Source organism: Sinohyriopsis cumingii, chromosome 8 (assembly GCF_028554795.1).
Source record: "Sinohyriopsis cumingii isolate HCF-2022 chromosome 8, ASM2855479v2, whole genome shotgun sequence".
Classification (NCBI taxonomy): domain Eukaryota; kingdom Metazoa; phylum Mollusca; class Bivalvia; order Unionida; family Unionidae; genus Sinohyriopsis; species Sinohyriopsis cumingii.
Genome location: NC_142968.1, coordinates 40,691,359 through 40,760,858, shown reverse-complemented (window position 1 = coordinate 40,760,858; position 69,500 = coordinate 40,691,359). Strand labels below are relative to the sequence as shown.

Genomic DNA, 69,500 nt, shown 5'->3' with positions numbered 1-69,500 from the left:
GGTTTCCCTTCTTTCTTTTTCACTTCTGTCGAAGGAGGCGTGGACATCATCTTTTTAACCCAAGCTTTCATTTCTTCTCGTTGGGGTGTAGGGGACGGGGTCAACAAGGATGCTGCAATCTTACTCGAAATGGGAGCTGCTGACGGTGTTTGAAACACTTCGCGCATCTCTTCTTCCTCAGGTCTTTGTGGGGTAGCATCTCTGGTGACCCTTGGGGATGGTAGTGGTGGTAATGATGATGATGGTGCTGGACTTTTCATCAAGGTCTTAAAATCTTTTAGAGTGGGTAAAGCTGTTTCGTCTAAAGCTTTCTGGTGAAAGAGTTGCAGTCGTTGCAAGAGTTGACCGTACTTTTGCGATTTTTCTGTTTCGGACAAATCTTGGCGATCCATCAAGGACTGCAATTCGTGTTGTAACTGGGACATCTCGCTCAAATTGGGATTGGGAGGTAAATGCGGGGTGCGTTGTTCTTGCCACCGATGGTATTCCATCCATCGTTTGTAAGGCACTAAAGCTAGTTTTCGTCCTTCCATGGGGTTGTCAGGGGTCGATTCTGAGATCTTGGGACTTTCGAAGGCCTTTTTATCTTGCTCCCATCAGTCCTCCCAACATGGTTCCCAAGACTCCTTTCAGTATGGGGCCTAACAAGAGAGGCAAAATGCCTCCACGTTGAACCAACATCTTCTTTTTTTGACGAATGGGAATTTTCTTTTGAAGGATTTGGCGAAGAACGTGACGATGTTTGCCTAAGCATTGTTTCTGGTGTTTGGACAAAGGGATCGTGCCTTTCAAAACGTTCAAACAACATTCGCACACGGTATCGATGACCTCTTTGGAGGCCGTTTGAATGAGTTTTTTTCGTAGGGGTGGAGAAGCTTTGGACAGGACAGATAACAGGTCCCCATGTTTGGCTAAACGTGGTGGCAGTCCTTGCCTTTTCTTTCCTTGGGGTTTTCTGGAGGGTGACATCTTTGAGTCTTTAGGAGCACCAAAAGAACACTGATACCGTACTTGGTCACAGGCCTTTTTTATACTGGAACGCGTCGCCACTGATTGTCTTTACGGCGTATCAACTTCATGACAGGCATGACACGTCGTGCAGGGGTACGTAACGGACTAAATCGAGTCAGTTCTTGCTTGGACAAATCCAGTAAACTTTGTAACATGCCCGATCTTTCATGGACTTTGATTTTGGGAGAAGGTAATTTGTGAGCAGCAGCTACTGCCGCTAAATTGGAAGGTCCTGCCACTGGGGAAGTTCTTTTGGGGGTCATCAACGGAGAAGTTCTTGGTGTGATTAACGTCTCCAAGTACTCTTCAGTTCCTGGTGACATCAACGGAGAAGTGGATAAACGTGAGGCTGTCGGAGACACAGTCACCGCTGTGGCAGGTCGTGGTTTGCGAGTGTAAGGCTGCGTCCTGGCCGCAGTGCCTCTCTTGCGACTAGTTTTCTTCTGTGGACTTTTCTTTTTCTGGGGACTTTTTCTCTGTTTCTTTTTCTGGGGGCTTCTTTTCTTTTTTCGGGGTGGTGTCTGGTAAGAGGAGGGTCCCGCCACTGGAGAAGTTCTTCTCTTTGGGGACCTGGTCTTTTTCTTCTTGGGGCTTCGTTGAACTTTTGTCTTAGGGATAACTTTGGGGGCATTAGGATCCCATCTTAAGAGTGAGCGAATGATGACCCCTCCTAGAGTACCGCTCCCTCCAGGTTTCAAAATGATTTGTTTTTTGGTTTGAGTGTCGATGCGGGGATCGGCCAGTTGGACCAAAGCGACTTTGTTTCGATCGAAAAAGCGTTTGGTTTGATGAGGAATCTGAATGATTCCTTGGAGTATTTGACGTGCCGTCACCGTAAACCATCGTAAGACTTCTTTGAGACTAGCTTCTAAGACACGAGCTCGTGTTTGTGGATCTTTTTCTCGACTGATGCCATACAAGGCACGAATCAATTTGACGGGAAGATGCGACTGAAGGGACGTCATGTTCGCACTGAGTGTGAGACAGACGAAAAAGGGTCTGAGGTTTTTATAGATTTTTTGATGGGGAGTGAAATGAAGTCGAGGACGGAGACGTGTACAGGACAGGCCCTCCGTCTTGGCACCAGTGGTGAAACAAGTGGGTACGAAATCGCAAATCCTCGGGAGTCGTAGGTTTCAAATCGACGAGTAAATAGGCGTGTGGCGTTTGAGTGGCATCGTCGTACGCCTGAGTCAGCCAAGGCGTTCCTAACTGTTTGGCTAAGACTTGCACTTGCGATTTATCTCGAGGGCTTTTAAACAAGACCACGTAATGTGCATTGAGACTGATGGTGCGATGGGCTTTACTTTGTTGAAACAAATTTTGGGTGATGTAAACGACACTGGCATTACGGTGATGCCCTTTGCGCGTGAACCACAATTTAATTTCTTCTTCGTCTTCTCCTAACATGTCGTCGAAAATGACCAAATGGGTTTGACGGGAGTCAGAGACGATGCCGTCGTCTTCTTTAGGAATGCCTTCCACAAACACGATGGAATCGCCTTGACTTTCTCGCAAAAGGCTGTACGCCGATTGCCACTCTTTGTAACACCACACGATCCGTTGAGGTGGCCGATCGATCAAATGATGTTTATGTTCGATCAAACGTTTGACGAATTCGGTTTTGTCTGAACCGCTAGGTCCAGCAATGAGCATGTTAAAGGGATGGCGAAGACACAAAGCCTCCCAACTGGCACGATCTAAGTGTTCGTCGATGACTTTAACAGTAGAGGAAGAGGGAGCAGAGACAGCAGAGGTAGCCATGGTGTGAGAAATGTCACTTGTGACACGAAAAACAAACAAGACAAGAGTTTATATACTTTTTTCAGAACACGTTTATTGAATGTTTCAAATATGAACACGAAAGACAAAAATACATACAACCCAAATAGTGATGTACAGGAATATAAAACACAGCAAAGCGATCAAAGTGGAATATAAACAAGTGTCTGTACAACATGTTTTGGGTAACCAAGATGTCCTAGGGACAGTGTGTAATGTTCTTACAGTCTCTACATGAGGTATTGTCACACAAGTGTCCTCCCGGAATGACCTTTCAGGAATGTCCATGACAGTCCTGTCCTGAAGCGAGTGGTTGTTCTCGGTGACGGGTTCTTCTGGCACCGTCACTAACACAGGTTGAAAAGTAACTTTTTTCCTTGAACAACTCTTGTGCATACTGGGCCACTTCTTGGGTCCAAGCCTCAAAACCCCCCTTTTTCCAGTCACGAACATCTGTCCAATGAGGGTGTAAGTCACAAACTACACACACATCGTCATACACGTCTTGGGTAGCTAAAAGTTGACGAATCTTTTTTTCCTGTTGAGGTCGAGAAGTATCCAGATGAAACCGCAAGGCTTTGAGCAAAAGGAGTTTTTCGTGACCATTTAAGGCCATGGAGGTGGTAAGTACTTATCGTAAAGAGTCCACAAAGAATCGGCTGGTAAACGAAATCCCAGAAAACAAGTCACTAAGACACACACCACTTGTCGTCCCAAATTGAATGGATAAAGTTCTTGTAATAATCGATGGTAATGATCCACGGTTTGAATATGGTCATTGAGTTCCTTCCACGGAATCTGTTGGATTACATACGACATAAGTCGTGGCATAGCTGCCTGTTTTTATAGTCTCTTTGTTTCGAAAAGAATACACGTACTTTCTAGCCAGTGATCTTCGTTCTCCAGTGGGGAATGTAAATCTTGCATACTGTAACCGAAACGTCAGAGTTCGATTAGAAGTTTCCTCTTCAGCTAAGTAGATTCCACGGAAAATATGTTGGTAATCCTTTACCTCGTCTTCCTCAATGGGTTGCTCTAGGTGAATCTCGAAGTAACCAAAATGATCAACACGTGAATCATCGGGGGCCTGGAAGTATTGAACAAGGTCTGACCATTGAAACAATTTCTGACGAATCAGTTCTCTTATACCCTTCAGGTACCAGTGGTTCAAACACCGGTGACGTAACGTATGCAATTGTTCTTTACGTTTCACTTGTATTTTGACCAGCTCTCGGTAAATGCGTTCTCTCAACTCCACAGGCAAAGCACGAATGTTCTCTAGCAAAGTATCCATGAATAGGTCATACTAAATCCTCTTTGGTCTGACACAAGAAATGTACTGTTTGCACAAACATGGTTTTAATTCATTGTCGAATCTAAATCGTTTCACCACTAATCTACACATTACAATTCGTTCAGAAGTTTCCTCTTTCACTAAGTTGACATTGCGTGAAAGATGTTGGTAATTCGTTAACTCTTCCTCTGGAATTCGATGCAGTACGTTTACAATGTAGTAGATAGAATCGTCAATACCAAACCATTCCTTTTTATAACCAGGAGGTCGTTGATCAATGTCTGTCCAATGGAACACTTTCAACTCAATCAGTCCTTGTATAGCCTGAAGGTACCAGTGGTTCAAACACCGGTGACGTAACGGATGCAATTGTTCTTTACGTTTCACTTGTATTTTGACCAGCTCTCGGTAAATGCGTTCTCTCAACTCCACAGGCAAAGCACGAATGTTCTCTTGTAAAGTATTCATGAACAGATTATTATGGTAAGAAGTTACTTCAATGTCTCGGTCCCACTAAAGGTAAGTAATGACAATTCGGTGACCATCGAGCATGTTCAACGTAGGCCGAATCTTGCGGTTCCCAGTGGTGAAGTGACACACCGCAACTGAAGCACTTGACTTTATCTCCTTCGCCCAAGTAGAAAAATCCGGCTCTGGCTAATTCTTCGGGGGTCGGTCCTCCCAGATACTTAGGCCATTTTCCTTTGAACGATTGAAGACGATTTTCAAAGTCGCAGTATTCCGACAAACGCACAGGGAACGAATATTCGTCTTTCACAGGTTCGTTTCGATGAGGATTGAGTGACATGGGCAGGAGTTTGCTCAGGGCTGGATGACATCCGTAGGGGGGTAGACGTGAAGGTGAACATTCCCCTTTAAAACGAAACCCAGTAAAATGTCCAAGAGGACGAGCGGCATCACTTTCGCATCCCACAGGTTTGACACGCACAGCATCGCTTTCCATGATAGGGGTAGGGACACTAAAGTTCCCATGATGCTTTACGGCATCGCTCAGGTCACAACGTACAGCATCGTACACATCGCAAGGCTCACAATCGCACTCGTCTGCAAACTCCGTTACGCAATTACAATGGTAACCACATGGACAATCGCAGTTTCCTTCCGGACATTTTCCGTCGCAATGCCTGGGTCTTATCCATCCAGTATTAGTCACACTAGAGGAAGATACAACTTTTTTACAATCCCCAAACTGGAACGATGTCTCTTTCAAAGTATTCATCTTGTTCGCTCGGTCTTGGTAGTCCCAATGAACTATCGATCTTGCCTAGGGTTCCTTTTTATATACAGACCAATACCGACGTGACCGTACGGTAAGGTAAAGTGATTGGGAAGTCGCACTCGCTTCTGGTATACAATTTGATAGACTTTTTCCAAGGGTCGACTGACGATGTGGTGAGTGGGTAAACGTACAATCTTGTTAGGTTGGTGAGTGGTCACTTTAAAGTTTCCATCCTCTCCCGATTGCAAGGCTTCTTTCAATACCCCAAAGTTGACCACTCGACTGGTACGATAATTCAGAGTCAGTCCTTTCACTTTGCATGTCGTGTGCACTTCTCCTTGTTTGTCCCGGTATTCGTAGCCGTAATTTTTGGGACCACCACTGACGAAACTTAGAATCTTGTCGTCGGGATGCTCGTCTGTCCAGGCTCCTAAACGGTCTCCTTCGATGTTAGGGTGATGTTGAATCGGGTGATGGATGTAAATGCAACTGTCCGTGTCAAAGTACAGGACGCGTTCTTCTAACAGTTCTAAAGCTTCGTACAATTTTAAGCGAGCATGGGCTGTCACGTAAGCCGCAATGATGACATTTCCAAAAGGGTCGTCTTGTACAAAGTCCAGATCTTCTTCGTAATTGACCAAGATCAAATTCTCTCGAACGACGTCCACGTGTTTCATGTATTTGGTTTTGTCGTGAATCATCTGGAAGTAGCGGGAAGGTTCTGTCAAATATTCCGTCTTGGGTAAACACGGTCGTTGTGCCATTTTACCCCACAAGCAATTTAACATCACTTTGGCAAACGATCGCCTGCCTTCGTTTTTCTCGATGTGGTCTAAAGTGATGCCTTCTTGTTCGTAGTATTTCTCTTTGAATTTTATTTGGTCTTCGGGAGTGTGACACCAGGACGGATAGCCGCTGGCTTCTTGCTTCAGTTTCAAAAAGGCATCCACGTAGTCTGCGAAAATGCCTTTCTGAGTAGGGTCACCCTTGTGGTATTGTTGTGTCTTGGGAAAGTGGCAAATTTCGTACACTTCTAACAGTTGGTATCCCATGTCCAGAGCTTTGAACAATTCTACGCTGACCCAGGTTCCCGTCAAGGCCCGTTCTTCCTGGCTGTGCTGACAAGGTTGGTCTTGGTTGCACGTTTCGGCACAAGTACGGCACAAGGGAAACATCAGTTTGCCTTGACAATGGTGAGGTAAGACGGGATGGTATAGGTTCGTGGGAGGCAAAACTTTACACTTGATCAAGCCTTCGTATTGTCGAATGTTTTTCAGGTCGATGTGTTCCGTCAACAATTGCGGGTGCCCTACAGGAAAGCGACAATATTTGCACACGTAGGGATACAGCGAACACACGTCCAAGTATTTGATTTCTTCTCCTTTCTCTTCGTCGGCTTGGTACAGCAAACAGGTGGCATTGGTCCTTCCTCCGTACAAACTATCCCTCGGGTTCAGCGGGTCCATGAACTGGTAACTTTCCACGAGGCATTTAAACTCGGGATCGGTTTTCATACGGTGATCGTACTCGTGTTCCCACATTTCCACCACTTGGTATCCTTCCTGTTCTAACTTTAGGCGCCGCTGACAAGTGTCCTGGTACAAGTCTTCCATGGTTCGTTGCAAAAACTGATTTTTAGTGCCACGGTCAGGGTAACAGACGGGACATCCGTGAAATAAGCAACCGTTAAACTCGTACACGATCTTGGGGTTTTCTAAGTCCCAGCCATCGACCGAATACGTTCCGATGGTCTTTTCGCCCCCTCCGTTGCGGGCATGTTGAATCCACTTGTCTTCCTTGTCGCACAAGTAATGTAACCAACGTAGGGCTTTGACCGAGTATTGACGTTTGACAAAGTGGGTCGTTTGAGGACTGATGACAGCCACGGTGTTTTCAGGCATGAATCGTTGTCGATACACTAAGGAACACGCTTTGGCAATGGTGCAAGCTTCTTTCAAAGGATCAACCCCTCCGTGTTCCATGAACAGTTCTCGAAATTTTCCACAGCAACGCCGTAAAATGTCCACGTCGGAACGACAATACTTTAGCATTTCTTCCTGAAAGTCGAAAGGGTCCGAGGCGTGAGCCTGGTACCAAGCGTAGAAAGCTTCTCGTTGTTCGGTACGCATGTTGTCGGGGTCGTAATAGTGAGCCTCAGGTAAATGGGGTAGAACGGCGTGTTGATTGGCTTCCGTATTGAAAAAGTGTGGAAAGTACCCTTTAGCCATTTCTGTCATTCCAAACGTTTTAGGCATTCGACTCAAAGGCATGGCCAAGTAACTCATCGAATCTTTAAACTGTACTTGTCCCACTTGCATGAAAATGATTTTGGCTCCGTTCAAAGTCACTTTAGGACGCTCGGTGCCTTGTTCCGTATAGTACCTCAAAAGAAACTGTCCATCGTATCCGGAAAAATTGTGAGCCATCACCGTGGCATGACGATGAGAATCTCCGTAACGTTCGATGTCCTCTTGGCTCCACGTCTTGTCGACGGGGTCTAAGACCCATTGGGCAAAATCGGCTAACGTGTTTGGTCCCCGAAAGATTTTTTCACGCCCTCCGGGAATCTTGCTGCAGTGAGGGCAATGACTGAAGATAGGTTCTTGAATGCACTTCTCGCACGCTCAATGAGCCACGCAGAAATTAGGAATGTGAATGCCAGTCTCTTGCATGCATTCGAAATCGAAAAAGATGAAATTGCCTTTCTTCTTGTGACCGTCCTCTTTCTCAGTTGGGGGTTGGTATTTTTGCACGTAACATTCGTGTTCCAAGTCCACGATGTGGTGACAAATGTGACATTTTTTCTTTCCTGAACATACGTGTGCCTTGGTATTATTGGTACGTATGACTTGTTCACACGTAGAGCACAATCTCAGGAGTTGACAAGCGCATTTTTTCTGTGAACCTTGCGTCTTCAAATGTTGTTGGTAACAGGTAGGGCTGACAAACGTGCGCAGACAAGTCGAACAAGGCACTGGTTCTTCGCTCAGACAGGGTGAAGAGGCCAAACATCCTGTGCATTTCGATCCACAATGCTTGTGTTGCTCTCGATTGTTATAACCATGGTCACATTTCTCACAGTAATAACCGTATACTAGGAATCCGGTGATACTGGTAATGGTATCGAAATGGTCATCGTGATGATAAACATGAATGTATTTTCCGTCCTTAAAATCTTGGCCTCGAAACAATAGAGGTCCGCGCATTTCTTGAGGGTGCACTTTCAAGGTGTATCGTGGAGCTAGGACATCTTGCAATTTTTGCATCTCAGGAATGCCACAGGGTGTGTCTTTGGACAGTCCGGCTTGTTGTAACAGGAGTTCTGCTTCGTTTCGTTGTTTGGCTCGGTCGGAACGTTGAATAGTGTTCCAGGTTCTTTTCCATTCTACCGTGTCGTTCTTGTTGGCATAGGTTCGTCCCACCACGATGGCACGGGCTAAACACATCTGGTCATGAGGGTTGTTAATTCGGACGAGACTCGTTTTGGTGTTGCGAAGGTTGTCCACCAATAACATCTTTTTGCGTCCAGTCCCTTGAGGAGGAGAGACGTGGGTCATGTCCAGTGTGGCTTTACCATCGGTGATGTCAAACTGATCATTAGATTGTTGTACGTGTTGAATCTTGTCCATGACTTTGGAAGCAGTCAATTCTGCAGGGGTGCTAAACTCGATCCAAACAGGGGATTTCAAACCGTCGTGTTGTATGGAAAGTCTCAAGCGATCGTCTTCTTTGGGTTGACATTGTCGCTTGAGTGCAGTGAGCAAAGAATCCCACACCTCAGTGATGAACACTTCTGCTTTCTCTAACGGCACTTCAGCCTTGAAATCTTTAAACTTCACTGTGTATTTGTAAGCCGTGGTTCTAAATTTTCTAGAGGAGCGCTTTTCCGTCTCTCGAATGGAATAGTACTTTTCAGGGTTGACTAAGGGTGGTGAACTTGGTTTAGAGGGTTCGGATTCTGGTTCACTCATGTCCTCTTCAAAATCACTGGCATGAATTTGTGCCAAGATTTCAGCCCTGGTACGAGGGGATAGATCACGTTTCTGCCTCTTACTTTCTTCTTCTTTCTTCTCGAATGAATGGGATCGTTTCATCTTGAAAGCAAAAAGTCAAATGACTCAAGTTCAAACACCATAAGCTACTTTATAGTCATAGCAGACCAGCGTATATAAAAGGGTGTGTGTCTTGTCCTTTCACTATTCATTTCACTCTCAAGCCGAGCACAACGATGGAAGAGACTAACCAGATGGAACGTTTCGTCAGAGCTTTGCGAGGGGTCATTAGAAAATTCTCTTCAGACCAGCCTACGGACTACTCTCCTTCCTTTCGAGATAAAAGTCAAGATACTTGCTATATCTGTCAGAAGAAAGGGCATTGGTCTTCAGAGTGTCCAGACCGTCAAAAACGAACAAAAACAGGGACTAAAAAAGACAAAAGTCAAGATACCTGTTATTATTGTCAAGAAAAAGGACATTGGTCTCCAGATTGCCCAAAAAAGAAACAAGAGGAGTCAGAAGAAAAGAAGGATTCTTCAGAAGAAGAGAGGGATTCTTCGGAAGAAGAGAGGGATTCTTCAGAGAAAGAAGAGGAAGAAAAAAGACAATTCTATTTACAAGAGGCAAAGAAACAGGAGAAGAAGAAAAGAAGAAGGGAAGAAAATGAGGAAAAGACGGTGAAGAAATTTAAAAAACAGAGAGAGTAAACAAGGAGAAAGAAGAAGTCAATGAACTTTTTATTAAAGTGTTGTGTTGTGAATTGTGAATTGGATTGTAAAAAATGGAGAAAAGAATAAATGAATGATAAAAGGTAAGTGTCTTTGAGTTGTGATTTTAAAATAAGAAGCTACACTCACGCACTCATACACAGACACGTACTATAAGGGTAAAATGGGTGGGGTTTTTTTTGAGTTATTGGCAAATTGAAATTGTATTTCTTTTCGAGAAATGTGGGTGGCCCTGAAAAGGGCCTTTTTTCTTCATGGTGAAAGGGTGAGTTTAAGCAATCAACTTTAACTGCCTTATGCCTTTGCCACGGCCAAGGCCTACTTCTGGACTGCGTAATGTTGATGATGATGATAATGATTGGGTTGAAATCACTAAGGGTGGTACGGTAGGCTTAGTCACAGGGTTGACGTGTTTAGCTCGGGAAGGTCGTATTCTCTTCGGTCGTGATAAAGAAGTCTGATACATTTGTTTCAGACTTCTTAACTCCGCTAAAATGTCCAAAAGTACCGTGACCGTTTGATTTTCACCCTCTTGTTTCTTTGCTGCTACTTCTTCTTGCTGTTGTTTTTTTCTTACCTCTTCTTCTTGTTGCTGTTGCTGTAGGAGAAAAGCCTGTTCCGCTTCCTTTTGTCGTTGTATAAATTTCTCCAATTCTTCTTTCTGTCTCTGTCTAAAATTCTCCACTTGCGGTAATGAAGAAGGTAACGAAGGTTCCGGAACAAATTCTTGCGAGGAGAGAAAATCCACAAAATCCCAATTCACCTCTTCTGAAAGTAAGTCCGAGTTCCCTTGGGCAGTCTCCCCTGCTGGTGCACCCCAATGGATCGTTTTCTGAGTTTCCGTCATGTTGAATCACTGTCGCATAGATTGACTGCACACAAGCGCTAGCGAATCTATATAGACTACGTGACGTCACATACTGCACTCTTCGGATTGGATGCGAGCTGACTGAATTCTGTAACGCGTGTTCGGATTGGTGAATGAACTCAATCCGTTTCAATCCTTCCTGTACCTATAAATAAGCGCCGTTCACTGCATTGATTCACCTATTCTCGGAGTCTCAACATGTGGACAGACGTTGAATCTTCAACCCTTGTGTCAACAATGATGTTCAGGACGGACATGCTCATGTATGTCCGATCCAAGTGGACCGTTGTCCACAGGACCAACAGCAGCCTGTGGATAAGAAGAGTCTATATAGAGAGACAAGGTTGCCTCAAGAGGACTCTGATGTATGGCCCTGCTGTAAGACGAAGTTTGAGGAAAAGAAGATGTCGCAAATGCCCTTTATGTTAAGGGCATATTAACATAAACCAAAGGCCCTTTTCAGGGCCAGCCATATATCTCGAAAAGAGATAGCCTTTCCATTGCCTACCCTTTTTTAAAAAATTTAAAAAAAAATCCCATGTTAAATTCCCTTTGTACGTAAAGTGACCCACGATTTATTCCCATGTTAAATTCCCTTGTCCGTAGAGTGTCCCACGATTTATTCCCATGTTAAATTCCCTTGTACGTAGAGTGTCCCACGATTTATTCCCATGTTAAATTCCCTTGTACGTAGATTGTCCCACGATTTATTCCCATGTTAAATTCCCCTTGTACGTAGAGTGTCCCACGATTTTTCGCCATGTTAAATTTCCATTGTACGTAGAGTGTCCCAAGGGGTTCTGTAATGCTAATTCCCATTGTACGTAGGGTATCCCCCTTCACTACTAACCACTTATTTAAGGAAAAATGCCGTACTGCGAATTAAAGTAATTCATATGTATAAGTGACATTAAAGAAATTTCTCGTCGTCTTACCTGGACGAGGATCCAATGCCACATTTTAGCAGACGATACTGTTTTTTTCTTTCTCATAATTTAGTCTGATTGGTTTAATAATGTTGTTTCCTTAGGCTTCAATTAGAACTGGTCTACTGATTTTCAATTTTGATATTTCATGTTCTGCTAAGACTGACGCATTACACCCAAACGAATAGACTTCTTGTTCTTCATAAAAATAACAATTATTATAATGCATAATGTATGCTGATTAATGATTTCTTTAATGTAAACTTAAAACTAAATGGTTCTGATTGTATTTGCACACTCGCTATTATATATTATACTATACTTAAATGCCACTTAATTATAGTGCTAGTTAGCATGCCGGATAACTCGTACTAGACTACTAGACTGATCATTAAAAATAAGTCAAATTTGTTAATAATTTGTATGTGAGATAAGTTATTTGTAAATTATATACACAAGAACAACTCGACAGGGTTGTTATTTGACAGTATTTAATGCTAACAGTGCTGAACACTTTTTTTCTGAGTAGTAGTAGTTGCAGTAGAAGCACTAGTAATAATAATAATAATAATAATAATATATATATATATATATATATATATATATATATATATATATATATATATATATATATATATATATATATATTTCTACTCAGTAGAGGAAGAGAAACATTAATAAAAGTGTACTAGAAATATCTGTAAAAACTAATTATGGCAATAGCTGCAATAGTAGCACTAGCTGCTGTGCTGTGATGGTATGCTAGGGCGAACACCAGTAGTTGTAATTGCGATAGCTTCTATGGTAGACAAAGCATGACGACATGGTTGAAGACAATACTGCGAATTAGGATGGTGTACTACAGGATGAAATATATCTGGTATTAACGTAACTAAAGAAATGGGTCTTTTTTCATTATATAACGAACATACTTATTAAGCGATTAAACTCACTTTTAAGCACACCACACCAGCCACTAAAAAAAAAGTACAATTTGCTTTTCGACCACGCTATATAATAAGAAAATAAAATTTATTGATTTTGATATTGTCGATATAGGTTTGATTTTTTTTAATTAATTTCACTTCAGTATATTATATTGTAGCTTCAGGTCATTAATTTTGGTTTGGCTTGGTTTGGTTTCGGTGTTTTACGGCACAGCAACACAAGTAGTCGATTTATTACCGAGGTAACCGGAGTAATGTGCTTTGCCCATTAACACTCCAAGGTAGCTGACCCAAGCTGGTTCGATGGTAGGATTTAAACCCGGACACTTTCGATTGTCAGTCTCCTCTAGTCATGAACGCACTCAAGGTAAATATGACCATTCATTCTTTCTTACCCGAGAACTACTTTTTAAAACAATAACAGCAGCAATAATAATAATAATAATAATAATAATAATACATTTTGTTGCCATTGTTGTTTTGGGGTTTAACGCCATTTATAATAATAATACATTTTGTTGCTATTGTTGTTTTGGGTTTTAACGCCATTTATAATAATAATAATAATAATAATAATACATTTTGTTGCTATTGCTGTTTTGGGGTTTAACGCCATTTATAATAATACTACATTTTGTTGCTATTGTTGTTTTGGGTGATGTGATGTGATTTTGATTTTTAACGTAGCTTTAACAATTTTTCAGTCATATCGCTACGATGTCTGCAATGCGGCAGTTTATAGTGATGTCTAGCACTGTTGCAGACATGTAGCATGATGTCCCACCCAGTCACATTATCCTGACACCGGGCCGACCAGTCCTAACACTAACCTCTTAATGCTGAGCGTCAAGCGAGGCAGCTGTTAGTACCATTTTTGTAAGTCTTTGGTATGACTCGGCCGGGGATCGAACCCACGACCTCCCGCATCCGAGGCGGACGCTCTAACCACTAGGCCACCGGAGCGGTACTGTTGGTTTAACGCCATTTATAATAATACTACATTTTGTTGCTACTGTTGTTTTGGGGTTTAACGCCATTTATAATAATAATAATACATTTTGTTGCTCTTGCTGTTTTGGGGTTTAACGCCATTTATAATAAGAATACATTTTATTGCTATTGTTGTTTTGGGTTTAACGCCATTTATAATAATAATACATTTTGTTGCTATTGTTGTTTTGGGGTTTAACGCCATTTGTCGGTGAAAGATAGGCTAGATAAGGCGGACTGTATAAGTGCTGGAGGAAGAACTCGGGAAAACCCCGGTAAGAACCACCGACCCACGGGAAGCTATTGGTAGCTTTCTCAACACTGGCCGAGCCCGGGACTGGAACGTATGGACGTGAGAAGGCAGTGATCGGTAAAGGCTAGAGCTTTAGACCACTCGGCCATTCGAGGCCCCCATTATTATTTGTATTAATAGTAGTAGTAAAACACTTGGCTGCATTATTTACAATTATTACACAAAGTTGTCCATAATTTGAAGTCATTGAAACCCCTCACAGACGAAAACCCATGGGACACCAAAAATTCTGTTTTTAAAAAGTTATTTATTTTCCGTGGGGGTGGTGGGTGGGTAGGGTGTTGATTTTCGAAAATATGTAGTAGTAAAATAGGCCATATAACTGCGGGTTTTCGTAGGTCAGATACACCACGAACAGTACAAATATACCCTCTTACTTGTCAATTTGATTAATGTTTTAATTTTTGACGTAATTCCTTCTTTGCTTCTTTATCTCTCTGTTTCATAGGGACTTTTTATTATCTCTGAATTCTCTCTCTCATATTTTTGAATATACGTTTATTTTGCAATCTTTATCAAACGGCATGTATTTTACCGTCGTACCACACTTGCATGTAAATCTTTCATCATCAATGGCTTTGGATATAAAACAATAAGCCATCCAATGTTCAAGATTAGTTTTAATGTGTGTGTGTGTGTGTGTGTGTGTGTGTTGTTTATACACTCTATACGCAATGCTGAGTTTTTACATTTCGTCTGTCTTTCACAACTATTGCATTTTAGTTTTTATTCATTTGCTGAACTAAATTTACAAGAAGAATTACTATACAAATGGCCGATGGTCTTCGTAAAAAAAAAGGCGGTTAGCGGCAAATAATTAAAAGCCGAAAATACAGCCAGGAAATACATATACCTAACAACTTTAAGCATAGCTAAAACAAACAAAAGTCTCACTCCATCGTCTTTTGTCAATGGTCGGAAGGGTGACGTGTTCTTTCCACAACACTCTCTGGGTCACTTGTTACAAACATCCATGTACAACGAGACAGTGTCATACACATGCAATTTATTTCAGTTCATCTATAGGTATGGGTCATATTAGTGTAATCATACTGTGGATATGCCTAAGCTACGTCAAGTGTAGTGGTAAGTCTACCAGCTATAGAATAGCCTTGTTGAAAATTGTTTGTCGTATAATATCCTTGAGCGTCTAAAAATTAAATATATCGCCAGTTTGAAGACGCTATTAATGTTATTCTCATTTTGTAAAGGGAAGCATTATGAATTTACTGCCGTTCGGTTGATTCATGGCCTGTATTTATGGCCTTGATTGCTCTTTGTGTGTGTGTGTGTGTGTGTGTGTGTGTGTGAAGGCGATGATATTTCATGATATCACTAAAGCATTCAGTATTTTCGCATATATTGTTATATTTTCTTAGAATTTTCATGAAATCAATGAAAATGGTAGAAATCGCACGAAATTATTTTAATTTTATAACCGACACTACAAATAATTACTGGCGGGTATTCTGCTAAAATCGTGTAAACTTCTGAATTAATATTGATTTTTTGTACAGGTTGTTCGATGTGATTTGGTTATCATTAAAAGTGTATATGATTCCTAAGAATTATTATTTGAGTGTTAGTTCGACTGTGGAAACGAAGTGTTAAGTTCTTTTACAAAGAAAAAAAGAACAGGAATACAACCAGTTATTAAAGTATAAAAAGTGAAAATATTGATTTTTACAAACGTTGATGTTATTTATGTACATCGTCTAGTTCAAAGGTAAATTGAAACTCATTTGAAATGTTACCATCACAAGAATAATACAAATTAGTTAACATTTTGTGTTTTGTATACTGTTAGAAAGTTCGCGGACTGACCAGACGTTTCTTGACTATAATAAATGTAACATAAAACTTTTTATTAAGAACATAAATTTTTACTGAAAACATCTTTACATAACAATCTTTTGTTGCGCAGAAACAACATAGAACTCATGAAATCCCTCATTGTAATAGTTTCCGTGATAACGCAAGAGCGCTGGTTTTGGACTCTTTCTTCAACACACGCAAGCATACATGTATGTTTGTATTTCTGAGACTAACACAATCTGGGAAGAAGTGGAGGGAACTGGCTGATATACGTGGTTTTAATCTGTGTAACGACGGAAAACAGTGGAAGATATACGTGTCGGGTACAGTACGGTTTAAGTAAAGAAATGAATTTCACCAAAGAACTGATGGTTATAGGTATGTTTTATAGAAACGTTTTTAATTACACTGGTCAACAGTGAAATCATTACTGACTTGAAAAGGCCTTAATCTGTAGTATTTTGGTGTGCCGAACACGAATATAACCGTGAAAAATTTGTATTGGCTCTCGTTTTGAAGATATTCATATACCTCATTTTCTATGTTTCACTGTGTAAATTTCTCCAGTAGGACTGCAGCAACATCCGGAATAATGATGTAACATTGCATAATACCATCATGCTCACATCATCCACAGTTGATTGCATCATTTTCTGATGCAATGCAATACTAATGCCATGCGGCTGCTGAAGTAAGTTGACGTCAGCAGTGTACTATACATGTGTAGGCCTATTATACTAATGCCAGGCGGCTGCTGAAGCTGACGTAAGCAGTGTACTATATAAAGCCCAATCAGATAGGTTCAGCATTTAAAATATTTTAGACGTTGTGCGAGACAGTTCAAGCTACTGTTACATAAAACTTATTATTTTATCCATTTACGTACAATAAAGAACAGTAATGCCTCGAAAGTGTGTTAATACCGCGGACAATTTTTGCTATATTTGTGGGGAAGTGACATTTGCCAACCAGAAGAAAAGTATCAATTCTCAAGTGAAGAAGGCATATCATCTTTACTTCGGATGCAAGGTTGGTGACCAAGACAAGCATTGGGCTCCGCATATATGCTGTGCTACATGTACAACACAGCTTTCACAGTGGTTGAATTGCAAAAGGTCATCAATGCCGTTTGCAGTCCCAATGGTGTGGAGAGAGCCAAGCAACCACCTAAATGACTGTTACTTCTGCTTGGTTCCTCCTCTTTCCGGCGGAATAACGAAGCGAAAGAAGTCGAGAATAGTCTACCCAAACATTCCGTCTGCATTGAGACCAGTTCCACATGGTGAGGGACTTCCTATTCCAGAACCTCCAGCAGAATATTCTCTTGATTCATCTGACGAAGACAAAGGTGAGTCGACCTGTTCTTCTCCTGGTCCATCAGCATGCAGTGATCCAGATTTTCACTGTGGTGCATCATCAACCCCACACAGAATAACACAGGAAGAACTAAATGACCTGATTCGTGATTTGGACTTATCAAAGAACAAGGCAGAATTGCTAGGATCAAGACTCCAACAATGGAATCTTCTAGAAGAAGATGTCACAATTACTGCATATCGAAAGCGCCACCAGCAATTGGAGCCTTTCTTCAGAAAGGAAAGTAATCTGATATTCTGTTCCGATATTGAGGGCCTCATGAATGCTTTAAAAATCACTCATGACCCACAAGAATGGAGACTATTTGTGGACTCTTCGAAACTGAGTCTCAAGGCTGTGCTTTTGCACAATGGAAACATTCTTCCATCTATTCCAGTAGCGTATGCTGTCCACATGAAAGAGACATACGATAACTTAAGGCAGCTACTGAATTCCATTGAGTATAACAAGTACAGCTGGCACCTCTGTGGTGATTTGAAGGTAGTTGCCCTTTTAATGGGACTGCAGCAAGGATATACAAAATACATGTGTTTCTTATGCGAGTGGGATAGCCGAGCAAGGGAAATGCACTACATGAGGAAGGAATGGACTCACAGGCAGAATGTAGCCATTGGAGAGAAGAATACCCAACACCCAGCTCTGGTTGAGGCTCAGAAAATCTTGCTACCACCCCTTCACATCAAACTAGGTTTGATGAAGAACTTCGTGAAAGCCATTGACCGGACTTTGCCAGCATTCCGATACCTGCATGAAAAATTCCCTCGACTCAGCGAAGCAAAGATTAAAAAGGGAGTTTTTGTGGGTCCTCAGATTCGAGAGCTTTTCAAAGATGACCGGTTCAACAACTTGCTGGAAGGTGACGCGAAACAAGCATGGAATGCTTTTCGCCTAGTTTCTACAAACTTCCTCGGAAATGTTAGGGCAGAAAACTATAAGGAACTAGTAGAAGACATGTTGATGAAGTATAAGAAACTTGGCTGCAATATGTCTCTAAAGATTCACTTCCTTCATTCCCATTTGGATTTCTTTCCTAGCAACTGTGGTATTGTTAGTGATGAACACGGCGAACGTTTTCATCAAGATATCGCAACAATGGAACAAAGATACCAGGGAAAATGGTCCACTACAATGCTGGCTGACTACTGCTGGACACTCCTCAGAGATGCTCCCGAACAGCTGTACAAGAGACAGGCGAAGAAATCTAAGATGTAGTCAATGACTTGATTTTTTATAGGTAGGCTATTACAGTTGACCTTTTACTATTGGAATGCATTTCGTTATGTAAACATTAATTTCTTGCAGATTACAAAAAAACTAGAGCCAATTTTGCAATTTGACTGTCATATTCGTGTTCAGCACATAAAAATTGATAAGAATTGACTAATTTTATTTCAGTAACATGACTTTTGTAAAAATTTGTTGTCCAGTGTTATTTAGACACCTTCTCATAATATAGTCGAAAACTTATTTCATGAAATCATTTCTTATCCCTGTTGCCTTCCAAAAATTATAATGAATAAATTAATGAAACCTACTGGCTTTTTTATGGAATTATTATCAAAATATTATTATTACTAAATATTCGATTTTTATCTTTATATGAAGAGTAAATTATGTAACACAAAACTTCATGTTATATACTTTATTCCTACATAGTGTGGATATAGCTTTATCTATTGTCAAGCAATCTTCAAAGGCCTTGAATATACATTTGTAAGTGCGATCACTGTATGGAACTGTTTGGGGTCACATACATGTTTCCGACTTCGTATTTCTAAATTAATATGGACATAAATTTCAAAATATACTTTAAATTGAAATTACGTGTGGACTGTCAGTTGATTTTAACAACTCTTTTGCCTGATGTATGCCTGATTTGTTTTATGTTCGTGATGTCATATCGGTCATAATTACTGTTTCTTGTTAAAGAAAGCTCTCAGTCCGATATAATTACTATCAAATTATCTAAACAAATATATGGAATGTGAAAAAGGCATTTTTAAATTGTAATATTCATGTATTCCGCTGGGAATATGCTTTAGCATGTTTGCCGTTGCCTAGCCTGCATATGTCGCTTGCTAGACTCAGATCACCATTAAATTTCCTATACCTGTTTTTCTCAGTGCTGAATTTTCCATTGTGTCCATATCATAATAAATCATATCTTAGATGAAGTTCTTGTCATAAGTTATCTAGCATTTTTAGAGAGGCTGGATTGTAAACAAAGGACAATGCCACAATACTCAGGGTACATTGTCGCCGAAATACACAGAGACAACCACACCATAACGCTCAAATTGTAAAGATTAAACAATTACCTTTAAATCAATACCAAGAACGCTTAAACCTAGCTTTTGTATCTTCACCAAAATGAGAGGAATATTGCTCTAAAATAGAGTGGGACGACATTCGCGGGTACTGAACCGGAAGTAATAATCGTGACTTGAGTCCACTTGTCGAGGTGCTGGAATAGGCCTCTATGGCTGGACAAATGAACGTTCCTCACAATTTTGTTTTAGGACGTCATTAGTTAGCTTGATTCTGCCAGTCTTTGAGGGTACTGACCCTTCGTCAAGTGCTCGTCTCACCCACCGTCTAGAGTCTGAACTAATTTTAAAGCTTCGGTCGCATTTAGCGCAATCAACGCGTCATATTCACTCTGGTTGTTGTTGTTTTTGTAGGGTTTAACGCCATTGTCAGCACACGATAGGCTATACATGGCGGCCAGCATTAATGGTGGAGTAAGAACCCGGGAAAACCCCGGAAAGAACCACCAACCCACGAGAAGCTACTGACCATATTCATTCTGTGATATTTGGCTTGTGGAATGGCTCTTAATAGGGGTTGCGGTTACACGCTTGACAGATAGAATGAATGAAGTTGCCGGTTGAAACTCCCGTCATGTACCAAAGTCTTACGTTTAAATAACTTACATCATTAACAATTGGCAGTTCTGTTTGTACAGCGACATGGACTTCAACTAGTATAAGGTAAGTAATATACACATCCGTGTGATCGGCTTAATTGCTATTTGTAATATAAACAGACTTAACAGGGTGGGTAGGTGTGCTATTGCCAAATATTACGTAGTGTACGTAATAATTTAAACTTTATAAATTATTAACTTAAATGTTCAGGGATAAATTGTTTTGCTGAAAATGTATTTATATGAGCTAAAATAGGCAATTTGATCTTGCCTTCTACGTGCAATAGATCACAGCATTGAGAAGATGCAACGAGCATTACATATTTTATATACATTGGGGCTCGTATTCAATACACGTTTCAAACAGTATGATGCCTTGTATGGGGGCTGCCATATTCGTCTTCTTCCAGTTAACCCGGCCCTCGGACTGACAACCATATGTACTTGTAATTCAATGGCTATCAAACTTTCCATATGGACAGTACGTTTGTGGTCGGTACTGATAATGGTGAAGAGAATCCCGAAACATTCCCGAAAATACGTATACTTAAATCACTTATTTGCTTGTTTATATTTGACTTCGTTTCCTTTCCTCATTCACCGTATGTAGTTCTTAGGATATAAATCCGCCAAAGTTTATATATTCGGGTATCATCAATAACTGGTTCTTAACACATGGCTAAAAATAATGAAAACTACTTGACATTTTCTACATATCTACTTGTTCTAAATAAACCTGATGTGAATTCATAAGTATATATTGAATTTAATTGCAAGTATAAGAACTATTCTAGTTGTATGCGTTTCCACTAATGTGTGAGAAGGAATTTCCTGCAGAAAAGAATGAGATTCTAATTAAGAAAAAGATACATTTTTAACAAATTACGCAATCATTAGATAAGATATATGAGCAGTTGCATACTTTAGAAGCTGGTACTTAGCTGAGTTCTTTTGGATGTTACCACTGTCACTGATCGTGAATATTAAACTAGGTATAGCTCAACGTGCTTAGTGACGGCGAAAATGACATGCATACATATAGATATCCATGTGCCTTTCTACAATGCATTTTACGGTGTGTTGAATACGCTAAGTATAGTGAAAGCGTTGACGCTTGTTTGTACCATTTGTTTTATACATATTAGTGGTTATTTAATGACATATTTCTGTATTTGCGATAAATAGCTATGTCGTTTTATGTGTGTCATTTGAAGAATGGGAAACTAGTTATTATCGTAGTTCAATGTAGTAATTTTCAAAGACATGGGGTAATTTAGAAAGCCATATTCAAAGAAGCAGTTTAATGTTGTTGGTGATCTACATAAATGGGAAATATTAGACCAAAGTCTTACATTTTGCACATTTTGTCTTGAACCCATTATTTGGATACCAAGAAAGTGGTTACATATGTAAATTCAATATTCGTTAATTAATAAAGTATATAAAACTGAATTACCATCTGTGGCAGAATAAATAGTTCAGCATGTACAGAAAGACGTGTAAGCAGAGAATATGAATATTCCAGACACTTCATTTTGGGGATCATCATACTATTTGGGACTAAAATTGTGTCATTAATATTATTATTATTATTATTAAGATACATGGAGGGGCCCCGAGTGGCCGAGTGGTCTAAAGCGCTCTCCGTTACGGATCACTGCCATCTCACCTCTGTCTGCGTGGGTCAGAGTCTAGGATTCGGCCAAAGGATGGTATGTGAGAAAGCTTGCCAGTAGCTTCTCGTGGGTCGGTGGTTCTTCCCAGGGTTTTCTCGGGTTCTTTCTCCACCACTAATACTGGCCGCAATGCATAGCCTATCGTGTACTGAAAAATGGCGCTAAACCCTACAACAACAACAACATTAAAATACATGGAGAATTGTGTTATTGTCTTCATCATAAAATGCTGCTAATTGCCAGTAAAGGCCTTCGTACCTTTTGTATGGAGATATTCTCAAGGTCGTCCAGGATTGACTAGAATACATTTTATTTGCAAACATCAATTCATGATGCATATGAATAAAACATTGAAATTGTTAAAATTCATCACTTTGCATTTGCATTTTACGTTGCAAGATAAATCAATGTTCTAACTGTTAACAAGTCTACTGAACATATACGTGGAAAATTGGATTTTGTATTGTTTTATTTCTTCAAAGATATGGATGCACCTGCAGAGATGGTTACGGGTGGAAGCTAAGAATGGGATAGAGAAATGCATCCTAAACACACGGTTATCATATGCACAATTAGTTTTAAAGATCTACAGTTGCCAGTATTCCGAATATTCTGGTTATTTTCCATTGAAAGAGAATAGCAGATTGTTGAGCCTTGAAGGTGTTTGGAATTTATTGTGCCACAAAAATAATTTAGTGTTTCTGCCAGCTAAGAAATATAAATATTACAACATGATAAATTTGCATTTGAAAATCAACTGGCACAGCACATTTGATGAAGGTTTTCAAACTTGGAACCTCGATGCATTCACGTGCAAAAATGTTTTGAAACAGGCAAAGAGGGTGATTTCACAGAATATTCCTGTCACTTTCTCTTTTAGGTTAATTATACACCGAAAATAGTACCACGTGTGAGCCGTCATAGCAATTAGTGATATTTATTATGCCACGGAAGTATGGGAATTTAGATTTTGCTTTATCCAAAATTTATTTAATCTTATTTCATCTTTTAATTCCTTTCAGATAAGCCTCAGATTTTGAAGTCCTCTAAATCCATCCTTAATCGTCCGCTGAATATAACATGCACTGCTGACCACAAATTCAAGGGTGTGAAGTATCAGTGGAAATTAAACGGGACAGATTTACATTCTACAGGACGAATCTATACACAGTCCTCTCTTCTAAGGTTCGAAAGTGTATTGACGGCTGACAAATCAAGCAATTTTTCATGTGAACTATGCCAACAGAACAGTTGCTGCGTAACAAGTGAACCTTTCGCTCTAGATCCATACTGTAAGTCCAAGTAATTGAACACGATCATGTGCTAATGTCATATTTATCTTTAAAATTCTAGATCTTCATATAATAGTGTTATTGTTTCCCTTCCGACAGAGAGACAGATGGAAGCAGAAACTACTGGAGAGGCAATCAGATAGCCGACCAACCATTCACTCAAACAGAAAACTATTGAGAATAGATAATCACATACATGCATGCATGGTTAAATACGTAATCTAAACCCGAATCTGAATCTGAATGTGTACAGTGCAGGGCCAGTGCAACATTAATCTGTACCGGAAGACAGAGCCAGCTAGAAAGTTCGTAGTATTGTTCAAGAGCTGTCTTCAAGCTCTCCACTGACTGCGCGCACACAACGCTGTCACTAAGATGATTCCAGTCCACGATTGTTTTTACGAAGAAAGAATTTCTAAATTGTTCTGTTCTACATTGCTCAATTACAATGCATCTGCTATTATATGATACTAGTTTTACTACAATGTTTATACTTTCAAAATTTGGAAAAGATTTGGCTTTAATCAGTCATTTTTCCTTAATGGTTTAAAAAATGTATTTGGTGAGAAAGCCGCACTAACCCTTCGACTACTTTATAGAGATATGTCAAACGAATCCTTCTACACCCGTCTTGGAGTGTTGGTAGACCCAGGTCAGTTAACATTTTGGTGACGCATCCTGTTCTCTGGTTTTGTAGTCACCAAATATAAATTTTGCTGCCTTGTGTTCTGTCTTCAAGATTTGATCAACATTCTCAGTGTAGTACGGATCCCAGACAACACAAATATTCTAACACGGATCAGACGAGTACTAGATAGGCAGTTAGTCTACATGTCTGCGGACAGTGTCTGAGGTTTCTTTTTAGAAATGTTAGTGTAGTGTTTGCTTTTTTGGTCGATTTGACATTATGCGATTCCCAATTGAAGTCCTCAGATAGTGTTAGTCCAAGGTTGTTTTTTTTTTCACTGACATGTTGTATGTGGTAATTTAAGGTGCAGAAGTGAGATGATTTTTGCTGTTTTACTGGTCATACACATGAGGTTACATTAAGTGGCATTGAAAGTCACACCCCAATCAGACGCCCATTTTTCGAGGGCTGTGAGATCATTATGGAGGGTATGATGGTCATTCTGGTTTTGAATTGTTCTGTAAAGGAGACAGTCATCTGCAAACAGCATGATTGAGATTTCACACAGCCTGGAAGGTCATTAATATGGCAAAGGAAAAGGAGTGATTCCAGTACGGTTCCCCGAGGAACACCGGAGTCTACAGTGAATGCTTCAGAAGATTCTCCATCCACCACCACTTGCATGTGTCGCTTTGTCAAGAACATCTCTAGCCAATATTGTAGTGGCCCAGAGATTTCATATTTTTTCAACTTGAACAGTAATTTATGATATGGCACAGTGTAGTATATCACCATGTCGGTTTGTATTCCTTTGTCATTGTTTTGAAGTAGGTCATGCACTGTTGTGAGGAGCTGCGTTTCGCAGGAGTATCTCGATCTAAAGCCGTGGTTCAGTGTAGTCAGAATATTCTTTTTCCAAGTGGTTAAGAAGATACTTACTAATAATATGTTCGAGACGTTTACATGCCACTGATGTAAGGGAAACTGGTCGATAATTTTCTGCAAGGTGCACGTCTCTTTTTTGAACACTGGGGCCACATTTGCATTTAGCCAGTCTGTTGGTAAATTTCTAGAGTCAACTGACAATTGATAAATATCTCGCATTCCAGAGTCCAATCTCCAGAATTGTTTAGTAATTATATATATATATATATATATATATATATATATATATATATATATATGACATGCCTGTACATACATACATAATATGCATACATTTTTAATATAGTTCTCTTTACATCAATTTATGTAGCTAATCCTTACTTTACATTTAGATGGACCGGATAAATCAGCTTTGGATCCTGACAGAAGAGATATTTTCCTTGCTGAAAATGAAACTTTCACAATCAAGTGTTCCGCCGATTGCAACCCGGTTTGCAGTATCTGGTGGGAGGGTTATATCAACAGTAACAATGAAGTACTAGTAATCGACAGTTTCGATTCAAGAAAGGCAGGACTGTACATTTGCAAAGCAAAAAATTTCAAAACAGGCATGACGACATCTGAGACCATTTTCCTGCACCACGCAAAAGGTAGCAATAGCAACCTTCTATATCATCATCATTTTTATACATGACATTTGCATTTTTGCCTATGTTATAGTGTTTTGAACATCTTTAGCATAAACTATAGACACATTTTTAAATCCAAGCATGGCATCATTTCTTCAGCCCAAACAAAATGTCTGTGACAGAAAATCTCAGATAGACAGACATCTTCTCATTCCTCGGACCTTGTACTAAAATTCAGTTTGCTTTTGTTTTTTACAACGCTGTCTAGTAAGAAAGTTATATTTAATAATTTTGATATAGGTTTGACTTTTGACTGATTTCATTTCAGTATATTCTACTGTCGCCTCAAGTGATGAAAACACCGAGGGTAAATATTGCCATTCATTTCAACTTACCAGGCAACTGTACTCTTCTAAACATCATCATCATCATCATCAATAACAACAACAGCATTAACAACAACAATAAGAATAATAAAAAAATAACAATAATGGCAACAACAAGAATAATAACAGCAATAATAATAATAATAATAATAATAATAATAATAGTAGTAGCAATGATAATATGTTATTATTACTCTTATTATGTAGTAGTAATCGAACCAACAAAAGGTATGTCATTGTGACTTACAACTATCACAAGAAGTTATTAGTATTTTGGATATATATATATATTATATATATAGAGAGAGAGAGAGAGAGAGAGAGAGAGACACACACACAGAGGATTTTATTTCCTTAATATTAATATCGGATATATTTCATTGTGTGCAGCATAAAAAGTTACATTTTAACGAGTGGCGTGTGTACTGCTAGGTAAAAAATATCCACTATTAACGTAAGAAATGAATTCTTTTTGGTATAAAACGAACATATTTCTTAATCGATTATACCCATTTTTAAGCACACCACCCAAGCCACCTTTCCACTCGGATTTATTGTCTGATCATAAAACTGTGAGCAATTTAAGAGAATGATTATCTTGAATGAACTAATCAGTTGCAATAAATTACATTTTTAATTGTTTGTAAACTTTATTTTATCTTATCTGACCACAAAAGTCCGATTGAGCTATGAAACACAAAGGGTTATCACATCATGATCAAGGTAGTAAAATGGTCACAAGGACAGATACATAGATTTATAGATAGGTAGGTAAATATATATCTAGGGTCACAAGGACAGATACATAGATTTATAGATAGGTAGGTAAATATATATCTAGGGTCACAAGGACAGATACATAGATTTATAGATAGGTAGGTAAATATATATCTAGGGTCACAAGGACAGATACATAGATTTATAGATAGGTAGGTAAATATATATCTAGGGTCACAAGGACAGATACATAGATTTATAGATAGGTAGGTAAATATATATCTAGGGTCACAAGGACAGATACATAGATTTATAGATAGGTAGGTAAATATATATCTTGGGTCACAAGGACAGATACATAGATTTATAGATAGGTAGGTAAATATATATCTAGGGTCACAAGGACAGATACATAGATTTATAGATAGGTAGGTAAATATATATCTAGGGTCACAAGGACAGATACATAGATTTATAGATAGGTAGGTAAATATATATCTAGGGTCACAAGGACAGATACATAGATTTATAGATAGGTAGGTAAATATATATCTTCCTATTCCTCTAATCACATGCTGAGGGAAAGCTTGATTTTCCGTCACGCTCTTTAATAAGAAAATCATATTTATTGATTTTGATATTGTTGATATAGGTTTCACTTTTGATTGATTTAATATCAGTATATTCTACTGTAACCTCAAGCCACGAACGCAATGAGGGTAAATATGGCCATTTATTACTCGACAACTGTACTCTTCGTCTAAAAATCATCAACAACAAAACCACTAACAACAATAATGATATTCTTATTGCTGGTAATACTATTAAGTAGTAGTGGACAGCGAAGGTAAGCTTGATTACCTATCACGAATATTTCTGTTTGATATGAAACCGCAATCTGTATATAAATTAAATCTTGCAGCTCCCTTTAAATTAGAGGTGCTATACTAAAAATGCAGAATCAAAATCATGTGCAGAAAAAAGATGCAGTACCTTCTGCACGGGGAGTTTGAAAAAAGTATATTATATATATATATATATATATATATATATATATATATATATATATACACACACACACACATAGTGAGCTACAGATATACACAATTCGAAGCGGAAAGTTCTATTATTGGATCGTTCAGGATGATACGTTATCATACGAAGTGAATTTTGAAATATGGAGAACGTATCATGCAGATATGTAATTTGTAATTCGTACTCTACTTAGACTCGAAGCCCCTGTCTACTAGGTATGAATGCCTATATCAGAAACTTTGTGATATCCTCTTTTGGAGATATATGCTAGGTCGAGTTTTTTTTGTCCTAACAGCAGGGGAGATTTCATGTCCAATGTGATTGTTAGTAACAGGAACACAAAATGATACCTACAGAAAACGGAACAAGAACAGCAACAGAAAACAAAAACAAAAGAAAACCAAGAAAGACAAGAATTTTATATTATGCATGTTTTGCAGAAACTATTTACTGAATGTATTGAAATGAAATATTAACAATACGTATCATTGTTTTGTCATCCGTGAATGTATATTTGCCTTCATGTGCTTAGTTATCAGATGTGAGATTCAATTTATCATATGATACATTGTTGTTTTGCAAGATTACTGATAAAATGGAGACAGTACTATGTACTATTATTATGTTATTTTACAACATCGTTGTTTTTTGTTTATTGTTTTATTGAACAATGCTCTATAATTTTGACAATTTTTATTACTAAGCACAAAGAAGAATCACGCCCAATTTATTTCCTCTTTCAGGACTTCGACAAGAAATCCTTTGGATGGGGCCAGTCATTGTTTCTGTTTTCCTCCTCGTGATTGGATGTTTAATGATAGCTTGTCACTGGCGTAAAAACAAATGCAGAAAAAGTGGTATTAGTGTTCTTTCCTCGTTCTGAATCATAACTATTATTTTCAATGCATTGTTTTAAAGTGTCAGTTATTCAAACGCATGGTGTGAAAAAACATAAAAAGGGACACATTTTAAATGAAGTTTTATTTCCCATATAATAATAGCTTTCCATGTAATCCAAATATGAGAGAGTATAAATATAATAAAAGAGAAATATATTTTTAAAATGACATTTCTACCACGAATAACTTCAGAAGACATTATCATTTCTGCATTCTTTTTTGTTAGATGAACAGATTGTGATCCATATCCCAACTTTTGTGCACTTGATGTTTTTGCACTCATTTGAATCCAAACTTGTCATTCTCATTTTGATTTTACATATGTGCAGTTAAACAAGCAAATCCAGGACAGGGGACAGGGGAAATTGATGTTTTATTTTCCACAGTTTCATGCAATGATACAATGAAAAATACTGAAAATGAGTACTGACAGAAAAATAAAACATCAAGTATAAACCGAAAAATCTGTTTAAACATTCAGTAGATGAAGTATTGCGTCGCTTTTTACACATAAACTGCTTAGAAAATACATAGTTAAAAGTGCCAAGGAATGCGCCTGAAAAAAGTAGGCTATGCATAAAAATCACCAAGAGAAAATCTGTAGTACCTCTTGTTTACTTGCAGTTTGTATCTTGTTATTTCTCTTCCAGTACTATGAAAAATTAAAGCTGTGAACCAAGACATTTTGTACTTCAGTATTTCTGAAAATACCGCGATACGTACCACGGTATATTGCAATTATTTTATGTTTCGAGGCAGGGGCCGGAAAAATGATCTTGTTCTGACTCATAGCAAAACAATGTCACAATATATATTTTGAATTGTCTGAAATTTTTATTAATTGTTCTGAGAGAAAAATAAGATATCAGCTCAAATTTAATCTCCTCCCCTCAAAATGAAATGGTCATTACCTTATAGCGGGCGCATTTGCTATACAAGTATTAATTGTTTTTATAAGTGATCTAAAAACTGTAAGCAAAGTGGGATGATTACGCTTTTACCATAGCTGGTACCCAGTGAAAGACTCTGCTGACATTAGTGAGCTTGTTGATGAAATAGTATTTGCTGTCACTGAAGTCTACATTTTGCTGTCTACGCTATTGATATAATACGAACGGAAACTTGAAAAAGGGTGCAAATACTTTGGAAAGATATTAACCAGAGAGGGTCAGTAAACATAAAGCGGGCTTACTCAGTAAATGAGAAAATATTTAGTGAACTGAGTAATGCGAGCAGAAAACAACTGCTGAAAATCTTAGGATGATTTGCAGTCTTACAAAGGAATACATGCAGTTGACACATTAACATACGCCATTAAATAAATGTTTTGTTAAAAGAAAGGCAATAATTTTTTTGAAATATTTTGTCATAAAATTTATGAAAAAAACATGCCACTAATATCATTAAACATGTAGCAAGATCACTAGGGAATTTTTTATTGACGGAAACCGGAAACTACCCAAGTACCGGTACAGTGAAACGTATCGTGGTATCGTGGAACGTACTACCTGAAAATTTAAATATACCGCGGTAGACAGGTAGACCGATAATAGCGTGCACCTGTAATATATATATATATATATATATATATATATATATATATATATATATATATATAAGTATATAATTGCGTCTGCTATGTGTAGTGCAAGGCGACCGTGAAGGGTCTCGAACCGCCTTAATAAAGCCTAAAAGAGCTGTATTCATTTCAGCAGTACAACAAAATGGAGAGAGCATAATTGAGAGATTAGAATGCTGCTATGTACCAAGAAAACAAATTAGTTTGCAGAACCTATCCGACCTAACCAAACGTTCTAGAAACCAAATTATAGAAAGCATAACCTTACAAACATTGTCTCTGCCATCAAATCCCATGGAAAGAAAAAATATGCATCGAGATAGCTGGCCATATGATACTGTAGAGCTTTCAGGTGGGAACAGACTTGATACGCCTCTGGCAAAACAAAAAAGAAACAATAGATTCGTCAACGATGACCACGATAATGGAGTAAACTGTCAGGCCATAAACAACTCACAAAAAGAAGATCTGTGGAGTACCATCGATGAGGTAAAGACTGAAAATATTTTAAGTCTAATTTGGATTTGATAATGAAGCAAATCTCATTATTTAGAAAATAAAATCATAATCAATTATCAGATAGCACATGACTCGTGATCCAATCATATGATCATATGCATAACTGTGAATTGATCGATAACAACTGTCCCATGTGACTTGAGCTTTGTGAAAGTCTTCTTTACTTTAACTTTATTCATATTACTTTAAATGTGAAGAGATCATGAGCAATTTGGCACATACTGTACTTTTTTAATGCCATATGGTGGGATAGAAGGGTAACTAATCTTGGATAAACTAAAATAAAATGAGAGAAAAATCTAGACGAATTGGCGATCATTGTCGGTTAAAGAAATGCTCCTATGACGGAACTTCAGTATAAAATATGCAAGAAATTAACATAATAATTGCGCTGTCCGTTTATTCGATATATAAATATCACCAAAGCAGTATAAAATATAATAAATATATAAATATCACCAACGCAGTATAAAATATAATAAATATATAAATATCACCAAAGCAGTATAAAATATAATAAATATATAAATATCACCAACGCAGTATAAAATATAATAAATATACAAATATCACCAAAGCAGTATAAAATATAATAAATATATAAATATCACCAACGCAGTATAAAATATAATAAATATATAAATATCACCAACGCAGTATAAAATATAATAAATATATAAATATCACCAAAGCAGTATAAAATATAATAAATATATAAATATCACCAACGCAGTATAAAATATAATAAATATATAAATATCACCAAAGCAGTATAAAATATAATAAATATATAAATATCACCAAAGCAGTATAAAATATAATAAATATATAAATATCACCAACGCAGTATAAAATATAATAAATATATAAATATCACCAAAGCAGTATAAAATATAATAAATATATAAATATCACCAACGCAGTATAAAATATAATAAATATATAAATATCACCAACGCAGTATAAAATATAATAAATATATAAATATCACCAACGCAGTATATCATAAATTACCATAACGGAACTTAACTCATTGTCTACTAACTGCGTTAACGTTAATTTGATTTGTATTATCTTTAGTCGTGCATTTTCATATCTCCAATTATTTATATAGTCAAAATACCAATGAGGTAAGTAAAAAGGTCTCTTTATCTGTACATCCTTTACAACTTGTAAGTCTAGTACCACAAATGGACCATTTAAAAATATGCAAGAAAATGAAGAAAACATGTCTCCAAACGACGATAAGTAAATACAAATTTGCCTCAAAACAAAATATTATTATACTTACTTTTGTTTTAAAAAGGCCCATTGATGTATTATAAAGTGATATTGTATCTTAAACGATATTTTTAACCGATCATTTTGTTATCAATTACAATTTACACAATAAATTCTTGAACCTCTGTCTTGTTTAACAGATTATATTGATCTTGTAAACTCTTCATCCAACCCTGAAACGAAAGAGACGTGTTTACTTGTCTGTGTTTTCCTTGCATAGTTCTAAGTGATAAAATGCTTTAAACGAATTCCAACATGCCTGTTTGTTTTTGTGCAGGATGCCTTGAGGATCTATGATCAAGTGGAAGACACGAGCATCAAGGAAAGTTTGCATGAAGCCGAATGGAGTACTGAGCACAGATTCTACGATTATGCCCGATCTATTGAAATACATCATGTTGAGACAGCAGACGTACATATAATAAATGGCGCCTATATAACTCCCATTAATGATCTTGCCTGTCCTGTCCAAGCATATCATATCGAGAGAGTGTACGAACCCGCATCAGAGCAACCAGACGTGGATGCAACAGATGGCAGTTATATCACTCCCGTCATTGATTTTTCAGAGCCTTTCGAAATATGCCAGGTTGAGGAAACCGACTTGAATGAAACAGTCTCTAAATGATCACCAGTGTCCTCGAACTATAGCAAAGAAGAAACAATTATCGCAGACACTCATATAAAGTGTTTGACCCCTTAATTACCAGTATAACAGTCTATATAAATTTATTACAAATATTATGACTCTTGGTCTTAAGCTTTGCATCAGAAAGAAGCAAAACTAACAAGTTTGATAAAATCAACAATGTATTTACTTAGAGTACAAAGTGAAAATTCAAAAGATACTTAAAGTATTGTGTATTAATAATCCTACATCTTCTATCAGAAGTCCAAAAGTATAGAATGAATTCCAAAAATCTTGAATGTCTTGATGTATCACAAATATATAATCCAAAATATCTTTACATGAGTCCTCAGTACTCCCAAAGTAGTTGTTTAATCCAAAACGTCAAAGAGCACTTTGTAATTCTAATGAATAATTTGAATAATTCCTCTCCAATTATATCTGAGCACAGACTGGTCATAAAACAGTAAAGAATAATTGTTTACGCAATATCATTTATATACAGATTATCACGAGACCTTTGAAGCAAAATTATTTTATGGATGACTAAAGATTTCTAATGGAGAACTTCGCTAATTCGTAAACAAGGTCAGACCAGGAAGTTAAATTTTTAGTAAACATTTTGTTGACCACTTATCATAATGACAAAATCAGATAGACAGAACAGGACAATAGTCAGATATACATAAACTCTACCTTCAATCACGGATAAAGGACAAGTACACCAAAATAAATATACAAGACAAAAATTGTAACTCGAAACTTTGAACAACTGAATCGAAAGGTACAGCATATGGAAAATACACACAAACTGCAAGAAACAGCAAAAAGTAAATTCAGAAAATCGCTTCAAAAAGCATAAAAGTAAATTCAAAACAGTGCATTCACTTTGTTTTCAAATTGTATTAAAACATCACATACATACTTTCTCCATTTTTTCCCGGTTATTTGTAAATATTTAATTATGAATAGTTGGACTCTTTGTATCTGAATTTAGAATAGTGAATATTCTTCTATAGCTTACAAAACTGAATAACACGTATCTGGTTCTAATTCAAACTAAAAAGAAACATAGCCAACATTTCCTTTGAGACAAATTGTCTATTATATCTTTTACTCCACTGTTTGTATGAATGCCAATTATAAATATCGTCATCGCCATTATTTGACTTAGAACGTTACTCTTTAGTAAGTAACATTTGTAATCATTGACCATCTTGACACATATAAATGACCCGTCCTTCTGAGATGAGATAAAGTTCAAAGAAGCTCGAGACAGCAAGTCAGCGGTGAGTTTTGAACTTGATATGCACCGTATGTTTGTCGGACGCTTTAACCAAGAAACTGTTAAACTCCGTGCATAATTGATTGCAGCAGAGAACATGAATGAATATACCCTTTTTGTAGAAAATGATCTATCTCAATTCGGGGAAATTTTGGATTAAAAAGATTGATAGAATCAGTCACAGCAAAATGTAAGTTAAGGCAAAAGAAAGCAGATGAAAACATAATCAACATATGCTATAATTCTCACTTATCTTTAAATCTCGGATCAAATGGTATAAACAAAATTTTAAATGACACTGCAAGAAATAGCATCAATTTAAGACTTATTTCTGGTTTCCCCACAGTTACATCGCACATTATATGTAATATTATCACACATATATCAATAGTTTTTCCTTTTGTCTATGATCTATCTATTCATCTGTCATATCTTTTTCCATGGATGGATATATCAATCAGTCAATATGTCTATTTAACCTGATATTGTTTCTACCTCCATTTTATACATCACCCCGGAACGACTCTCACTTACCTGTGAAATACAAATCTAATATAATACCTTCATATCCTTCTTTATTTTTTTTAGCCCACTCTGTTAGACTATGCACAGAAACGAAAGCGGATAAAACAGTTAACTTGCTGACATATTATTTATGAATTTATAATTACCGTGAATTCATTGTTTTATTTTATCTTAAATGTCGTGGTTTTGGAAGAAAGGACATTTTTGTCGGCATTTAAATTTGTGAATTGGGAATGAAAAATCATTGTGTTCTAGAAGGATTATAGTTAATTGGGTCATTAAAGTCTTTGTTTGCAGCAACGACGAAATCCACGGAAATGAATATCCCCAAAATAGTGAATTCGCAATTCTTCGAAAATAGTCATTCACTTAGGGAAAAGAGTCAAAATAATGAGAGATATTAGGAAACCTTCTTAGCCGTTGAAATTTATTTTTAATATCTAAGATAGCGACCTAAATTTTGCCTCGATGGGTGGTGCTTAGACTTCCCAAACTACATGTGTTTCCTATTGCACTGGTTGTAAAATTAAGGTATATATACATACATACATACATACATACATACATACATATATATATATATATATATATATATATATATATATATATATATATATATATATATATATATATATATATGATAATGATTAGTACATATAATGTACTTAGCGCATCCAGTACTAGGCTAAACTATATGCACAAATCTCTTTCGGGATTGTTTTTTTATGTTTATATTTTTATATATTTTTTTTTATCTTGGAGGGAAAATGTGCTAGGGTTGGCAGCAAAAATTAGGGACGGTCGGCTGACCGGAAACATTTTTTGGCCGTACTGTTTGGGGTACGCGAGATGCATAAACACATTATACCTACCTTATCGAAAGGGAAAATACTCTTAAAAGGACCCGAATAAAGAAATGAGTAAAATTTCTCAAGTAAGCCGTGAAGGTCTAATGAATCTTTAATAGCAGATACTTTGAAGAAAGGAGACCGCTGTACGACAGGACCTGTACAAAATTAACATGTTAATGTTAGAAGATGTAGACGATAAAGAGAAGGATTATGGTGATAATACTTGCGGCGGCGGCTGATTTTGAAGTCAGAAATAATAAAGGTGCAGTAACTACTGTTGCTGATTATGAAGATTTTAGTTGTAGCATACAATGTGGTAGTATTAGTAGTTGGAACAGGAGCTGACATGATAAAACTCATTCGTAAATCGTAAATCTTGATTGAAATAACTCTTCTAAAATTTGGCAAGTTTATGCAATCTTTGCCACAAAGGCTAACCTACCTGATATGATGCAGTTATATACTTTCTGAAAGGCCAAATCAAAATTTGCTATTGTAGTAGAATAGCTAGTAATTGAGTGATACTTCCCAAATTTAATAAGTTGTGGCGGTCGAACATCCGGCTAGGTACATAGAATTGATCCTTAAAGGGACATATAGATGTTGAAAATAACCATGGATCAAATATTTGCACTTTTACTTGTTAATGTAATTCCTAAAATTTGAATTAAAAACGGGATACATTATTCAGTTTCATTAGTGTCAAACTACTACTTACGTTGCTGTAAGTGATGACACGTCATTGACAGATTTTTGACGTCAATTGGTTATTATGACAACAACATAGAGAATAGAAGTTTTAAATGGATGATGTAAAAGAGTTTTGTCCATGAACTAGATTTGTTGGAAAGACAAAAAAGGGAACGAAACACCAAATCCAGTTTTCTATCTTCTAGTAGCTTTATTCTTTTACTAATATTATGTGAAGGAAAAGGAATGCAGTTTTGGAAGAATTGAGACAGAAATCGACTACTGGTAAAAGGTCGGTTCTCTGCCAGTTTTGTTGACTGACAACATATACTTTACATATCGTTGTTGTATATTTCAGCTATCATTTATTGCAACACACATAACTATTTTGATTCAAAGTATTTTTCTTTTAATGTTTTAATAGTTTTATGCAACCATCCCCACCCATATTCCATCCGTAAGCAGGGACTTGTCAAGTTTGCACAATTATGTCTATACAAGCTGACGAAGCGAAACAATGGTGACTGCTTTACACATTTCTTTTACAAAGTAGATTATCTGTTAAACTTGACTTTATAAAATTCATCAGGAACTGACATCAGATAGTAAGTACTGCATTTTGCACAAGGTTTAACTGTTAGGTTATATGCATCTGAATAATTGCAATGATTGTTTATTGTATATATACGGTATGTAACACAAATAATTGCAATGATTGTTTATTGTATATGTACGGTATGTAACACAAATAATTGCAATGATTGTTTATAGTATATGTACGGTATGTAACACAAATAATTGCAATGATTGTTTATTGTATATGTACGGTATGTAACACAAATAATTGCAATGATTGTTTATTGTATATGTACGGTATGTAACACAAATAATTGCAATGATTGTTTATTGTATATATACGGTATGTAACACAAATAATTGCAATGATTGTTTATTGTATATATACGGTATGCAACACAAATAATTGCAATGATTGTTTATTGTATATATACGGTATGTAACACAAATTAAACAGTCATTATAACATCCAGAAACTGACAACACGAGAGAAATCAATAAACAACAAATTTAGTTTCAGAGGTGTTCATACATCAGTTATTAATATTTTTATGCTTAAAATATTGCCCAGGATGGGAAAATGATAATATCAATCCACAGACTCCAAAGATCTAAAGCAAACATTTCAGCAGTGTAAGTTGTATGAAGTCACTTGCATGAACTATGGTGATCTGGATTTCAAAATGAATGCTGAAACAATGAATTATATTGGACAAAATAGACTGCAGAATTACACTAGCAATGAAACTTTAAACAATGACCATTATCTGAAAAACAGATCCAAGTGATTAACATACATTTATAAATATCACAGACTGTAAACAGAAATTTATGTTTATGAATGAAAGAAACAAGGTGCCTCTAACACTAAACCATTGATAACATCAAACACATTCAAATTGACCCTAGGGATGATGCAGTTGTATTACCTAGGAAATGGAGCATATTTAAATGTAATAACATCACTTTGTTCAAAAAGTATACAATTACAGGGGCATTAGAGGTCACTTCAAGCTTCACATTTGGAAACATTGACTTTAGAAAGAGTTTTCCATGAAAACCCATGGTCAAAGGCTCTTGAACTATTGAAATTTACATCACCTAAAATTGTTTCATCCGATAGTAGATATAAGTATGAATGCTTGCAAAGAGACTCCATGACAAAAGCAAATTGTGTAATCAAGATTATCAAAGATGTTATGTTATGTTGCAGAGCATTAATTACACAGTCATTATCTTCAACTAGACTTTATTGTTTTAAACGAAAATCACGTTTAGCCCCTTATTATCATGATAATGAATTTCGTTGATATTGGTGCTTGAATGAAGGAAACAAAACATGTAACAAGATGAATGAAAAGAAAATCTATTATAGCATCATTATCAAATAGAAAGTCACAGATTTTTTAAAGATAAAACAACTTTTTGTACCTAGAAGAGGAACATAAATATCTTTCTTATCATTGGTTCAAGCCTAAGTTAATTTGGTTCTAGTGACCTTAAACAGATCTCGAAGGTCACCAGTTGAAATATTGGGGGAAACGAGAGTAGTCGTAACAAGTGGGGTTTCTTGTTTCAGCTAGTTTGTGAAGCTCATCGTGAATCTTCTTTAGTCGTTTTTGCTCTGGCCGCTTACACCATGAAATTTTGTTTTTCTCAGGTCAGATTTATCGATCATCAATGTTTTTTCTTTATTTAGCTCAAACAACGTATTTATCAACAATTTTTCAAGTTTTTAATCGCCGTTCCTCACACTCACTTACAGGACAGTATATGCTAATTATATCAAAGTGTCTGACGCGTATCTCAGTTGAGGGCCTCTCATTCCTGCAACTCTAACAAAGTTGTCAGTGTTCTCATTTAAACCGGGTGAATTTAAAGATAATTTTATATTCGAGCAATGATATTTACCACCTTGCTTCCTCAACACTTTCTGGGTCTAGATAATCAACATCTGCTATTTCGATTTCCGTTTTCGGGTTAAGTATAAAATTATAAAAGTCGTTTGCGACTCTGTTCGATGGAGGATCAATAGACATTATATATTACAATCACATTATATCGTCAAGTGCATATATCTGAAACACTGTCAGACCTGAATATGGACCTTCAGCGTCGACAACATAAATCCGGAAATACGAGTTCTTGTTTACAGTAACTGCAGGATCAAATGTAAATTGCCGAGAAGCACTAACATGAACATTCGATGCCTTATAATAATAACTTCACGCAGATGCAACAAAACCAGAACTATTATTGACAGCATCAGCGAGATGTGGAATGTGACCGACACTAGTTTTAACTCGTTTTGTTCTACTACCAATCGCACGTGATTGGGCGACACTATTCACGTACTGTTTGTTGACAAAATCAAATGCAGCAGCAGGTATTTACGTAGAAGCACCTGTAATTGTACCTCCGGATTTATTTTAAATATGCGTCATCTGCAGCAGTAAGTGTGCTTGCTGATGTTGCACTTATCTCAGCGTCCACGTAGAGTTATGTTTAACGTACCTGTCATCGTATCACCGGATTTTGCTACTCGTGATGCAATATTTCCCGCTATCATATCGTCGACGTAATTTTTATTTGCTAAATCTGAAGTTGCTGATGGAATTGCCGTAGTTGTTATCTTGTTCGATCCCATGTCTCCTATGTCTAGATTTTCCAACCATAGTGTCGCCGGATTTTATTACAAAGTTGTCCTTGACAAACTTGACGTTTGTTACAAAACCATTCCTGGTCAAAGTTTTTTTTATATTGAGTTCAATCTTAAATATCAATGTTTTCCACCCATATCTTTATTTCCAGCCATCATCCCACGAGTTATTTACAACTTGTTCTTTATTAACCGAGCTAAGTTGTGCATAACTTACTGCTTGTGAGTTATTTATGTTAGAAGGAGGGTATTCGGTTTTCAGATTTACTATTTTGTTCCCATTCATATTGATATTTCCAATCATTTTTCCACCTCTTAACGAAAACTTACTAATATCTGTCGTCTTAAATTGGGGAAAACTTACTGCTTGTGAGTTAATTATGGTAGAAGGAGGGTATTCGGTTTCCAGATTCACTATTTTGTTCCCATTTATATCTATATTTCCAGCCATCGTCCCACCAGTTATTGACAACTTGTTAACATCCACAAGGCTCATTTGGGTACAACTTACTGCTTGTGAGTTATCTGCGTTGATAGGTGGATATGTTGTTTCAAGGTCAAGCGCTCACTGACCTGAAAATACTTAAGTTACCTGTCATTGTATCTCCAGATTTTTTTAGATAGTTTGTTAAATCGGCTCCAGTTGTAGTTGCTTTGTTTTTTATTTTCTGTTGAGCTGTGAATTTTGTGTAATAGCTCATTCTTATTATTACCACGAGATACAATTTTGCGAATATCTAGTATAGAATGAGCATAATCAACTTTGACACGGAGCGCTTAATCAAACATCAACACAACCACGACTTACATATCGCACTGCCATTATTGGATAGTAGGACGAACTGGATCGGACAAAATTAACCTTATGATGAATTTATTACTTAATAACTTCTTCAACTATGGTCGAGTTTATATCTACACGACCAATCCACAGCAGAATAAATACGGGGTGATTAACAAATACAATGAAAAGCTAACAAATGAACTTGTCGTAGGCGATGATATATTTATCATAAAACAAGGAAATAACAGTTTCTTTTTATTTGATAAACTAGCTCGAGATCGAAATCGTGTTTTCAGATGTGGAATATACAAGTTTTTGGATTGTGAAAATTAATCCAACAGATACTTATAAAAATAGACGCAAAACGAATAGAAGTTCTTAGGAAATTTGTTGTAATGAGAGTTGCGTTTAAGAAAAAGAGGTTGAATAGGAACGTAAGGATCTACAGCAAACAGCAGAAGAAACTGCTAGACTTTTTAGACTAGTGGCTGAAGCTATTCTTGGGAAACAACCGGATATTTCTGCAGCATCAGCGGAGGATACAAAAATTATTGGAGAGGGGACTACTTAGTCTAGATGAATAGGGACAAAAGAATGTTGCCGAATATATCAGTGCAAAAACATCCTCTGAACTTGAAGTTATAGAAAACAGCAAAAACAATTATCTGATGATAGTCTAAAACAAACTGGGTTTGTCACATCAAGACAAGCTAAACTTGCAGAAAAAATTGATGAATTTACTGGAGGTGTTATCTAAATATCCTGACATGTTTATTCTACGAGCCAGACATATAAAAGATATCATCAAAACGTATGAAAATATAGCTCCTAGATACTTAACAACCTTTCTGGAATGTAGTAATACAAAAAACTATTTGGCATAAACGAGAGAGTAGAGCGATATTGAGTATGCTGATGTTAGATTAAAACTTAATGTTCACATTAGGGAATGACAAAAATATTATGACCTGATTAATGATAACAAAAACCTTGTCGAGTATTCTGATGATGATAATTTTGACAAAAATGTTACAGTCCTTGGGATCATCTCTGGAAATTGTTTTCTAGCAAGTGATATCTTAGAGGCAATACACAGGTATAGAAAAAACCCCAAAGGTAGACCATTGAAAAAAATCTTTTTACAGTGTTCTGATAGAGACAAAAAAATAAACGTTTAAAAGAGGAAAAAAGAAAGGTCTTGGATGAGTCTGATGATAATATCAGAAAGATCTACCTCAAGTTCAAACAACAAGAGGACTCGTCTAATATAGATGAATGAATCAGACCTTCATTTGCTGGCAAAGGTGTCAAGATCTTTTACTAATATCATCAAAAGAAGCCGGAAATTTGAGCACATATATCGATAATGAAATTGTTGAAATGTTTAGAAAATTTCAGATCGAACGATTATCTAACATCCGAGGAATATTACATTTTACATAATGACTTGTTTCGCTAACCGAAAAACACAAACTGCTAGCAGTTCAGTTTAAATAAAATAAGAATGCTACCAACTACGTTACTGCTTGATTCATCTCAGACTACATCGGACAGCGCAAACTTCTCTGTTATTTCTAATCCACCAATAGAACAATATGAAATAGGTTTAGTACAGTTACTGTTTGGCACGTTATGGCATATATAAACACTAACTTTAATGACAATTTCAAATTTCAATCGATCCAGCCAGTTGGCCCGTCTTGGACTTCTGTGAAGACACCACAATGCGCTTATAACGTTACAGATTTAAATAAAGCAATAAAGTTTTTGATTTCAACTAGACTTGAATCCGCATCAGATAATAACACTCTGATTTCGGTACCGCCAACATGATCGGATCGTTATTAGGTTTTGCTCGAAAACAGTACGGTACTGGATCGCAAAGTGCTTCAATTTCATACGAAGGAAAGTCACCAGTAGATACAACAAAAATAAATTCGATTTTAGTGAACTGCTCCATTGCCAGCGGATCGTATTCAGCACGTGGTAGTCAAGGTCAAACTGTTTATTATTTTAATCTTGATGTTCTACCAGGTTCGCTAATGCAAGTGACCCTTAGGCAGATAATGTACTATCCTGTTATTATTGAAAATCAAATATTTTCTATCAGGATGACACTGATTGATCAATCCGGCAGGCAGCTAAATATCAACAATAACTTAATTGTAACATATTATCTGCACTCCAGGTCGATCAGTTAACCGATCACAGCTAGCATAAGGCAGTTTTATATAACAAAATGAAACCGAAAAATTGTAGAAGGTTTCTTCGGAAATATATTCTCTAAAATAGTTGAAAATGTACCTGGAATTGCAAATAAAGTAGCATAAATTGCGCTAGATGCATCAAAAGCTTTTGAAACACGAGTCGCATCTGCAGCAGATGCAGCTGTCGGACAAAATATTGCTGATACAATTAAGGGAACTCCACCTATCGCTAGCGATAGTGATATAAAACAAGCAATTTCTGAAATTACAGCTGATAGAAATACATCTCGAGCTTGCAAAAGTATGAGGGTGCTGACAGTGAATATCAAATTTCAATTGAAGAGTTTAGAACACTTTATCAGATATTTCACTTTGGCGTATCAAAACATTCCGAACGAACTGTTGGATCAACTTGTTATATTGAGGTTATATGGACACTTAATATTTCAGCTGTTCCAGCCGCTTTTTACGCTTATGTGCTAATTGTGTCTGATAGATTATTAACGATAGATTCTACAAAAGGCAGAATGACTGTCATACTTAGGTGAGAGCGGTACAAAATTTATCAGACAAAAGAAAAATTAACTACAAAAGAAATATATTATACACGAGATAAGCTTGTCGCTTGGACAAGTTAAAAAATTAACACAGTCTATTATGAAACGACAGTCTGTTTCGCTGAAGATAGATTTCGGACCAAGATCGCAGAGCAATCCATCGCCAGCAAAAAAAAGTATTTTCTGATATCTATATTACAATTTACACCTAAACAAATCTGCAAAAACGACAAAAATTGCAATTTTATCTATCAAGCAAATATAGAAATGATCCAGTATTGCCTGAAGTGCAGAAGTAAAACGGAAAACACAAACGAAACTACGGAAACAGCTAAAATAACAGACTAATGCTGAAATGTATCTGCGCTACCCGTAGCAGGAAAAAGAGTATGATTCTTAAACGTAACTCACTGTTACCAGGAGAGCAGCGAATGCAAATAGTTCCTGATGTTATTTAAGTCGATGATTAAATTATAACAAAAATGCAGAGCCAATCTGCAAACAAATCGTGTGAATGCAAAGCTGACTACGATCTGTGTACAGAGCAAAATAATAACTTACTGCCAGTCTTGCAATCAGCGAACTGTAATCGGATCCAACTTAAATATTCACAAGTTAATTGGTAAATTACCAAAAACCCAGCCGTGGATGGACATTGCCTCATCATCGGAACACAGGCCTTTGAAATTCACTCGATAAACAACCTGATGAAAATGAGAACCCAATTACTGGAGAAGAACCGAATAACCAGGTCGATGCAATCGTAATGCGTCATGACATATGTTACCGTGACAACGAAAACGATAAATACGGTTGTGATTGTATTATGCTTGACAAGCTAAAAAATATGAAACCTTGTTGAATAAGAGAGCGAATTGATCGTAAGCTAGTAAAAGGTATCACTGGAGCAAAATATAAACGTGGGCTTGGAAAGCATCGGCTTGGAAGAAATGTACTTTATGACAATGGAGTGCAGAGCGCTCTAGCACATGAACTTCACAGACCTAAAGAGTTTCCTTGACAAAGGGTTATCACAAATGCAGTTGATGACTTAGGGCAACAGCTCTAGGTGATATGTCAAATATTTGATAGCACAACTACAATAAAAGGTACCTGATGAACGTAGTTCATATTGTTTTTAGTAAATACACGTTCAGTGTAACTGTTGCAGATAAAACAGGAAACACTATAACTAATGCGATAGGAGTATTATTATCAGGAAGAAAGAAAACCAAATCAAATTTAGACCAATCGTGGAGCGGAGTTTTTTTTAATAAGCAGTTCGAGCAGTTTCTGGAATAAAATAGCATCAGCAAGTATATCACCAAAAATGAAGGGAAAAGTGCCAACGTCGAGAGATTTAATCGCATGCTAAAAGAAAAGAGCTATAAACAACTCACAGCTAATAATGATAATAAATATGTTAATGATCTGCCAAAGATTGTGTCGGATTGCAATAACACTAAACATAAAACACCTGGCATGTCGCCTAACGAAACAGTCAAAAATCCAATACTAGTGAACGAGAATATGTACCCAATACGCAATTAAATGCTCGAATTTCTTTAGTAAAGAAAATATTTGAAAAACGATTCACTCCAAACTGGTCCATGGATAACATTTTAACAACAATAACTATGACGTATAAGCTGAAAGATTCATCAGGAAAAGTTGCAACGGACCTAGAAGGATTTATTCGTCATCGTGTGAGTAATAACAAGAAAAGGTAAGCGAAGTTTGGTTAAATGGAGATGTTATTGTATAGTTTTGATAGTTGGATATCAACTAGTGAAATAAAAAATCTTTGATTCTATCGCAGGACGCATAGCTTCTAACGATCCCGCCACAGTAAATCTTTTCGTATTTCAAAAGAACAGACTTACAGTTCACTGGCCAACCCAACGACATCAAATTTTGTATTTGCGTGGAGTGTAAAGCGCTTTCCCATTAGGTTAAAAACAGAGAATCAAAGTTTATATTTCGAGCTGTCTACGATTCATAAATGGCTTTAACAACTCCCAGAATATTTGATGTTCAGAGACAGTAAAATTAGACCTATTAATCTTTATAAACTTGTTCATCTTCTTGTACTATACCTGGTTCATCAGCAAAGTTTTTCCTCGACGACAGGAAATATATACGGTTTTAAATCAAATTCGGAATGTAAAAGACTCTGATTCATCGAACTCAGATGCGCTGCAATATTTAGATTGCTAGCAATCCAGATATGCTTTGCATCTTGACTATTAACAGTATTGGATTTCTAAGAATCCTAATGCGCTGTATTATTGAAGTGCTTTGCATGCTGATGCGCTGTATCACGATCGATATCAGAGTAGAGATCTGACAGTCTTTTCGTGAACAATAAAGTTGTTTGAGACATCTTATAAATAAGATTTTTAAAAGTCTAATTACTATAATAAAGTACCTGGCGAAATAAGAAGAATCGTAAGAGCTAAACTCTTAAATGTGAATTTCCGATTCGACGCTGTCAAGGTGTTTATGAGCAATGAAAAAAACCAGAAAAAGTACATTAACGTACTTGTTGAACACGATCCTTACTCTGCGTTTAGCCTGTGACTGGCAGATTCTGAGGGATCAGAACTTGAAAAATGCCAAAATAATATTTGCTAAATATGACACGGATACTGTTATGAAGTGGGCCCACTGTTGTTTTACAAGGGAAGATCTCAGAAATATTCTAAAAACTGATCTGTGAATAAACTGCAATCTTGTGTTAATTATTAATTTTGGACATATTTTATACTCTAGCTAATGTTGTAAATCCTTATCAGCTGGAAGAGGCTGTAAGACATATGTTCCACGGGGACAACACCGTCGTAGCACTCTTTGAAGTAGAACGAGAGAAAAATAATTTGGTTTTACTCAGCAATGATGAACGTAATCATATATTTGTTGAATACGACAAAGAAACATTAAACAAATATATCAATTGCTGCTTGACAAGCAGCGACGTCGCGAACGTTTTAAATATTAGGTGATTCATAATTAAATACAATTCTGTCTAATGCTGTTCTTGAGCAGACATATTTACAGACTCCACCAGCAACCAATATTACTGACCTTGAGGCAATGTTAAAATGTTTTGCTGCTGATGAGATTGATGGAAATAACATTTCTTTACCTGTGATTGAGTTAGTTACCACAACAGGACGGACTGGTTGTCTACAATAAACACCACCTCCCCTACATCGTCTAGTATTCTCTTGTTGTGTAATAAGGTCCAAGTTCTCCAGACCGTTATCAGTTCTAATACCGTTGATGTGGTCAATAGCTTGAAATAATGCCATGAAGATCTCAAACGAACCAATGAGAATAATAAGTAACTTGGTTAGTAATGCTTCCTCTAACACCTACACTTAAATAGCCTAATTCTTAAATATTTCCAACAACTTTTTTGTTTTAATATTTCTGATAATTCTCCTGTCGTTGACAGATTGGAGATAGGATGACGCTGAAACTCTTACTGCAATGATAAGTCGGCGATGTTATTATCGGTAATTCTCTCATTTACCTGACAGACTCTCATCCGCTTTGCAATATCATCACAGAACAGTGTATAAATAAAGTCCTATATAAACAACTCGGTATATTTAGCATCATTGGAGTTCTAATCCGAAAAGAATCTTTAGTTTAATCACCACTCCCAGCATATTTTCAGCATAACATTTATGCTGTCAAATAAAAGTAGAATATCACTTGGTTTAAGTCCACTAAGCATAATTCTGCTCAACTTATAACAAAATAAACTTTGTTTCTTTAATTGACATTTTCGTATCATACTATTAGATAATGTTAAACAGTGGATAAAGCGAAATTGAGTGAAATCGCAACGAAAAGTATATTCTTGACAGAAAGTCATTAACCTAAAAAATTGCAACTGCATGTGTTGGGTTTGATAACAGATGGAGATTTGATAATAAACGTTTAATAACAAATTTATCTGTCCAAAATTTATATCATCTGCCTCTGCCAACAATTAAATCTGAGCTTGCCACACATAAGAGTCTGAAAATAATGGTACAATGTCATGTTCAGTTTTCTATTCTAAATGTATCATCAGGGATTCAAGAATCACAGCAGCAAGCTGGTCTGACGCCTGTGTCTTACCAACGCAAATTTGTTAATCCTTATGTCACATTAAAATCTCGTGGAAATTTAACTGGGACAGACTTAAAGTCGTTGTCAGATAATATATTTCAGGAGATATGGAAGAAAACCGATGAATACACAACATCAGGGTCAGGTTGGAGATGTGATAAAATAACAGAAATACTATTTCACAGTATGACATAGAATCCACTGCGAGGTGGATCATATGTCGAGCTGCCTACTAAAATAAGAAACTCGAAATGTTGTATTAATGTCAGAAATAGTGACGACAAATGTTTTAAATGGGATATTATTATCGGCGTTATTTCCAGCACGAGATCATCCTTATTGAGTATCATATTATATTAGTCATGTTAACAATCTAAACTTTAGCGGGATTCATTTTCCTGTTGCTGAAATAAAAATTCCAAAATGTTTGAGAAAAAACACCTGTTATCAGGCAGTATTAACGTGTTTTGTGTCGATGATGAACTAAAGATATATCCCATATATATAAGCGATCGAGCATAGAAACAACAGTAACTTTATTGTTTAATAAACCTCATTACAAATGGATCAAGATCTTTAATGGGCTAGTCGTAAGTCAACATAACAGGCATAGGGGAAAATAAATATTTCTGTTTCAGATGCTTGCACGGATCTAAGTCTGAGCGGGTATTTAATCGACATCTGGAGTATTGCTCTAACGTACAGCGGATATATATGCCTGGCGAAGATGAAAATATATTACAATTTAAAAACTACAGACATAAGATGAAAGTGCCTTTTACAATTTACGCAGATTTCGAGTCTATTTTACTTCCAGTGCTAGGAGCAGAAAATAACACTGAGAAAACTTCGACAATAAAAATTCAAGGTCATATTCCATGTGGATTAGTCAATAACGTTGACTGTGCTGTTGATAAACGTCTACCAAAATCAATAAAAATTTATCGTTTCGCAAATATCCTGCTGTATGCCTTCTGAAAAACCTTATCAATGAAATGGAATTTATCCTGATGTTACTCTCTAAGACAGTAACAATGAAACCGGTGACATAAAAACAAGAAGCTGAATTTTCTGCAGCATAAATATGTCGTATTTGTGAACATGAGCTTTTACCTTAAGATCTTGTGAAAGATCATGGCCATATTATCGGTAAGTACCGCGGTCCCGCACATAACCAATGTAATTTAAAATATACCGCAGCAGATTTCGTTCCTGTTGTCTTTCACAATTTCAAAGGAAATGATTCTCATTTTATAGTTGAAGCGTTCGTCAACAAGGATATAATAAAACGTCTGAAAACTAACAACGACGATAAAATAAAGTGCATAATAAACAGTGCATCCTAAATAACACTGAAAAGTGCATGTCTGTGACACTAGGTAAGATAATATGTATTGATAGTTTGCAGTTTATGGCTGCATCATTAGACGAGCTTGTAAAAGGCTGCAGTAATTTTAACAATTTGACTGAACATTTCGGTGATAAATCAAGCTTGTTGACACGATTTTTGATGAAACGTGTTTACCTGACAAGGATAAGTTTTATTCTTGGTTAAATCTTGAAAGTGTTAGTGATGATGATTAAGCTTACGATAATTCAATATATGGGACTCGTTCGGCTGTAAAACCTTCGGTGATTATTATGTACTGTTGCTATCAGATATATTTGAAAATTTCAGATATGTCCTCGCTGATAACTACGGACTCGACCCATGTTGGTATTATACGGCACCCGGACTAAGCTGAGACGCACTATGAAACATAACGAAATAAAACTATAACTGTTAACGGACCCAGAAATGTTCAACTTTATAGAGCGCGGAATCCGATGCGAAATAAGCGTAATAACAGAACATGTGCATATGCTTTAATAAATATGTATCCGACTAAGATAAGACAGCACCATCAAGTTTTATAACCTCATTTTGATGACAGGCGATGCTGCTCTGATGGGATAAATACATTTGTGTTAGGATATTAAATGTTTGATAGTACTGATTTTAGCAAGGTGGTATTTTAGATTGGTTATTACAGTAACTTTTGTGTGAATGTTAGATATAGTAAACTTATTTTGTGTAATATAAAATTAAAATCGCAGTAGTCTTGACAAGTGGGTGTTTCTGAGCCAACCCTATTTTCTATGACGACTATGATGATTTCCCTGACAGGTCCTTGAGTTAGGTGATCGATGATGAAATCGACGCTGTTGCCTCAACGAAGTTGTTTTCGTATTTGTTTAGACTAGTAGGAGTAGCTGGTAAGAATCATGCTGTCGTCCTAATACAAAATAGGGGTTTGGCTCAGAAACCCCACTTGTTAAGACTACTAACGAGTCGATGTTCTCTTGTGTGTAAGATGTCTTGGTGTTTAGTAACGGCTCCTAGGAAAACAATGCTTATTGAAGTGAAACCGGTCTATAAAGAAATACATATAGTAGTGCACAAACTGTGTTTCCTTTATGGACAGTTGTAGTTCCCTACAGGTTTAAAATGATCAGAAGGAATTGATAAGTGTTGACTTTTAAGAACACGTACTTTTTATGAAGGTGTCTGCAAGGGCAATTTTCAACAGAATTAGATGGAAGGCTCGAGAATTCTTGCTTAAATGCTACTAGTCCTACCTCAAAGAATCACAATTAGTAGAGCTCTGTTAGATACATACTCCTTAACTAAAATGCATCGAAGCTCAAAGAAAGAATTCCTATACTGAAATGAAAGTCTATTGAAGTAATCTGCATGTGAGTAGCAATAACAATATGCCTAAGTCAAAAGGTTTTTGATAGATTGTGCTATTATGGTTTTCGTGAAAAGTTCACAAATTAAAAAATGTAGAAATGGAAATACTGCTGCAATGACATGAATGCTTAAAAATCCTAATTTTTCTACCTTTGATGAGTTTTCTTGATCACGCTTAAAGTTTTTCTACAAAAAGGCAGAAAGTTTGAAATATGTTAGTATTACAAGATAAAGTCAGAATTATCAGAACCTTAACATATATTAGAATCTACTTACCATATCGGAGTATTTGTTTGGTTTGGACTGGCTCCTGATATATTGTAATAAATTTAGAGAATGCGCACTTGGTTATAGCGCCCCGTTTTAAGCAGTTCTTAGATTTGTGTGATTACTTGTGTGATTATTGGAATTCGGCGCCATGAAAATATTCCTAGCCCGAAATGATGAGTTAATTATCAGGAGCAAACGTCACGGAGTGAAGTGTTAGTGTGTTTCCATGATGCCATGGTTCACTAGTAGTGAATTCAGGCCAAAACCGAATGAATGTCCTTGAGTAAAATAGTTCACATTAAAATCTAGTGGTATACATTGGTGGCGTGACTGCAAGGACAGTATTTACGGTATTAAACCGGTAAATTACACAAGGGAATAAATAAGAAGGGACTTGGCAGACTCCGTTAATGTCGCCATGTGGGCGAATATGGTGCAGTTATTTTGGCGAAACGTGCCTGGAAAGCATACATTGACTGGCCTAAGGTGGCGGAGTTAAAATAGTTCCCATTGTTAGGGGGTACTCATATATTTTCTAAGGCGTGAACGGTTGGCAGTACGGAAACATGATGAAGGTAAAACATGCAGATGTGCGGTTGATAGATAGTTGGCAGTTTGGTTTATCTGTGGTCTTGCATTAATTAGAGGAAAATTTAGGTATAGAATGGACACGTCGGACTTTCTAATTTACAACTTAAGTTGTATGGAAGTCTTTGGAAAGTCGGGGTAAACTTATGACTTCTAGCGAGAATCGCGCCAGGGTTTGACAACCGCTCGGTCAAGTAAATACCCGTGTGTATGTAACAGTATTATGTAACATAGAAAAACCAATGTTACACTCGCTCAAAATAAGGTATGGCTGATAAAGCAGTCAGTACTCATCGTTGAAGTAAGTGACTGACTTAAAGCAATGAATAGTTTTTAACAGAACTTACAGAGGTCTAGAATCAAATCAAATTTATAAATCCGTGAATCAAATTTAGTTTCACAATATCCTTTATCTAATAAGTATAATAATGACAAAGAATCCAAGGGCAAAACAATGTAAGTGGACAAATATAAAAATAACAAGAAGGGATGAATAATGCAAAGTGCACCAATAACTTAACAATATTCGTATACATCATGTTTATGTCTTTTAACGTCTTCACTCTACATATATGTATACACAAGCCACGATAAGTTTACCGAATGTTGTTTCTAAATGTTTGGCTATTGTATGGACCATGGGTTGCAGTCATTAATTTCAAACAACATCTTTTCCTAAAATCTGTCTGAACCTCATTTGATAACAAAAATTACTGTTATACGTTGCTACATTGTTTTCTTTTTTGTTGCATTGTATGTTGCCTATTAGCATCTACTATACTATCTTTGCGGTTTAAAAAAAAAAGATACTCATCCTAGTGAATCGGGCGGATGATTCATCCACGCCATGTATCTCGATTTCAACAACGGATAAAACGTACAGCAATAAAGAATGCACAACACACACATACATAACTATTGGTCCCCTGCTTAGTATGCTCCCTGCAACGCAGGAAGCATACAAAGCAGGGGACCAGACTAACGAATAACCATATCACAGAATCATGTTTCACATAATTATATCCTAGATGTTTTATTTTGCTGCAAGATAGAAAAATAAGTGTACATGATATAAATATTTATAAACATATGTGAAGACAGTTAAACAGCATAGGAAGAAAACCACAGCACTTGAAGCAAAACGCACAACATGAGACTAAACTACTTGGTGCTCCATAATCTAGGGTTTATTTACAATTTATCTCGCTTGTCTTCTTATGCACAATCATCTAAGATAACTGGACTTTACGCTTATTTGTAAACCAGATATGTATCTGCGTGTTTTCGTCGCACGTCTTATGGCAACAAGAGAGAGAGAGAGAGAGAGAGAGAGAGAGAGAGAGAGCATAAACATCATCATCGCCAACATCACCACTATCACAACCACCACCAATATAATAATAATGACTATAATAATAATAACAATTAATCATCATCATCATCATCATCATCATCATCATCGATGGATGTGTAGCTAGATTTTTGCTGGGTACCGGGTCCGGGTCTGGCACCTCCACTCCCATTTTATTCACTTTTCCCACTCCCTCTCTCGCCACCTTCTTGTGAACAAATAAAACAACGTTTTTGTTTGTTTTTTTTTTGTTTTATTTTATTACTGCTTGGGGTGGTGGTGGGTGATAGGGTTAGTCGACTGGCAAGATCAAAGTTTTATAAAGTTTTATCTTAAGAGAGAGAGAGAGAGAGAGAGAGAGAGAGAGATTAAAATTTTTAAATAGATAGGAAAACGGTTAAATGTCATTAAAGTACGTGTACAGCAAAAGGTTAATTAATATATTGTATAACTGTACGAAGAAAATATATTCAATATCTGTATGTATACCTCGTTGAATGTGCATCAAATTATCATATACAAAAGAATAATATCGAGTATGAATCGGAAATATTGTTTATAACTGTGTTGAATAAGGATGTAAAGCTTCAAATATGAATAGAATTGTTTGATAATGAACAAGAAACATAAAATATAAAAGCAAAACATCGCATCTAAAAGGTAATGATCGAATACGAATAAGAAATAATCGACTGTATATTGAGAAGTTAAGAAAAACATCGCATCTAAAAGGTAATGATTGATTATGAATAAAAAATAATCGACTGTATATTGAGAAGTTAAGAAAAACATCGCATCTAAAAGGTAATGATCGATTACGAATAAGAAATAATCGACTGTATATTGAGAAGTTAAGAAATGTGAATGAAATTATAACCATTGTCAGAAAGGGCCAAAATGTTTGTATCTGTTCTTAGATTAGGCGGCCTAGTAAGTAACTAAAAAATGACGATTTTTTAAATAGAAAATCTGAAATATATTTTGTAAATGTTGGATTTCACAACATTTATTTTATCCACCAAGCTGGAATGTGTGACAGCTGTCAAACACAAGATTAACGGAAACATATATTTATATTTGTAATATTCAAAATTAGTTTATGACAAATACATCTGTTAAGTAAAAAAAAGTAATACTTTTTTGTGAATTATTTTGTCATGAAAAATGAAAATATGCTGCTGATATCCTTAATTTGTAACAGGTTTACTCGGGAAGTTTCGTACATTCCAAACTGACGGAAACTACCGATGTGCCGGTAGTGAAAAGTACCGTTGTATATATATCGCCAGTGGAAAGTACCGCGCTAAACCGGTATATGATAATACAGTGAACTCGTCTTGTAATACATTTTATTATTTTGCTATTCAAGATCATTCACGCAGCATCAGGATGTATCAGAATGTGCTTATAGTTTAAATATTTGTTTGCGACTTTGGTAGAAAACGTCTGATATAAATTGCACTTACAGAATTTTTTTTTTTTAAGAAACGGAACTTTTCTTATTAGGACTGTACGGGTAACCATTCTTGCCTTGATCTTGCAAAGTAGGATTTCGGAATAAACAAAACAAACAATACTGAAATCTTATTTGACACTGAAATCACAGCCATGGTTTTACAATCGGTCTGTTTCTATATATATTGAAGAGACAGCAGGTATTCACATGTTGAATTATCACCTGTTTTCACTCTCCATGCTTGTTTCTTTTCTCCTTGTTCAATGATTACTCTGGTCACTTATCAAAGCATGTTATTGGAAACATGGAATCCTTAGTATTTGTATGCCTTGCCGAAAATTCGTCTTTAGAGAGGTCTGCCAGGTCATGGGCAGGTTACTTAGATTGATCACCCAGACAAACCACTGAGAGTAAATCGGAAAAATTAACCCATGTGCGTATGACAGAAGTATTTCTAGTTGTTTTACCGATCTTGTTTGCATGTTGCTCTCATTATTGGAGAAAATACTCACATCACATTTCTGGGTCGTAGATCAGCTATCCACAGCGCAGAGAAAGGATATGAAATATAACTATGAAGCACAGTGAATAGCAACACATCAAAACCTTTATTACTAATGATAATCAGTGATGAGTTGATTATCTTCAACAATGTACGTTGGACTTACGTGCATTGTATCTTACCAATAGGAAACGTTAATCATACATATATGCAAAGCTTCACAGTAAGTCACATAAAATAATTTTGTAATAAGCCACTCGAAGGATAGGAGAGCAGTTATTGCACATAAATGAAGGAACTAAAGTGAACTATCATATTTAACTCTGACTTTCGTTTTACAAGAACAGATTCAACATTCCTGGAATTTAATGTTTAAGTTAATGCCATCCGGTTACTTACAGTCTAAAGTTCGAGCTGAAAAATGGCATGAATACACCGGGGCATCGTGGTCAGCCTATGTGCTACTTCAACAGTGCGTCCAATGTTTTCAAAACAATTTAGTGATTTAGAAAAAACTCTTTGTCTCTGAGAAGGCTGTGTAACATAAAATTAAATTAGTAAATAAAACTATTAATTAATTAGTGAATTATTAATTATGGAGATATGATTATGAATCACACACGTATTTTCATCATCTGTATTTTACCAGTTATGTTGTATATTTCCATATAATAAATGTCATGATTATTATTTCTTCGAAATATTTTATGCATAACTCTGTCATGACAAAATAAGTAAGTCGTATCAGTATTAAAATAAGTAAGTCGTATCAGTATTAAAATCTTTCGTACCACATAACCTCATTTATAAACCTTACGTTGAAAGCAAAATATAAAATATAAATCTAAACAAACCGTATACTAACACTTTGTTTCAACAGAGGTAAAGCGTGTCTACATCAGTAATGCCGGCACTGAGGTACAACCTAATTTAATAATGTTCTGTTAATTTGTTAAATTAGTTAACACAAATTCGACTTGAAGTATTACATTTGGATTCACGAGTATATTATTTCATTATTTATGTCAATATTCTTGTTTGTTATGGTATTTTCTGACAAAAAAATCCGACGCAAGAAGACTTTCTATCGACATATTTGTTACAGTGCAAACATCACATCAAGTAGACTCTGCACTGATATATTTGTTATGGTGCAAATAACATTACGAGACTTTGCATTGACATCGTCGTGCAAAACAACATATCTTGAAGACTTTGCATTGAAATCTTTTGTTATCTTGCAAACAACATATCACGAGACGTTGCATTAACATTTTTTAATAGTGTAACATCATACCGCAAAGACTTTGCATTGGCATATTTGTTATAGTACAACATTACACCACGAAGACTTTGCATTGACATATTTGATATAGTACAACATCACACCACGAAGACTTTGCATTGACATATTTGATATAGTACAACACCACACCACGAAGACTTTGCATTGACATATTTGATATAGTACATCACACTACGAAGACTTTGAATTGTCATATTTGATATAGTACAACACCACACCACGAAGACTTTGCATTGACATATTTGATATAGTACATCACACCACGAAGACTTAACACCGACTTATTAGATGAAGTGCAAACATCACACCACGAAGACTTTGCATTGACATATTTGATATAGTACAACATAACACCACGAAGACTTTGCATTGACATATTTGATATAGTACAACATCACACCACGAAGACTTTGCATTGACATATTTGATATAGTACAACATCACACCACGAAGACTTTGCATTGACATATTTGATATAGAACAACATCACACCACGAAGACTTTGCATTGACATATTTGATATAGTACATCACACCACGAAGACTTTGCATTGACATATTTGATATAGTACAACATCACACCACGAAGACTTTGCATTTACATATTTGATATAGTACAACATCACACCACGAAGACTTTGCATTTACATATTTGATATAGTACATAACACCACGAAGATTTAACACTGACTTATTAGATGAAGTGCAAACATCACACCACGAAGACTTTGCATTGACATATTTGATAAAGTGCAAACATCACACCACGAAAACTTTGCATTGACATATTTGATATAGTACAACATCACACCACGAAGACTTTGCATTGACATATTTGATATAGTACATCACACCACGAAGACTTTGCATTGACATATTTGATATAGTACAACATCACACCACGAAGACTTTGCATTTACATATTTGATATAGTACAACATCACACCACGAAGACTTTGCATTGACATATTTGATATAGTACATCACACCACGAAGATTTAACACTGACTTATTAGATGAAGTGCAAACATCACACCATGAAGGCTTTGCATTGACATATTTGATATAGTACAACATCACACCACGAAGACTTTGCATTGACATATTTGATATAGTACAACATCACACCACGAAGACTTTGCATTGACATATTTGATATAGTACATCACACCACGAAGACTTTGCATTGACATATTTGATATAGTACAACATCACACCACGAAGACTTTGCATTTACATATTTGATATAGTACAACATCACACCACGAAGACTTTGCATTTACATATTTGATATAGTACATCACACCACGAAGATTTAACACTGACTTATTAGATGAAGTGCAAACATCACACCATGAAGACTTTGCATTGACATATTTGATATAGTACAACATCACACCACGAAGACTTTGCATTGACATATTTGATATAGTACAACATCACACCACGAAGACTTTGCATTGACATATTTGATATAGTACAACTTCACACCACGAAGACTTTGCATTGACATATTTGATATAGTACAACATCACACCTGGAAGACTTTGCATTTACATATTTGATATAGTACATCACACCACGAAGATTTAACACTGACTTATTAGATGAAGTGCAAACATCACACCACGAAGACTTTGCATTGACATATTTGATAAAGTGCAAACATCCCACCACGAAAACTTTGCATTGTGTTATTAGATGAAGTGCAAACATCACACCATGAAGACTTTGCATTGACATATTTGATATAGTACAACATCACACCACGAAGACTTTGCATTCACATATTTGATATAGTACAACATCACACCACGAAGACTTTGCATTGACATATTTGATATAGTACATCACACCACGAAGACTTAACACCGACTTATTAGATGACGTGCAAACATCACACCACGAAGACTTTGTATTGACATATTTGATATAGTACAACACCACACCACGAAGACTTTGCATTGATATATTTGATATAGTACATCACACCACGAAGACTTTGAATTGTCATATTTGATATAGTACAACACCACACCACGAAGACTTTGCATTGACATATTTGATATAGTACATCACACCACGAAGACTTAACACCGACTTATTAGATGACTTGCAAACATCACACCACGAAGACTTTGCATTGACATATTTGATAAAGTGCAAACATCACACCACGAAGACTTTGTATTGACATATTTGATATAGTACAACACCACACCACGAAGACTTTGCATTGACATATTTGATATAGTACATCACACCACGAAGACTTTGAATTGTCATATTTGATATAGTACAACACCACACCACGAAGACTTTGCGTTGACATATTTGATATAGTACATCACACCACGAAGACTTAACACCGACTTATTAGATGACGTGCAAACATCACACCACGAAGACTTTGCATTGACATATTTGATAAAGTGCAAACATCACACCACGAAGACTTTGCATTGACATATTTGATATAGTACAATATCACACCACGAAGACTTTGCATTGACATATTTGATATAGTACATCACACCACGAAGACTTTGCATTGAGTTATTAGATGAAGTGCAAACATCACACCACGAAGACTTTGCATTGACATATTTGATATAGTACAACATAACACCACGAAGACTTTGCATTGACATATTTGATATAGTACAACATCACACCACGAAGACTTTGCATTGACATATTTGATATAGTACAACATCACACCACGAAGACTTTGCATTGACATATTTGATATAGTACAACATCACACCATGAAGACTTTGCATTGACATATTTGATATAGTACAACATCACACCACGAAGACTTTGCATTGACATATTTGATATAGTACAACATCACACCACGAAGACTTTGCATTGACATATTTGATATAGTACAACTTCACACCACGACGACTTTGCATTGACATATTTGATATAGTACATCACACCACGAAGACTTAACACTGACTTATTAGATGACGTGCAAACATCACACCACGAAGACTTTGCATTGACATATTTGATAAAGTGCAAACATCACACCACGAAAACTTTGTATTGACATATTTGATATAGTACAACACCACACCACGAAGACTTTGCATTGACATATTTGATATAGTACATCACACCACGAAGACTTTGAATTGTCATATTTGAGATAGTACAACACCACACCACGAAGACGTTACATTGACATATTTGATATAGTACATCACACCACGAAGACTTAACACTGACTTATTAGATGACGTGCAAACATCACACCACGAAGACTTTGCATTGACATATTTGATAAAGTGCAAACATCACACCACGAAGACTTTGCATTGACATATTTGATATAGTACAATATCACACCACGATGACTTTGCATTGACATATTTGATATAGTACAACATAACACCACGAAAACTTTCCATTGACATATCTGATATAGTACAACATCACACCACGAAGACTTTGCATTGACATATTTGATATAGTACGACATCACACCACGAAGACTTTGCATTTACATATTTGATATCGTACATCACACCACGAAGACTTTGCATTGACATATTTGATATAGTACAACATCACACCACAAAGACTTTGCATTTACATATTTGATATAATACATCACACCACGAAGATTTAACAATGACTTATTAGATGAAGTGCAAACATCACACCACGAAGACTTTGTATTGACATATTTGATATAGTACAACATCACACCACGAAGACTTTGCATTGACTTATTTGATATAGTACAATATCACACCACGAAGACTTTGCATTGACATATTTGATATAGTACAACATCACACCACGAAGACTTAACACTGACTTATTAGATGAAGTGCAAACATCACACCACGAAGACTTTGCATTGACTTATTTGATATAGTACAATATCACACCACGAAGACTTTGCATTGACATAGTGCAACATCACACAACGAAGACTTTGCATTGTCATATTTGATATAGTACACCATCACACTACGAAGACTTTGCATTGTCATATTTGATATAGTACAACACCACACCACGAAGACTCTGCATTGACTTATTTGATATAGTACAATATCACACCACGAAGACTTTGCATTGACTTATTTGATAAAGTGCAAACATCACACCACGAAGACTTTGCATTGACATATTTGATATAGTACAAGATCACACCACGAAGACTTTGAATTGACATATTTGATATAGTACAACATCACACCACGAAGACTTAACACTGACTTATTAGATGAAGTGCAAACATCACACCACGAAGACTTTGCATTGACTTATTTGATATAGTACAACATCACACCACGAAGACTTTGCATTGACATATTTGATATAGTACAACATCACACCACGAAAACTTTCCGTTGACTTATTGGTTATAGTGCAACATCACACCACGAAAACTTTGCATTGACATATTTGATATAGTACAACACCACACCACGAAGACTTTGCATTTACATATTTGATATAGTACATCACACCACGAAGATTTAACACTGACTTATTAGATGAAGTGCAAACATCACACCATGAAGGCTTTGCATTGACATATTTGATATAGTACAACATCACACCACGAAGACTTTGCATTGACATATTTGATATAGTACAACATCACACCACGAAGACTTTGCATTGACATATTTGATATAGTACATCACACCACGAAGACTTTGCATTGACATATTTGATATAGTACAACATCACACCACGAAGACTTTGCATTTACATATTTGATATAGTACAACATCACACCACGAAGACTTTGCATTTACATATTTGATATAGTACATCACACCACGAAGATTTAACACTGACTTATTAGATGAAGTGCAAACATCACACCATGAAGACTTTGCATTGACATATTTGATATAGTACAACATCACACCACGAAGACTTTGCATTGACATATTTGATATAGTACAACATCACACCACGAAGACTTTGCATTGACATATTTGATATAGTACAACTTCACACCACGAAGACTTTGCATTGACATATTTGATATAGTACAACATCACACCTGGAAGACTTTGCATTTACATATTTGATATAGTACATCACACCACGAAGATTTAACACTGACTTATTAGATGAAGTGCAAACATCACACCACGAAGACTTTGCATTGACATATTTGATAAAGTGCAAACATCCCACCACGAAAACTTTGCATTGTGTTATTAGATGAAGTGCAAACATCACACCATGAAGACTTTGCATTGACATATTTGATATAGTACAACATCACACCACGAAGACTTTGCATTCACATATTTGATATAGTACAACATCACACCACGAAGACTTTGCATTGACATATTTGATATAGTACATCACACCACGAAGACTTAACACCGACTTATTAGATGACGTGCAAACATCACACCACGAAGACTTTGTATTGACATATTTGATATAGTACAACACCACACCACGAAGACTTTGCATTGATATATTTGATATAGTACATCACACCACGAAGACTTTGAATTGTCATATTTGATATAGTACAACACCACACCACGAAGACTTTGCATTGACATATTTGATATAGTACATCACACCACGAAGACTTAACACCGACTTATTAGATGACGTGCAAACATCACACCACGAAGACTTTGCATTGACATATTTGATAAAGTGCAAACATCACACCACGAAGACTTTGTATTGACATATTTGATATAGTACAACACCACACCACGAAGACTTTGCATTGACATATTTGATATAGTACATCACACCACGAAGACTTTGAATTGTCATATTTGATATAGTACAACACCACACCACGAAGACTTTGCGTTGACATATTTGATATAGTACATCACACCACGAAGACTTAACACCGACTTATTAGATGACGTGCAAACATCACACCACGAAGACTTTGCATTGACATATTTGATAAAGTGCAAACATCACACCACGAAGACTTTGCATTGACATATTTGATATAGTACAATATCACACCACGAAGACTTTGCATTGACATATTTGATATAGTACATCACACCACGAAGACTTTGCATTGAGTTATTAGATGAAGTGCAAACATCACACCACGAAGACTTTGCATTGACATATTTGATATAGTACAACATAACACCACGAAGACTTTGCATTGACATATTTGATATAGTACAACATCACACCACGAAGACTTTGCATTGACATATTTGATATAGTACAACATCACACCACGAAGACTTTGCATTGACATATTTGATATAGTACATCACACCACGAAGACTTTGCACTGACATATTTGATATAGTACAACATCACACCATGAAGACTTTGCATTGACATATTTGATATAGTACAACATCACACCACGAAGACTTTGCATTGACATATTTGATATAGTACAACATCACACCACGAAGACTTTGCATTGACATATTTGATATAGTACAACTTCACACCACGAAGACTTTGCATTGACATATTTGATATAGTACATCACACCACGAAGACTTAACACTGACTTATTAGATGACGTGCAAACATCACACCACGAAGACTTTGCATTGACATATTTGATAAAGTGCAAACATCACACCACGAAAACTTTGTATTGACATATTTGATATAGTACAACACCACACCACGAAGACTTTGCATTGACATATTTGATATAGTACATCACACCACGAAGACTTTGAATTGTCATATTTGAGATAGTACAACACCACACCACGAAGACGTTGCATTGACATATTTGATATAGTACATCACACCACGAAGACTTAACACTGACTTATTAGATGACGTGCAAACATCACACCACGAAGACTTTGCATTGACATATTTGATAAAGTGCAAACATCACACCACGAAGACTTTGCATTGACATATTTGATATAGTACAATATCACACCACGATGACTTTGCATTGACATATTTGATATAGTACAACATAACACCACGAAAACTTTGCATTGACATATCTGATATAGTACAACATCACACCACGAAGACTTTGCATTGACATATTTGATATAGTACGACATCACACCACGAAGACTTTGCATTTACATATTTGATATCGTACATCACACCACGAAGACTTTGCATTGACATATTTGATATAGTACAACATCACACCACAAAGACTTTGCATTTACATATTTGATATAATACATCACACCACGAAGATTTAACAATGACTTATTAGATGAAGTGCAAACATCACACCACGAAGACTTTGTATTGACATATTTGATATAGTACAACATCACACCACGAAGACTTTGCATTGACTTATTTGATATAGTACAATATCACACCACGAAGACTTTGCATTGACATATTTGATATAGTACAACATCACACCACGAAGACTTAACACTGACTTATTAGATGAAGTGCAAACATCACACCACGAAGACTTTGCATTGACTTATTTGATATAGTACAATATCACACCACGAAGACTTTGCATTGACATAGTGCAACATCACACAATGAAGACTTTGCATTGTCATATTTGATATAGTACACCATCACACTACGAAGACTTTGCATTGTCATATTTGATATAGTACAACACCACACCACGAAGACTCTGCATTGACTTATTTGATATAGTACAATATCACACCACGAAGACTTTGCATTGACTTATTTGATAAAGTGCAAACATCACACCACGAAGACTTTGCATTGACATATTTGATATAGTACAAGATCACACCACGAAGACTTTGAATTGACATATTTGATATAGTACAACATCACACCACGAAGACTTAACACTGACTTATTAGATGAAGTGCAAACATCACACCACGAAGACTTTGCATTGACTTATTTGATATAGTACAACATCACACCACGAAGACTTTGCATTGACATATTTGATATAGTACAACATCACACCACGAAAACTTTCCGTTGACTTATTGGTTATAGTGCAACATCACACCACGAAAACTTTGCATTGACATATTTGATATAGTACAACACCACACCACGAAGACTTTGCATTTACATATTTGATATAGTACATCACACCACGAAGATTTAACACTGACTTATTAGATGAAGTGCAAACATCACACCATGAAGGCTTTGCATTGACATATTTGATATAGTACAACATCACACCACGAAGACTTTGCATTGACATATTTGATATAGTACAACATCACACCACGAAGACTTTGCATTGACATATTTGATATAGTACATCACACCACGAAGACTTTGCATTGACATATTTGATATAGTACAACATCACACCACGAAGACTTTGCATTTACATATTTGATATAGTACAACATCACACCACGAAGACTTTGCATTTACATATTTGATATAGTACATCACACCACGAAGATTTAACACTGACTTATTAGATGAAGTGCAAACATCACACCATGAAGACTTTGCATTGACATATTTGATATAGTACAACATCACACCACGAAGACTTTGCATTGACATATTTGATATAGTACAACATCACACCACGAAGACTTTGCATTGACATATTTGATATAGTACAACTTCACACCACGAAGACTTTGCATTGACATATTTGATATAGTACAACATCACACCTGGAAGACTTTGCATTTACATATTTGATATAGTACATCACACCACGAAGATTTAACACTGACTTATTAGATGAAGTGCAAACATCACACCACGAAGACTTTGCATTGACATATTTGATAAAGTGCAAACATCCCACCACGAAAACTTTGCATTGTGTTATTAGATGAAGTGCAAACATCACACCATGAAGACTTTGCATTGACATATTTGATATAGTACAACATCACACCACGAAGACTTTGCATTCACATATTTGATATAGTACAACATCACACCACGAAGACTTTGCATTGACATATTTGATATAGTACATCACACCACGAAGACTTAACACCGACTTATTAGATGACGTGCAAACATCACACCACGAAGACTTTGTATTGACATATTTGATATAGTACAACACCACACCACGAAGACTTTGCATTGATATATTTGATATAGTACATCACACCACGAAGACTTTGAATTGTCATATTTGATATAGTACAACACCACACCACGAAGACTTTGCATTGACATATTTGATATAGTACATCACACCACGAAGACTTAACACCGACTTATTAGATGACGTGCAAACATCACACCACGAAGACTTTGCATTGACATATTTGATAAAGTGCAAACATCACACCACGAAGACTTTGTATTGACATATTTGATATAGTACAACACCACACCACGAAGACTTTGCATTGACATATTTGATATAGTACATCACACCACGAAGACTTTGAATTGTCATATTTGATATAGTACAACACCACACCACGAAGACTTTGCGTTGACATATTTGATATAGTACATCACACCACGAAGACTTAACACCGACTTATTAGATGACGTGCAAACATCACACCACGAAGACTTTGCATTGACATATTTGATAAAGTGCAAACATCACACCACGAAGACTTTGCATTGACATATTTGATATAGTACAATATCACACCACGAAGACTTTGCATTGACATATTTGATATAGTACATCACACCACGAAGACTTTGCATTGAGTTATTAGATGAAGTGCAAACATCACACCACGAAGACTTTGCATTGACATATTTGATATAGTACAACATAACACCACGAAGACTTTGCATTGACATATTTGATATAGTACAACATCACACCACGAAGACTTTGCATTGACATATTTGATATAGTACAACATCACACCACGAAGACTTTGCATTGACATATTTGATATAGTACATCACACCACGAAGACTTTGCATTGACATATTTGATATAGTACAACATCACACCATGAAGACTTTGCATTGACATATTTGATATAGTACAACATCACACCACGAAGACTTTGCATTGACATATTTGATATAGTACAACATCACACCACGAAGACTTTGCATTGACATATTTGATATAGTACAACATCACACCACGAAGACTTTGCATTGACATATTTGATATAGTACATCACACCACGAAGACTTTGCATTGACATATTTGATATAGTACAACATCACACCACGAAGACTTTGCATTTACATATTTGATATAGTACAACATCACACCACGAAGACTTTGCATTTACATATTTGATATAGTACATCACACCACGAAGATTTAACACTGACTTATTAGATGAAGTGCAAACATCACACCATGAAGACTTTGCATTGACATATTTGATATAGTACAACATCACACCACGAAGACTTTGCATTGACATATTTGATATAGTACAACATCACACCACGAAGACTTTGCATTGACATATTTGATATAGTACAACTTCACACCACGAAGACTTTGCATTGACATATTTGATATAGTACAACATCACACCTGGAAGACTTTGCATTTACATATTTGATATAGTACATCACACCACGAAGATTTAACACTGACTTATTAGATGAAGTGCAAACATCACACCACGAAGACTTTGCATTGACATATTTGATAAAGTGCAAACATCCCACCACGAAAACTTTGCATTGTGTTATTAGATGAAGTGCAAACATCACACCATGAAGACTTTGCATTGACATATTTGATATAGTACAACATCACACCACGAAGACTTTGCATTCACATATTTGATATAGTACAACATCACACCACGAAGACTTTGCATTGACATATTTGATATAGTACATCACACCACGAAGACTTAACACCGACTTATTAGATGACGTGCAAACATCACACCACGAAGACTTTGTATTGACATATTTGATATAGTACAACACCACACCACGAAGACTTTGCATTGATATATTTGATATAGTACATCACACCACGAAGACTTTGAATTGTCATATTTGATATAGTACAACACCACACCACGAAGACTTTGCATTGACATATTTGATATAGTACATCACACCACGAAGACTTAACACCGACTTATTAGATGACGTGCAAACATCACACCACGAAGACTTTGCATTGACATATTTGATAAAGTGCAAACATCACACCACGAAGACTTTGTATTGACATATTTGATATAGTACAACACCACACCACGAAGACTTTGCATTGACATATTTGATATAGTACATCACACCACGAAGACTTTGAATTGTCATATTTGATATAGTACAACACCACACCACGAAGACTTTGCGTTGACATATTTGATATAGTACATCACACCACGAAGACTTAACACCGACTTATTAGATGACGTGCAAACATCACACCACGAAGACTTTGCATTGACATATTTGATAAAGTGCAAACATCACACCACGAAGACTTTGCATTGACATATTTGATATAGTACAATATCACACCACGAAGACTTTGCATTGACATATTTGATATAGTACATCACACCACGAAGACTTTGCATTGAGTTATTAGATGAAGTGCAAACATCACACCACGAAGACTTTGCATTGACATATTTGATATAGTACAACATAACACCACGAAGACTTTGCATTGACATATTTGATATAGTACAACATCACACCACGAAGACTTTGCATTGACATATTTGATATAGTACAACATCACACCACGAAGACTTTGCATTGACATATTTGATATAGTACATCACACCACGAAGACTTTGCATTGACATATTTGATATAGTACAACATCACACCATGAAGACTTTGCATTGACATATTTGATATAGTACAACATCACACCACGAAGACTTTGCATTGACATATTTGATATAGTACAACATCACACCACGAAGACTTTGCATTGACATATTTGATATAGTACAACTTCACACCACGAAGACTTTGCATTGACATATTTGATATAGTACATCACACCACGAAGACTTAACACTGACTTATTAGATGACGTGCAAACATCACACCACGAAGACTTTGCATTGACATATTTGATAAAGTGCAAACATCACACCACGAAAACTTTGTATTGACATATTTGATATAGTACAACACCACACCACGAAGACTTTGCATTGACATATTTGATATAGTACATCACACCACGAAGACTTTGAATTGTCATATTTGAGATAGTACAACACCACACCACGAAGACGTTGCATTGACATATTTGATATAGTACATCACACCACGAAGACTTAACACTGACTTATTAGATGACGTGCAAACATCACACCACGAAGACTTTGCATTGACATATTTGATAAAGTGCAAACATCACACCACGAAGACTTTGCATTGACATATTTGATATAGTACAATATCACACCACGATGACTTTGCATTGACATATTTGATATAGTACAACATCACACCACGAAGACTTTGCATTTACATATTTGATATAGTACATCACACCACGAAGATTTAACACTGACTTATTAGATGAAGTGCAAACATCACACCATGAAGGCTTTGCATTGACATATTTGATATAGTACAACATCACACCACGAAGACTTTGCATTGACATATTTGATATAGTACAACATCACACCACGAAGACTTTGCATTGACATATTTGATATAGTACATCACACCACGAAGACTTTGCATTGACATATTTGATATAGTACAACATCACACCACGAAGACTTTGCATTTACATATTTGATATAGTACAACATCACACCACGAAGACTTTGCATTTACATATTTGATATAGTACATCACACCACGAAGATTTAACACTGACTTATTAGATGAAGTGCAAACATCACACCATGAAGACTTTGCATTGACATATTTGATATAGTACAACATCACACCACGAAGACTTTGCATTGACATATTTGATATAGTACAACATCACACCACGAAGACTTTGCATTGACATATTTGATATAGTACAACTTCACACCACGAAGACTTTGCATTGACATATTTGATATAGTACAACATCACACCTGGAAGACTTTGCATTTACATATTTGATATAGTACATCACACCACGAAGATTTAACACTGACTTATTAGATGAAGTGCAAACATCACACCACGAAGACTTTGCATTGACATATTTGATAAAGTGCAAACATCCCACCACGAAAACTTTGCATTGTGTTATTAGATGAAGTGCAAACATCACACCATGAAGACTTTGCATTGACATATTTGATATAGTACAACATCACACCACGAAGACTTTGCATTCACATATTTGATATAGTACAACATCACACCACGAAGACTTTGCATTGACATATTTGATATAGTACATCACACCACGAAGACTTAACACCGACTTATTAGATGACGTGCAAACATCACACCACGAAGACTTTGTATTGACATATTTGATATAGTACAACACCACACCACGAAGACTTTGCATTGATATATTTGATATAGTACATCACACCACGAAGACTTTGAATTGTCATATTTGATATAGTACAACACCACACCACGAAGACTTTGCATTGACATATTTGATATAGTACATCACACCACGAAGACTTAACACCGACTTATTAGATGACGTGCAAACATCACACCACGAAGACTTTGCATTGACATATTTGATAAAGTGCAAACATCACACCACGAAGACTTTGTATTGACATATTTGATATAGTACAACACCACACCACGAAGACTTTGCATTGACATATTTGATATAGTACATCACACCACGAAGACTTTGAATTGTCATATTTGATATAGTACAACACCACACCACGAAGACTTTGCGTTGACATATTTGATATAGTACATCACACCACGAAGACTTTGCATTGAGTTATTAGATGAAGTGCAAACATCACACCACGAAGACTTTGCATTGACATATTTGATATAGTACAACATAACACCACGAAGACTTTGCATTGACATATTTGATATAGTACAACATCACACCACGAAGACTTTGCATTGACATATTTGATATAGTACAACATCACACCACGAAGACTTTGCATTGACATATTTGATATAGTACATCACACCACGAAGACTTTGCATTGACATATTTGATATAGTACAACATCACACCATGAAGACTTTGCATTGACATATTTGATATAGTACAACATCACACCACGAAGACTTTGCATTGACATATTTGATATAGTACAACATCACACCACGAAGACTTTGCATTGACATATTTGATATAGTACAACTTCACACCACGAAGACTTTGCATTGACATATTTGATATAGTACATCACACCACGAAGACTTAACACTGACTTATTAGATGACGTGCAAACATCACACCACGAAGACTTTGCATTGACATATTTGATAAAGTGCAAACATCACACCACGAAAACTTTGTATTGACATATTTGATATAGTACAACACCACACCACGAAGACTTTGCATTGACATATTTGATATAGTACATCACACCACGAAGACTTTGAATTGTCATATTTGAGATAGTACAACACCACACCACGAAGACGTTGCATTGACATATTTGATATAGTACATCACACCACGAAGACTTAACACTGACTTATTAGATGACGTGCAAACATCACACCACGAAGACTTTGCATTGACATATTTGATAAAGTGCAAACATCACACCACGAAGACTTTGCATTGACATATTTGATATAGTACAATATCACACCACGATGACTTTGCATTGACATATTTGATATAGTACAACATCACACCACGAAGACTTTGCATTTACATATTT

The 69,500-nt window shown here is 36.2% G+C and overlaps 1 protein-coding gene across 5 annotated transcripts; it reads left to right on the top strand.

The window, feature by feature from the left end:
- Positions 1-15,120: 15,120 nt before the first annotated feature.
- LOC149793340 (uncharacterized) lies at positions 15,121-36,812 on the top strand. Of its 5 annotated transcripts, none has more exons than XM_089967316.1 (8): positions 15,121-15,180; positions 16,019-16,287; positions 22,911-23,180; positions 25,086-25,343; positions 25,651-25,689; positions 28,204-28,314; positions 30,075-30,427; positions 32,016-36,812. In XM_089967316.1, the coding sequence occupies exons 2-8, from the start codon at positions 16,257-16,259 to the stop codon at positions 32,364-32,366; spliced, it is 1,413 nt and encodes a 470-aa protein (XP_089823442.1). In that variant the 5' UTR covers positions 15,121-15,180; positions 16,019-16,256; the 3' UTR covers positions 32,367-36,812. The 5 variants fall into 5 exon arrangements, with proteins under 5 accessions (XP_089823442.1, XP_089823441.1, XP_089823440.1 ...); XM_089967315.1 differs by having other exon boundaries at positions 30,072-30,427; XM_089967314.1 differs by having other exon boundaries at positions 28,204-28,317.
- Positions 36,813-69,500: the final 32,688 nt, after the last annotated feature.

Coding starts and splice junctions, on each gene's coding strand:
- LOC149793340 (XM_089967313.1), top strand. CDS start 16,257: ATGAATTTCACCAAAGAACTGATGGTTATAG. Junction 16,288..22,910: donor CAAAGAACTGATGGTTATAG/GTATGTTTTATA, acceptor AATTCCTTTCAG/ATAAGCCTCAGATTTTGAAG. Junction 25,690..28,203: donor AAGTGATGAAAACACCGAGG/GTAAATATTGCC, acceptor TTCCTCTTTCAG/GACTTCGACAAGAAATCCTT.